The sequence below is a fragment of the Choloepus didactylus genome, chromosome 2 (assembly GCF_015220235.1).
Source record: "Choloepus didactylus isolate mChoDid1 chromosome 2, mChoDid1.pri, whole genome shotgun sequence".
Taxonomy (NCBI): Eukaryota; Metazoa; Chordata; class Mammalia; order Pilosa; family Megalonychidae; genus Choloepus; species Choloepus didactylus.
Window position 1 is genome coordinate 113,361,517 of NC_051308.1, and position 72,089 is coordinate 113,433,605.

The following is a 72,089-nucleotide window of genomic DNA, read 5'->3' on the forward strand; positions in this document are numbered from 1 at the left end:
GGAAACAACCCACGTGTCCATCAACAGATTAATGGATAAACAAAATGCAGTCTATACATACAATGGAATGTTTATTACCCAGCAATACAAAGGAATGAATATTGATACATACAGGTTGAATCTCAAAATAAGCTATGCTGAGTGACAGAAGCCAGATATAAGACTATGTACTGTATGATTCCATTTATAGAAACTTATTGAAAATGCAAACTATAGGGTGGAAAGTAGATCAGTACTTTTCTGGGGATTGGTGGGTGGAGAAAGACGGGCAGGGATGAAAAGGGGCAATAGGAAATTTTCCAAGGTGATTTGTCAATTATACACCAAGAAAGCTTACAAGACTGAAGTGGGCAAGTATGGTGATGCGATTTCTCTATCTCTACCTGCGATCCTAGACTAATGAGGGTGTGTTTGGGGGAAAATTATTGGAGCATGGTCTTCTTTGGAGGGAAATAAGGACCTGGTGGTGGAGAGGGAAGTTTGAGGAGAACCACGTATTGAATACCCACTATGTATCAGACTCAATTCTGAGCACTTTAAATGAATGATCCAGTTAACTCTCATAGTAACCTTTACCCTTACCTTTGAGGTAAGTACTATTATCCTCATTTTAGAGATGAGGAAATAGTCTCCTAAACAGCTTGCTCTAAGTCTGCTGTTCTCTACTCCAGAGCCAATGCTGATGCTACTGGTTTTTGCTGCCTGCCACCAGCCATGGGGCATTAGCTCAGTCCTAGTTACTGTACCTCCTGCCTAAAATCTATGGGATGGAGAAGGAAAATCACCCCCATGGACACGGTCTTGCTTGATCAGGCCTCAAATTTGTCACCCTGGGATTCTTATACTTGGGGTAGCCAACCATCCCTATTTTTCTTGCACTGAAGGGGTTCTTGGGTTGCAGGACTTTCGTTTTAAAACCAGGGTGTCACCCTAACTCTTGGTCAGCAGAGGACATGCCCAGAATATTTTCCCAGGTTTTCGATCTGGCAGATGAGAGGACTTCACAGGTAGATTAAGGAACAAAGGCAGACAATTTTCTTTTGATTGCTCCTTTATTTTTGTGCTATCTAAATGTCAGGATCACTAGGAAAGATGATTCCAGTTTCTTCTACCTTCCATTCCAGTTGGGGGCCTCCCTAGACTAGGGGGCTATGAAGGGAAATAGGGGCCATTGTTTGGGAGGGTGTTTGATGGAAACAGCTTTTCTGCTTTTCTAAATAAGGGTCTAGCTTGGTCTTCAGTTATCTCCCCAGCTCCTGACAAAGTGATAGGTGTAGTCCCAGGGACAACCTATTAGCTTGGCTTCTTCTGCCCTGGCTTGGGCCCACCTTTTGGATTCTGGGCCTGGGTTTGAATTTGAGAGCTCTCTTCCTGAATTTCAGATGACTTGGGTGTGGGCTCTCTATCAAGGCAAATGCACTCAGGCTTGGCCTCCAAGCAGCAGCACTTCGGCTGAGCGCAGCATTGGGGTGGTGAAGGGCAGCACTTTGGCTGAGCACAGCATTGTGGTGGTGAAGGGCAGCATGGCTTGCACTTTGGTTTGTCACACATCTTCCTGAGATTTGGAGGTCCTGAAAAAAGAGGAGAAATTCACATCAGAACAAAAGGTGGCCTCCTGTTTCATGTCCCCTCTCTTGACCCCCACATGTCTGCAGGGTGAGGTCTCAGACCAGGGCTGGGTAAGCAGAACCGGACTCCTCAGAAGGCAATCAGTCCCTTAATTCCATACCTTCTCATGTGTCAGTGCATTTGTGCCTCACTGGGTAGCTGTTTATGGATAAGAAATTGAAAGACCAGGACATATAAGAAAATTTCCTACAGTCTGTCAGCTAATGAAGAACAGGGTGATCCTTAGTAGCTTGACTCCAAGTCCAGTGTCAGGCCTTTCACAGCATTCTCTCATGTAATGGTCATCACCAGCCTAAGAGTTGGGATTTTTAACCCCATTTTATGTATGAGGGCAACTGTGGTTCAGAGGTTGACCTCGGTTGCTCGTAAGTGGGGTTCCAGCCGGGGTCCATCCCACCACAGTGTGTACTTGCCCACACTGCTGCACCCGTTGTGAATGCACCATCTGTGTCCGTGTACCTCAGCCTGGCGGAAGTCGGCTGCCACCAGGGGGTTACAGCAAGGGGAAGTGGAAAGGACATTGTTCTTGGCATCACAGGGCTGGAGCTCCAGGCCTGGTTCTATAACTCTGTTCACCTCTATGGCTTTTTATTTCCACGGGCAGTGGGGAATGAGGTGAGGTGAACTGGACTTTATAATTAGCCTCACACTCAACCGTTCGGTACTTCTGTAATTTTGTGGTTCTTCAAGGGGCAGGAAAAGATAAAACAACTCTATTTTTGCTTTTATCAACCTCCCCCTACCCCTGCCCAGGGAATCCAGGCCCTGTGGTGGCCCCTATATGGTTTCTGTCTTTTCCTTTCTATGGCAGATGGACAAAAGCTGCGTGATGGCCTCAGAGCTGGAAAAGAGTCACAAGCGGTCAAGAGAAAGCAGAAAGAGACCAGATAGCCTTGGGGGTGATGAGTGTTAGGGGGGATGAGCTTGTGCCCCCAGCTGGAGGCTCAGCCCACAAAGACATACACCCATGTGTCTGTCAGAGCCCTGTCACCTGGGTGGAGGAGGATGGGCTGGGTGTTGGAGTTGACAGCTGCTGAGGTGTCACCCTCCAGCCTCCAGCAGTTTTGAGAAAAGCCTCTGGCTCAAACTGGTTTTTTAAACTGAACCAGTTATTATTGCTGTGGGCTTTCCACTAAGCACACAGGCTCGTTACGTGTGTGTGTGTGCATGTGTGCATGCAGAAGCACAAGCACAAGGAAGGAAGAACTTGAGGTTGGTGGCAATAGCTGTTTAGCTGGACCAAACTGTTCATTAGGTTTCAGAATTGGAGCCTGTGTGAATCGCTTATACGGAGTTTGTTTCTTTTCTGGCCTCACCCTCCTCCCATGGAATCCTTCCATGCCCTCCACCCCATTCCTGCCCTCCCAACAGTCCACTCCCTCCCTGCCTTGCTCCAAACACTCTCTCATCAGATGCTTATAAAGCCCATATCCCTCATCTTTTTGTTCTGTTCTTCTCTGTGTCCTGAAGATAGGGAGTGGGGGTTGGGGGTCCTGGGTGCGGGAACTACAAATTTCCTCTCACATCAAAGACTTCCTGGGGTCCCCTGTGTGGCACAGAAAGCTGCCTTCCTCTCTCCTTGAAGCTGAAGGCAGTGTCTGGTCACTGAAGGCCTGAGCAGGGTCCTCCTGTTAGATGGTTGCTAAGGACACCTGTCAGATGACCTATTTTGGGGTCCACACCACCCTTGTGACTTTGCAGTAGGCACAGGGCCTCAGCTGTCTTGGATGATGGGTGTTACACTCTCAGCTATATTTGAGCTGGGGATTTACCTCAATCCAGCTCACCTTGCGTAAACTGGGTCTCACTGAGCCAGGTGTGGCTGACAACTCCACCCAGTGAAAATAGTCACCTTCAAACTGACAAACTGTGGCCCAGCCCAGGCCCAGCCTCCCTCTGTGTCAACTTTCTGCACCATCAGCACCTCCTCTTGGGGGTTTTCTGTGGGAAGGAGCCCCCCACCCTCCAGCAGCTGCCTGAGGAGGCTGTCATTTTGCTTTTGGATGCTATCTGAGGGACAGGCCAATGGTTACTCCCCTTTTAGGCTCTCACTATGGTTTGAAGCTTCTAATCTAGAGCACCAGGGGTGAAAGGACTTCGGGAAATAAGGGACACCTTGCATAGTCCCTGACACCCAGCCTAAACCTTCCATGCTCCTGAGACCCTGGCTGGGTGACTCCCAGCCTAAACTGGAACAGGAGCATCAGGGGGAGGTTCTTACCTGTGAAGGGAAAGTGGCTTCTTGGGATAGGGTGTTGTCTTTAATTTGTTCACTGCTCTATATCTTCCAATTACTCAAGGATTATTCTATCACTCAGGAAGAGGCTACTGCTTTTGTTTTAGAGGAAAAACCATACCAGGACTTGTAAGGGGTGGCGATGGGTGGCAAATTATACAGTCCTCCCTCCAGCTCAACAGACACTGCAAAGAGGCTGAGGTGGCAGAGATTTGCTCTGCCGATGTCCTGGCTTACCTGGGAGGGAAGAGAAAGGAGAAACAGAGGAAGGGGGAGAGACACAGAAAGACCCCCAGAAAATGGTGATAGGAGGGAGACACAGAAGCATAGAAATAGTGCAAAGGTGGGGGAGAAAAGAACCACAAGTGATTTGCTCTCTGCCTCCTTTGTTCAAAGTTGCATGACGGAAAGTGGGCATGTGTGCTGGGCCCCTTGAAGTGGCTGGAGGGTGAGTTTGGGTGAACTGGTTGTCTGCAGAGAACCAGTCTCTGTCTCAGAATCCTTGTTGCCTGAATCCATTCCCTGAGGGGTCTGACCTGAGATCCGGCTCCCAGAGGAGGAGGGGGAGGAGAAAGCCCCTTCCTTTTTAAATTTTCTGTTGCTTTTCTGTTGGCTTTTGCCTCCTTTACTACTGCTTTTCTCTGCATCTCTGTGTCTCCACATCACTGTCTTTCTCTCTCTCTCTTTCCTTCTCTGTTATCTATGATTCACCTTTCTCTACCCTGAAGGTCAGTGCCCCTGAATTGAAAACCAGTCTCCTTGCCACTTGGAAGCCCAGCTTGACACGATCCATCCCTCCAAGTTCAAGCTGAGCTATTTTGACAGAAGCATTTCTCATGCCAGCCACAGAGAGTGTGGAGGCATCAGAAGGCACTCAGAGCTCCTGTCGAGGGGTTCACCATTTTGTTCCCCTAGACACTGCCCCCGCAAGCAGGTAGCCTGTGTCCAACCTCAGAAATAGGATCTAAATGCAGGGGTTGCACCATGTCACAGATGGAGAGTAGGTTAGGAATCAGCTTTATCCAGTCCCATCATTTCACAGCTACTGTGACATAGGGTCCCTCAGCAGCCTCATCACCCCAAACACAGGTCCCTTCCTCCTGAGCCAGCACTCAGGCTCTGCTCCATGTGTCTCCTACTAGTGAGTGGTCTCTGTGCCTCTTTCATCAGCAGGCTTCCCCCACCACAAGCCTCCTGACAGGTGCTCTTCCTTTAATCTAGGAAAAGTTAGAGGAAGCTGGGCTCCTGTCCAACATATGTGCCTCCTGGTCCACCTTGTCTCCTGCAAGAAAATTTCTTCTCTTTAAGGCAAAATTCTTCCCAGTTCCATGCCCCCTCCTTCCTAACCCAGTTCCACACACCCTGACCCCACGAAACCTTCCAGACTGAGTCACAACACCTGTGACATAGAGCCAAGCCGTGTGCTTAGGCCATTTTATTGCTCGGTTTCTGTAAGGATCAAAATACGATAGAAACCAAAACTTTTAATGCCCCTGAGAAGCTGCCCTCTTTTGGCCTCTGCCCACCAAACCAGCCCCATCTGCAGCCACTGCTCCTTCCATGCTGGTCAGACTGGTTCAGAGCAGATCCGTGGTAAATTCTCAGTCCCCTCTGTCTGACTCTTGGCACATTCTCTTCTCCCAGCTTAGAACCTGAAGTCTCAACTTAAATATCACTCATTTGAGGAAAACTTCCCTAAGCCACAGAGTAGGTCTCCCTGACATAGCTTCAAGGAGCTTCCTGATTTCTCACTACACTCTATTGTAACTAGTGATCATTTCCCTAAGTATCTAACTTCCCTTCTAGCCTCTTAGTTTCATGGCGTCCTCACTATCTCACCTGCCCAACACCATTGCATGACATTGTAGGCCTCAACAGATAATGAATGAATGAATGAATGAATGAAAAAGCCGTGGAGACAGGCCCCAGGAGACAAGTTTGCTGGTGTTACCTGGTCTGGCAACTTCTCTTCCGTTTTTTTCTCAATTCACAATGCCCATACTTGGCTTCTCACAAAAACTTTCTTCCCTTAACTGGCCCTCAGTGGCCCAGTGAGTCCATGCCTATCGGAAGCCAGAGTCTTCTGAGTCAAATGGTTTCTCTTTCCTCCCAGTGCCAAGATTCTGAGCCTTTGTGACACCATAAGTCTATCGCTTGGAGACTGGGCGACAATAGCTGACTGACTCACCAGTGCTCCCTGCTGGCTGGATGGCCTGACTCTTCTTGGTTCTTCTCTCCTGAAGAGCTAATGTGAACCTAACCCATGCACATTCAGTCACTTAAAACACAGGCCCACAGCACAAATTTGTAGAGTATCTGCTATCTACCAGAGTCTGTCGTAAATGTGAAATGCACAAGCTTTGTAGATCGTATAATTTGTAGATCTTATAATTCAATACAGAGGTATAATTCAATACAGAGGTAAATGTGAAATGCACAAGCTTTGTAGATCGTGTAATTCAATACAGAGGCAAGGCAATAGATGATGTTAGTACTATGTGATAAGAATGATGACAGGGTATGCACAGGATGCCATGGGAGAACATGGGGCCAGGTTTGGGGCTCAGGAATGCTTTCTGAAAGGAGTGATGTTTAAGCTGAGACCTGGCTGGAGGTGGGGAATGGCCGTGGATGTGTGTGTATGAGAGGACGTTCAGACCCAGAGATGGAACAGCTTGGATTATTTGAGGAAATGTTACTATTTCAGGGTAGCTGGTACAGAGTGTGGAGTGGGGGCATTGTAGCATATTAAATTACAAAGGGAGGTAGAGGCTGTATTGATGAGGACCTTGTATGTCACGAGAAAGAGTCTGGCCTTTATCCTGAGGACAATGGAAACCACTGAAAGGTTTTAAATGGGAGAGAAACTGGGTTCCCTTGAGGGCAGGACCTGTTTCATTCATTTTCATATTCCCAGCATCCTAGCTTGGCTCTTGTCACATAGAAGCTTCTGAAACTGCATTGATCTAATCACCTAAAAGAGTGGGGTGCGGGAAGCATTTTGTTACATTTGGTCTTTCCCCTTCCTGTTCTAGCGTGGCCTCTTTGAGGACTAGGAACTACTCTTCTCTGAGAAAGCAGGCCTGCCTGTAACATTTGTAGGTCACTGATTAATAGCACAAATAGAGGTTCCTGGACCCTGTGGCCCACCTCTTGTTCTCTTCTAACTCTTGGCTCCATCCTGCACCTTGAGGGACCTCAGTTATGCATGAGTGTACACACTCTAGCCTATACCCTTCAAGCTCTGTTCACACTCTGACTTCTCAAACTTTTGTCTACCTTGTGGACCTAAGTAGTATTGGCTGAGTGAGTCCTTAGGAGGATGCACTCATGGCAGTGGGTTCAGGGCCTTTTGAGCAGGGATATCTTGAATCTTCGACAGCTGGACAGAGTTAGAAAACAGCTCTGGACTTCAACCCTGGAGCTATGGGCTCACCATGCTATGAGGAGGGTCACGGCTGGATGAGAACCAGAGAAGAACTCTCTAAAGGGTGGGTCCAAGGCAGGAATCCCAGGTGCCGGGTTCTAAGGGTGGTACTGCTGGGAAGTATGTGAATTGTGCCTTTGGTAACACTAATAGCTGATTAAGTATCTTCCCTCCTTACCTGCCTTCTTCAGGTCCTCAGTGCTTGTAATTATCGCCAAATCAAAATGTATCTCAGGAAAATGTTTGAACTTATTCACTTCTCCCAAAGTGTCTAGAGTTTTTAGTTGAGATCGAAGTCTTAATATGTAAGACTTAAGCTCTTTTTGGGAAAACTAGAGAAGAGAGGGAAAGAGAGGGGAGAGGAGAGAGGGAGAGAGAAGGAGAAGAATGAGGATGAGGATTAGATGGAGAAGAATAAAGAGGAGGAAGAGGAGGGAATGGGGGGAAGCAAGAGATACAAATGACCAACACACCTATGAAGCGATCTTGTACCTTACAGTTAAAGGAATGCAAACCAGGAGATGAATGAGGCTGTTTTTTTCCATGATAGACTGTTAAAAATGTGAACGTTTGCCTACCTCAATTGCTGATGGATATGTTGGAAAACAGGCATTCTCATATTCTGTTAGTGAGATTATAATTGCTCTAATACCAATGCTAAGAATTTGTTCAATGGGAATTATTCTATTGCTTGCCAGGTATTACATGAATGTTCATTGCAGCATTGTTTATAATAGCAAGAAACTGGAAATAACCAAAAGTTCTTCTAATAAGGAATTGGTTAAATTAAGTATTTTACATCCATATGATGGAATATTATATAGCTAATAAAAAGCATGAGGTCTGTTTGTAGATGCTGATATGCAAAATTCTCCAAGCTATGTAATAAATGCACTAAATGCACTAAATGGTGTGTGAGTATATTGCCTTTCATAATAAAAAAAAAACTGTATATGCTTATATATATACAATATAAAATAAAACATATGCTTGTGTATACATAAATATTTTCCTGACAAAATCATACACACACAAACTTTTAATGTGTTTCTTTGTAAGCTGTTTGACTTTTTAATGTATGTGTAAGTGTTTATTAAAATTAAGTTAGTGATGGCTCTCTGGAAGGTGGGGATAGGTCTTTTGACTGCATCTCTTACTACTTTCCCCCTCACTCACTCTACTGCAGTCACATTCATCTCCCACTGTTCCCTGAACACGCCAAACACACACACGTGCACATGCACACAAACACTCACTGCTTAAGGTCCTGTGTACTGGCTGTTCTCCCCGGGATACTCTTCCTCAAGATATCTTCATGACTAACTCCCTCACCTCCTTCAAGTTTTTTTGCTTAAATGTCACTTGCTAAATGATGCATATCCTAGTACTCCTATTTAAAATTACCATATGCCGGCCTGCTCTTCACTCCAAGCCCCTTTACACTGTTCTATTTTTTCATTGGTAACATTTCTCACATACATAATAAATATGCATGCAATATAATTTCTTCATTTGTTATGTTTTTGTGTATTGTGTTTCTTTACTCGCCAAAATTGTAATCTCCAAAAAGGAAAAGACTTTTGTTGTTGTTGTTCATGGACATATCTCAAGCCCCTAAAGTAGTTCCTGGCACTTAGTAAATATTAAAAAAAATTAGTTGAATGCATGAATACAGATTGTCATTCTTTTTGATTTGGATCATGGTTTGTTTGCCATTAACACCTAATGTTACTTATTTGTCCAAACTGGAGACACATTTTAAAGTCGGATCTCAATGCATCATCCAAAATGGCAGGATGTGGCATGCACAGCCCCACTTCTATTTGCTTATGTTTTCCCTTCTTCTGTCATCAAAATTGGGGAAGATGATGACCATTTTCCCTAGCTACATGGCTGAATTCATTAGTGGTGAGAAAACTTGAGACCAGCTTGCAGAAATTAGCTGATGTAAGCAGTAATGGAGTGAGTCCTTATGGTGCTGAGTTCCTGGGTTCCAATACCTGAGGCTCCACCTCCTGCAGGTCTTCTGTTCTGGTTTGCTAATGCTGCCATTACGCAAAATACCAGAAATGGATTGGCTTTCATAAAGGGAGTTTACTAGGTTACAGATTTAGTTTTAAGGCCATAAACTGTCCAAGTTAAGGCATCAACAAGAAGATACCTTCACTGAAGAACGGCTGATAGTGTTTGGAAAACCTCTGTCAGCTGGAAGGCACATGGTTGATATCTGCTCCAGGGTTCTGGTTTCAAAATGGCTTTTTCCAAGACACCTCTGTGCTTGTCTCTCTTAGCTTCTCCAGAGCAAACTCTGAGATGGCATCTCCAAAGCAGTTGGCTCTCAAGCATCTCTCCAAAAGTCTCTCTCAGCTGCAGCGCTGAGCTCCTTCTGTCTGTGAGCGCTTATAGGACTCCTGTGATTTAATTAAGACCCACACTTTAATTAAGGGTCCACATCTCCATGGAAACATTCAATCAAGAGGTCACACCCTAATCATAAAGATGAATAGATCTGCCCCCACAAGATTGCATAAAGGAATATGGCTTTTGAGGGGACATAATATATCCAAACTGACCCATCTTCCATTAATATTATTAATAATTATCATTTTTATATATTCACTTGGTTCCAAATTCCAAAGCTAAAAATGATACACAGTGAAATTTCCCCTGTTACTCCAATTCCTTCAGCCAACAGTGATCAGTTTCCCTAGTGTCCTTTCAGGGATATTTTATGCACAAAAAAGCACATACAAACTTACTTTTCCCTCTCGTAAAATAAGAGCAACACTATATTGTTTCACTCCTTGCATATTCACAGCAATGTTGGAGATTTTTTTTGTTTCAGTATGTAAAGAGTTTCTTCATTCTTTTCTTAGCCTGAATAATAATCTGTGGCTACGTGGGCATTCCCAAGTTTGACTCTTGCAAACAATGCTGGAGTGAGCACATTTATGGGTACACCATTTCTCACAGGTAGTAATATATTGAGAGGATATATTACTTGAAGTGCAATTGCTGGCTCAAAGGGTAAGTAGTTTTTAAATTTGAAAGATACTGCAAAATTTACCTCCATGGAAATTTCAACAATTTACATCACCACTGGTAATGTATAAGACTGTTTGTTTCCTAACAAACTCATAACAAAAGATTTTTAAAAATTTATTGTTTTCTGCCAATCTGATAGGCTGCAAATGGTATCTCAGAGTTGTTCTGAGTTTCTTTTATTAAATAAGCTCAATATATTTTATTATGGTCAGGGCCCATAGTATTTCCTTTTATTTCTTTTTCTGGGAATTGCCTGATCATATAATTCATATAATATTTAGTTGGATTGCTTATCATTTTATTCTTGATTTGTGTTTTCAAAATATATTGGGGAAATTAGCCCAGTTTTGTGCTATGATATGCAAAATTTCTTCAGTATGGTTTTTGACTTTTAACTTTGCTTGTTAGATTTCAGCTGTATATAAAATAATAATTTTCATGCAGACAGATTTTTAAGTATTTTCTTTTATAGTCCTTGGTGGTTATGTCATAGTTGAAAACTAATCCCCATTATAAAATTATAAAAGAATACTCCCAGAGTTTCTTAAGAAATATTTTAAATGTTTTGATCCTGTAGGAACTCTTTCTAGTATAAAATGAGAGAGTTTTTTCTAAATGAATACCTAGTTCTGGCAGCATCAGTTATTGAATAACTGATCTTTTTGCCATAGATTCAAAGTGGTGGGTTTATCACATACTAACTTTGTCTTGACATGTGGCCCTTGCTGTATACTTTCTCTAGTGCTCATTGATTTGCCTGTATATTCATGGTCCAATATTAGCTAACAAAAATAGCTTTATAATATGTTATAATATCTGATAGAATTAGCCCCCACCAATTACTCTAGTTTTCAGAATTATCATGGCCATCTTTTAAAAAATAAACTCTATTTTTAGAATAGTTGTAGATTTACAGCAAAATTGCAAAGTTAATACAGAGGGTTCCCATATACTCCTCATCCAGTTTCCTCGATTATTAACATCTTAAATTAGTAGTTTATTATTTACTTTTTTATTAAATAAATTGCAGATTTGCAGATATGTAGAAAATATTAAGTACCCATATTATGCCTCCCCCCCCCAGCCCCGGTTTTCCCTGTTATTTAACAATTTGCATTAGCATGGTACCTTTGATAGAATAGATGAAACATTATCATGTTTATACTATTAACTATAGTCCATGGTTTACATTAAGGTTCACTGTGTTATACAGTCCTATGCTTTCAAAAATTTTTATTTTAGTAACACACGTACAATCTAAAATTTCCCCCTTTTAACCTTATTCACCTCTGTAATTCAGTGCCATTAATTACACTTGTGATAATGTGCTATGTCACCACCATCCATTTCCAAACCTGTAGAATCAATGTAAATAGAAATTCTGTACAACTTAGGCATCTACTCACTCCCCATTCTCTTACCCCAATCTATCTCCTGGTAACCTATAATCTAGGTCATAAATCTTTGAGTTTGGTTATTATATTAGTTTATATCAGTGAGATCATATAATAGTTGTCCTTTTGTGTCTGGCTTATTTCACTCAACAAAATGTCCTTAAGGTTCATCCATGTTGTCGCATACATCAGGACTTCATTTCTTTTTATGGCTGATATATTCCACTGTGTGTATATACCAAATTTTGTTTATCCATTCATCAGTTGATAGACACTTGGATTGCTTCCGTCTTTTGGCAATTGTGAATAGTAACACTAAATAGCATTGTGCAAATATGTTCAAGTTCCTGCTTTCAATTCTTCTGGGTATATATCTGGAAATATGATTGCCAAGTCTTATAGTAATTCTATACTTTCTGAGGAACTGCTAAACTGATTTCCACACAGCTGCACCATTTTACATTTCCACCAACAATGAAGGAGTGTTCCTATTTCTCCACATCCTCTCTAACAAGCACCTGTTATTTTCCGTTTTTAAACAGAAGAAATTCTACTGGGTGTGAAGTGGTATTTCATTGTTGTTTTGATCTGCATTTCTCTAATGGCTAATGGTGTTGCACATCTTTTCATGCCCACTTTTAAATTGTATTCTTTGTCTTTTTGTTGTTGAGTTGTAAGATTTCTTTATACATTCTGGTATTAAATCCTTATTGGATATATGATTCCCACGAAGCCCTTTGATGCACAAATGTTTTTAATTTTGATGAAGAATCATTTATCTAATTTTCCTTTTTTTTTGCTCATGCTTTTGGTGTATAGTTCTAAAAACCATTGCCTAACACAAGATCATGAAGATGCTCCCCTATTTTTCTTCTAGTAATTTTAGGTGTTGGTTCTTATACTTGGGTCTTTGATTATTTTGAGTTAATTTTTATATCTGGTGTGAGGTAGGGTCCCACCATCTTATTTTGCATATGGATATACAGTTTTCCCAGCATCATTTTCCCACCAAGTGGACTTGGCACCCTCATAAAAAATCAGTTGGTAATGTATCTGAGGGTTTATTTATGAACTCTCAATTTCCTTCCATTGGTCTAGGTTTGTCCTTGTGCCAGTACCATACTGTTTTGATTATTGTAACTTTGCAATAAATCTTAAAATTGGAAAATGCAAGTCCTCCAATTTCTTTCTTTTTCAAGATGGTTTTGACAATTCAGGGCCCCTTACCCTTCCATATAAATTAGACTATTGGCTTTTCCATTTTCTGCAAAGAGGGCTATTGGAATTTTGATTGGGATTGTGATGAATCTGTAAATCACTTTAGGTAGAATTGACATATTAACAATATTAGTCATCCAATCCACCAACACAGAATGTCCTCCCATTTATTTAGATTTTTTAAAATTTATTTATTTTAGCAATCATCTGTAGTTTTCCATGTATAAATCCTCTACATCCTTGGTTAAATTTAGTCCAGGGTTATATTTTGTTGTTATTGTATATTGAATTGTTTTCTTGACTTCCTCTTCAATTGTTCATTACTAGTGTGCTAAAATGTTACTGATTTTTGTATTAATCTTGTACCTTGCCACTTTGCTGAATTTGTATATTAGCTCTAGCAGCTTTGTTGCGGATTTTTCAGCATTTTCTATATATATGATCATAGTTTTACTTCTTACTTTCCAATTTGAATGCCTTATTTCTTTCTCTTGCCCAATTGCTTTGGCTATAACTTCCATTACAATATTAAATAACAGTAGTGATAGTTGACATCTTTGTCTTTTTCCTGGTCTTAGAGGAAAAGCTTTCAGTCTTTCACCACTGAGTAAGATGTTAGTTCTGGGATTTTCATGTATGCCTTTTATCATGTTCAGTAAGCTTCCTTCTATTCCTAGTTTTTGAAGTGTTTTATCAAGAAAGGGTAATAATTTTTGTCAGTTAACCTTTCTGTGTCAATTGAAATGATCTTTTTTTTTCTTTTGTTCCATTAATGTGGTGTATTAAAATAATTGATTTTCTTATATTGAATCACACCTGCATACCTGGGGTAAGTCCTATTTGATCATGGTGTTTAATTCTTTCAACATGTTGTTGGATTGAGTGCAACAGTATTTTGTTGAATATTTTTGCATCTATATTAATAAGGGATATCAATCTGTAATTTTCTTTTCTTATGGTATCTTTATCTGGCTTTGTTAAGAGAGTGATAATTTCTTAGTAGGTTTGGTAAAAATTCACCAATGAGCCATCTGGTCTTGAACTTTTCTACTTTGGAAGGTTTTTGATTGCTGATTCAATCTCTTTACTTGTTACTGTTATGCCGAGATCTTCAATTTCTTTTTTGAGTCAGTGTATGTGATTTGTGTGTTTCTAGGAATTTCCTCATTTCACCTCAGTTATCTAATTTGTTTGGCATGCAGTTGTTCATGAAATCCTCTTGTTTATTTCTGGGGGTCAGTATAAATATTCCCCCTTTCATTTCTGGTTTTAGTTCTGTCTTCTCTGTTTCTGTCAGTCTACCTAAGAGTTTGTCAATTTTATTGATCTTTTCATAGAACTAACATTTTGTTTTGTTATTCTCTCTATTGTTCTTTATTCTCTATTACATTGCACTGAATCTTTATTTTCTTCTATCTGCTCAATTTGCCTTTAGTTTGCTCTTTTTCTAGAACCTCCAGTTGTGGGGTTAGGTCTCTGATTTGAGATCTTTCTCCTTTTTAAATAAGCATTTAGACCTATAAATTTCCTTTCAGCAATGCCTTTGCTGTATCCTGTAAGTTTTGGTATGTTGTGTTTTGTTTTCATTCAACTCAAGATATTTCTTAATTTCCCTTGTGATTTTTAATTTGACCCATTGGATGTTTAAAGGTGTGTATTCTTTCTGCCCCTTACTCTTTTTTTTTCCTCCTGCTGGAACTCTCATAATGCATATATTGGTATCCTTGATGGTGTCCCACAGTGCTTATAGGCTCTGTTCACTTTTGTTCATTCTTTTTAGTTTCTGCTCCTCAGCTTGCTTCTTTTTAATGTCTTGTCTTTGAGCTCACTGGTTCTTTCTTCTGACAACTCCAATCTGCTACTGAAACCACCCTCTATCATGGTCTTCAACTCCTGCATTTCTGTTTTGTTCCTTTTTAAAATTTCTGTCTCTTCTTGAAATTTTTACATTGTTCATTGATTGTTTTCTCAATATCCCTTAGTTCTTTCTCTACGTTTTCCTTTATCTCCTTTAACACTTTTAGGATCATTTTGTTTAGCCTTTGTCAGGTAAGTCCAAAGTCTAATATTCTTTGTTGATGGTTTCTGGATTTTTACTGTGTTTCTTTTGCTGGGCCATCATTTCCTGTTTCTTTGTATGTCTTACAATCTTTTTTTGTACACTACACATTTGTGGGAGCCCCAGGCCCAGGGCCTTCCCTAAGGGCCTTGAAGACTGTGCACACTGCAGCTCGCCGGACCTAGGTCAGTTAAGGTTTAACCTACCCTCCTTGTAAAACCAGGCCAAATGTTAATCTATAGATTACCTCCTTCCTAAACTCCCTGAGATGCAATCACTCTTGTTGTTATCTGCAAAGTAGCCTATAATCCTTCCCTCTTTCTTGCTCAATACAATCAATCCTTCCCTATGTCACAAGACTCCATACCCACAATCATACTCTCATACCCATTGGAATACCTTTTCTCAAGCCCCTATAACTGGTTTGACCAGTTCCTCCCAAAGTGTGGATTACCTTCTCACTGAGCTCTGCACCCACTCTGTCAGAGCCATTTTATTATTCCTCTTTTTCTTGCTCTGGAAAGTAACTCCTCAATAAAGGCTCAAGTCTCAGACTGGGCCTACGTCTTCTTTGGTCTATTGGCTGGGAAAGCCCCCTTGGGCCATGACAACATTTTAATATTTTAAAGTTTTAACTCTGGGATTTATCTCTGAGCTGACTGTTGCTTAAGTCTGTACACAGGTAGGGATATAACAGAGATTTCCATGAGTACCAGGAACTAACATAAACAAACAAACCAGTGCAAAAACACCTTTCACAGTCTTGCAATTTGGCTTTGTGTTGGCTGGTGCTCTCCTTCAGAGTTTGGCCCTATCTCAAGAAGATCAGCCTGAGGCAAAAGTGAAATGTAGGTTCTCCCTTGTCTTTTCTAAACCTTTGGCTTGTCTCTGGGCTTGTGCTTGCTTCTGTCCTTGGGAATTCCCCTATCTGCAGGAATTCAAAAGCCACCTCCACTCCTCATAAAATAGACTTTCTCCTCCTCCAAGTTGCTCTGTTGCAAATCTAAAGCAGATAATCCTTTGCCCCAGGCTACTTTGACTTAACTGATTTTTTTACACTGCTTTAACTGTCAGCAAACTGCTTCTGCCTGCAGGGCAAGTTCCAGGATGATGAGCCAGAGATGGTCATTGCCACTGAATAGATTGGCAGTGACAAAAAGGCACAGCAATATGTGGTTAGGGGTAGCTCTGCCACCTCCTGAACAGGGCTAGAGACCCACAATGGAGCTCAGGCTGGCTCCACACTGAGTGCTGCATGCCGGGGAGGGGATGAGGGAGCCAGCAAGTGTCACGAGCTTCTCCTATGATTTTTTAAAGCTGCATTTTCTTCATTCAGCTCTTGCCCAGTTACTGCAATCTTTTAATTGTTTTCTGAAGCTCTGAGAAAGACGGCTGTGCCAGTTTTTGCTATACTGAGAGAATGGCATCCTGGAGTGTCTCATGCCAACATCTTGATGGACCAATCTCCCTATCCTGCCCAGTTTTGTTTTTTAGTTATGCATGTACATATATATTGTCTTAAAGTGATTTTATCAACTGTATGTTAAGAATACATCACAATGAATTTTTGCAAAGTAAAACAGATCTATGTAACCAGGTCAAGATATAGAATATTACCACTCTGCCCAGATTCTGCATCATAAATTTCCAGGAACTGAACTATCAAAGGTAAAGCTGCCAAAAGTAGAATTACCTTTGGCAGATAGAGAGTGGAAAGGCTCTGAAGTCATCCTTTCTCTTGGTCAGATTTTAGTGAACTCACACTATTTGTCAGACCCAGAGGCTCCTTCCGTGTACAGTGAGGTTGTTCCTATATCTGCCTTTGCCCACCGAACTGAGCATTATTCATCTCAGATCCTCCCAGAGGCTTACTAGGCTAAGCCTGAATGCCTCTGTTACAGTCCCATCCCACAGGCTGGGGAAACATGAGCCTTTTGGAGAGAGCAGACACATCTGGATTAGGATTCAATCGCTCCCTCTCCCCAGTTTGTATCTGTGGTAAGGTGCCTACATGTTGGATATGGACAATTGCCACATTCTCAATAGTGTATAAAGGTTGGATTAAAATATGGTTAGCAAACTATCTAAGCAAAACCAAATGTACTTGCTATGCAAATCAGTTTTTAGGCATTATTTGGGTGCCCTTTCCATCCACCCTGTTTGGTGTCCCTAAGCCATGCATATATTCAGGAGCCTCCCCTGCCTGGGTCTATTTACTGAGGTTTTTTTTGTTTTGTTTTGTTTTTTTAACCTCTAGCATAGGGTTAGTTGCCACCAAGTTCTGTAAAAATATAAAAGGCCTGGAATGGGGTAACTAGGTGATGAGAGATATTTGCTGTGCTCTACCATGTGAACTGGGAGCAAACTAGAGCTGTAGGCTTTAACTTAGGGCTTTGTTTTATATTTCTCTGGTGGAAGAGACAGCTGTCTTTCTAATCTCTGAACACAAACAATACTTCCCCTTTAGTCAATTCAGCTGACATATGAACTCCAATCATTGACTCTCATGAATAATCCTTCCAGGACAGTGATACAGTCCATTTACCAGAGAATAAAAGTCTCTGTAGCACTGCAGGCCTGTGTATGTGTATGTGTGTGTGTGTGTGTGTGTGTGTGTCAGTTTGCCAGTGTTTCATTTACAAATTTATTACCTCATAGCTCCAGATGCACCCTTTAGTATATGATTAGTGATAAACAACAGAATTCCTTTAAGTATTTCTGCTTTAAAGTGAGCATGACGTTAAAACTTTTTCAGTATACTACTGGAGTGACAATGCAGAAGAAAGAGGCTTCCTGTGATTTCTGGGTTATGGGAGAAGGGGATGGGTACAGTGTGTGTGAGGACATCTGGTGGAGCCTTCCCCAGCCACAGGCCCAGGATGAGATTCCTCCACCACCTTTCAGCCTTTGTCTGAGGCTAACCATTTCACAGTCCCTTCAACCCTGAAACTAAAGCTCCCATGGGGCCTGCATTTCATATGACCACCTGTGGAAGTGGGGGTTGGGGAGAGCCAAGCCTTCTTGCAGCTGCATGCTCAGAACTCCTTCTGCACCAACCCCTCCTTGCCCAGACACTGTTGCTGATGTTTTGCTCCCCTACCTGTACTTGAGAAGGAGACCCATCGTTTGCCTGGCAACTCCAGACCAGCTCTGATCTGGCTAAACCAACAAACCAACAAACTTCTCTGGTATTTGGTAGACAAACCAGAGTGCAGTCTGAACCCCTTCCAAGTTTCTCCTTCTTTGAGTACTCTCTCTTTTCTTATATCTTATAGTTATTCTTTCATTATATTTAATTCTTATCTGAAACTTTTCCTGTTTAACCTCCTGTGTGATTTCTTTCTCCCGATTGTACCCAGACTGCTACAGTACTCTGGACTCGAATCTCAGTTCTATAACTTACCAGCTCTATGACCCTGAACAAATTACTTAACCTCTTTATTGCTCATATTCCAAATCTATAAAATGAGGATAGAAACAGTACTCCTCTCCTAGAGAAGGGCCAGCAGAACTAGCAAGCATTGCCATATACAGCCAATTAAAGAGACAATAAGAGAGAGACAGAGAGAAAAGATAAGGATCACAAAAGCAAAATAAACCAGAAAGACTGCCATATAGAAAAAAAGGCAGAGAGCAAAGGAATATAAGTAGGTCAAGGAAAACGGAAAAGAGACCAATAGGCAGTGGTTTCCTAAATTACTGAAAAAAACAAACATTTCTATCATACTTTACAGTTTGGAAACAATTTTCAAATTATCTCATTTAATTTTCAAAACAAACCAGCTTGGTATATGTTATTGTTGGTGGTGTCATTTACAGCTTCAAATGTCTACGATGAGGCTCAGAGACATGGCCCTAGCTTCTAAATGCCAGGGCCTCATTTGCCCTGAAATCCTGCAGCTTTCCACTAGCGCCCTCTTGTGGTCTGGTGTGTATCAATACTTGATCCTGTTCACACCACAGGGCCGGCAGAGGATTTAGCTCTGAGGATTGTTGCTCTGGCTGTTTTCTGGTCCTCCACGCAGACCCTACACATCCCTATAACGTGTCCAACATGACTTAAAGGGTAAATCTTTCTGTTTACAATTATTATCACATCTTTAAACATTTTTTTTTCTTTTTGTTCAGCCTTATATTGTACTTAAACTTATTACAGTGTGGGAACAGAATTCATTAATAAACCAAAATGCATTCACTGAATGTAGCTCTAGAGCTACATTGCTGCAAATTATTTGAATGCAGAATGTGTCGTGTTTTTAATTTATTAATGAAAGAATACATTTAATTTTGTTCATGAAATATACAAGTTTCCCCCTTGCATTAATAATTTAATTTAATGCAATAGAGAAAACAAAGGTCCCACAAATTTGTTTTCTCAGTAGTATATTAAACGGGAGGTATTTATGTTGTAAAATGCCTACTATTTAATAAACATTTAATATTATTTAAAATATATTGATATTGAAAGATAAGATAAATACATTGATGCATTTTTCCATCCAGTGCACAATGCACATCAAGGCAAGGATTAATCAGAAATTCTGCATGTGTATTAGGGCCTCTTTAAGGGTCCTATGCTTTTTGGTGAGATACTCTACCAGGGGTTATCTGGCTTTCTCTAGTCAGGCAGGCTGTTTTAAATGCAAATTATATGCTAAGAATGAAAATAATATAACTGTCATTTAAATTAAAGTGATACTTATACTTAACAACATTTATGAAGAAGATATCACCTGCAATTCTTTTTTTCATAGAACACCTAATGACATAGCATAGAAACTCTAACATTCTCTGGAAGTTTTCAAATATTTTAACAACTGCAACCATTTTTTTCCAAATAAAATCTTACATTAGGATCACTACATGCAAAACAGACAAGTTACTCTGTGCATTTAAGTTTATTTTCCACAATCAAATTTAAGTCAATGAAGAAAAATTAAGCTATTTTGATGAACACACAAAAATTAATTTATGGATTGAATATGACAGTTTCAGTCCTGTTATCAGTCTCAGCATCCACTATATTTCTACATATTTTTCTGGTTGGATAGTATCAGTGAAATCATAATTACTCATTTGAAGATGGTAATCTGGGTCTCTACACAGAGTTGTACAGAGCGTGCCCTGCCCGATCCCAGGAGGCATGAACAGTTGCTGGGTTTTATTTTTTTTGTGGTGGTTTTCAATAGCTTGGTTTTCAATATTAGTACATTTTTCTCTTAGATAAATCCCAACATTTGAAAAAGGAATAGTAAATATTTGGGGACTAAAGTCAATTTAGTAGCAATATCTAAGAACTGTTCACATTCTTTAATTGGAAAATGTTTAATGTCAAAAGAATAAATGAATACGTTAAACAATGTAAACCTTTGTTATTAGGTGGAAAAATTGATATGAAATGATATATATGGTAAGATATGATGATATCTTATAAGCCAATATAATATAATGCTTGCTGTATAATATGTGAGATAATTATCAATGCTACTCTTAACATTTTAAGACATCCCAGTCCCTGACTGCAAACTTTTGCTGAAAGAATTCTGTCCCAGCCAGTAGGACTGCAGGTGGATGGGGAGAGGGGAGGGCTCTGCTCCCCCCGTTGGCTCCTCCAGAACACCCACAGCCTTCACCACACTCTGCCTGGATGACACCCGGGGCTAATCCTGTGCTCTTTTAACCTGTTTGTCTCAGTCACCACCAGAAGCCCAGGAGTCTCTGATTACCTGTCATCCCCAGGATTCCTCCCCCTTTAGTTCTGCACATTCCCTAATTGGACCCCCTCTTTTACCCTTTACCAGCACCCAAACCCTCCCACAAAGGCCCTCAAGGATTCATGGTTCTACATCAACAGAACACCTCTACTACCTCTTCTCTCAAGTCCCCTCTACTTGTTTGCTTGAACTGGAACCTGGCTTCACCCCAAGTCCTCTCACGGGACGGCTGCTTTCTTCCACACACAGTGTACTCCTTAGCTATCCATTGCACCACCCACTGCTGCTCTCTGCTGCAGACAGCTATTTAGCATTTTGACTGATGATTTTTGGTGATTTTAATATTAAAAAAAATGATTCTCCTAACACTTTGTATTCATAATCCCCTGAGCCCTTCAACTCTAAATGGTCCATCCTTTCTTCATCCTACCTCTAACCAACTCCCATTCATACCAATCTAGACCTCACCATTATCAACAACTCCTCCATAGTCTCAATTTCAAGCAACCCACTCTCCAAATCTCACCTCCTGTATTAGCAACTCACTTCCTCTAGTATCCTAACTCTTAGAGGTTTAGATCCTACCAGGAGCTAAAATTCACTGATGCTATAACATCTTCACTATGCCTTGCAACTTCATTTGTCTTCTTGCCCTGTATGAGCTCGATAGGCCATCATTATAACCACCCACTTGCATAACCCACATCTCTCTTCCCCTCTGTTCACTCACTGAACTCTGCTGGCAAAACTGCAACCCTGGCTAAATGGACCAGAAGCAGCACCCTGTTGCTAGATAACAAAATATGCCCATGCTGAATGGTTTTACTTTGATTTCATGATCATGGTACTAAGGAGACCCAGTGATCTCACTACATTTCTCTAGTCTGTTTACTTTCCCACTGTCCTGGACAACTGTCATTTCATCTCAGCTTTTCTCAGACATCCAATACTTCCTCCCTTTCCTCACCTGCAGTTGATAAACATACTCTCTATCACTGAGAATATAGAAGCAGTTAGAAGAGAGCATCCGTGAACTCTCATCTACCAACCTACCTGCACCTGTATGTACCCTTATACCCTTTTCCCTCCTTCTATCGCATGTGAACCGTTCATGTTCCTGTCTGAGACCATCCCCTGCACTGGTGCCCTGGATTTCATCCCTCTCACCTATCCAAGAGCACATACCAACAGTTGTCCCTTCTCTCCCCTCACAATTTTTTTCTGTCTCTGCTGGATCATTCCCATAAGCATGTAAAAATGTTATAGTACCCACTCCTCTTTCTCTGTCTCTTTCTCTCTCCTTCTCCCTCCCTTTTTCTCCCTTGGTCTCACATTCACTTCAGGCCAACACTCTGTCACCTGTTTTCTCCACCATAAAACTCCTCAAAAGTGCTCTCTCTCCACCCTGTCTCCAATTCCTCTTTAAACCTGGTCTAATTAAGCTTTCATCCCCACCATTTAATGCTCCTGTCAAGGTCACTGATGAGCTCCATACTGCCAGACGTAAATGGGGTGTAATTGAAACCCCAGCAGTATTTGATTTCCTCCCTCCCTTCTCCCTTGCTGATCTCTTTGCTGCCCTCAAAAGCATTGAGCATATTCCTGCCTGAGGTAGTGTTTGTTTTTATCTCAACTGTGGTATATTTTTAATAGTTGCCAGAATATAAGCTGCATAGCTTTTTAGAATAAAAACTAATAATGGTTTAACTTCAGGTACAGGCTTTAGGACATTTGGTTAAACAAAAACAATCTGTGTCTTTGATGACCACCTCAAAAGGGTGACAAACTTCACAGTGTAACTTGAAAACACACATGGAGATAGATGATGATGTCATGGCATGTTGCCTACAAAAGAAGGACATTCTGATAATCACCTGCCTGAGTATTGTACTCATGGTCTCTCTGCCTGAAATGCTTTTCCTTGGAATAGTCACGTGGCTCACTTCTTCACTTCCTGTGAAGACTACTTTCTCTTACAGGCCTCCATGGACTGTAAAAAGTAAACCCTGTTTCTTTCTTCTCATTTCATTATAGATAACACTGAACATTTGGCAATTTAAAGCCAATTTTAATGAATGGTTTTGTCAGGCATTTTTTTTTTTTGACAGATGCCAGCATCTTCTTAACATCCATCTTTTTTTCATGCAATATACCACAACTACATAAGCATATTTTAGTAATAGTGTCTATACAGAATACAACTCCTGCAGTTTTTCCTGCCATTGCTTTTGCGACCTCAATATAAATATTGCCAATTTATTTAATAATGTGCTAAATGCTGATTTGAATGTCTCTCAATGTTTTCTCCTATTGGGTATGTGTCCATCATCTTTATATTTGCTTGGCTGAACATGTTATACAAAAACAAGCAAAATGGAAAGATTCTCAATAGCCATATTCCTGTTGAGTTTTATCATAAAGATTTCATGATGTCAACCTTTAGAAAAATTCATGAAGTGTGGTTGGTATAATATTTGAAATGTGTTTTTTTAAGTGCATCATCAGCAAAAGATCTTGATTGTATTTCTAAATCAAGGATTTTAGATGACATCCATCTTACAGTGTAAATTGCATGTAATTTAACAAGGTAGTCTCTAGTGGTGTGTATTTTTCTCTCGTATGCAATGTGGACAGCCATTTTAGATATCGTATAAATTTGATTTGTCTGCATTTTTTCCCATAACAATTAGTTATTTCAATTCAGTGTATATCATTTATGATTTATAGTAAAATGACATTTATGTTGGGAAATAGGTGGCATAAAGCTATTTTGTGAAATTTCACTGCATGTACATGTATGGGATTTAACCTAGTCTTAATCACCATAAAAAGTACATCCCAGAGATGCAAACCATAAATGAACTGTAGTATTTTGGGGTAAATCAGAGTTTAATCTTGGGCGCATGGTTTTAATTTTGTATACTACAATCAATATGGTTATTGCCAGTTGAAAAATGATTTAGACCCAGGACAGTATAATTTATTTATCTTAAGTCTGACCATTCTTTTGGGTACAGCAATAATTTTTAAGATGCTCTTTGTTTAACCAGCAATTAGTTTCCAGTATCAAGGACTATTATTTCACCTTTATCTAAAATCAGAGCTTTTATAAATATAAAATCATATAAGAAAACATATACTAAGTGCTAAGATTAGCTTTGAAATGATGTTATGATTCAACATACGACTTGTTCAACACTTGTTAAAACAACTTCCCCTTAGTGTTACATTTAATGCAATTAGCTATAGTACAATTTTGTGTGAATAAAATTTAGCATAACTAAAAATAATATATAAAGGATAAAGTGGATCCTGTACAGAACTATGATTGCGTTAATATTGGAATTTTTGAGAAGGTTAATTAATCATACTCACTCTCTCTCCAAACTCTGAATCAGTCGAAACAGAGATGTTGGTTTAATGTAGAGGATTGGTTAAACAGAACGGTGGAGAATGAAACTTGTACCACTACTAAATGGACTTTATAATGTTTACTCCAAAGTCTGAACCGTGGGACCTGCATTGGGACAGAACTAGGTGCACACCCACCCAGTTACCTGAAGGTGAACACAATTGAAAAATCCAGACATATGAAGGTAAAACTCTTGCCATTCCACCTATCCAATCACTCATGCCTTTCACAGTGGTAAAGAATGAGTTTGAGACAAAAGACTTTAATTTAAAGTCTTAACTGAGGCTAGAATGTGAGGAGACAGTAACATTTCCCTTTAATTCAATAAAAATGCCTAAAAAATAAAATATACACACTGAGAAGTTACAACAAGATTTAATCTGAGATTTGCCAAATAGACTGAGAGCCTGGTGATATCCAAGGTGTATTTATCACTTGTTATCTGACACTTCTGAATAAACACACTAATTGTCATCACAGTGTTTTAAATACATACACACACAAACAACCCAAAGACCCTTGAAATACCTCTCTGGAATCCTATTATTCTTTATGTCACAGGTTGAAAACCATTGGTCTAGAAATTCTCTTGCTTGAACTAAGCATTGGGATATAAAGGAAGTTGGTCAGGCCCATCTTAATTCTAACCCACAAAGCTATCTGTGCCGTAGGTGCCCCTGGCCAATCAGGACTTAGTGATTTATTTTGGTTTGAGAGGATGGCCTGGAGCAGCAGTTCGCAATCTGTCTTCTGCTAGGATACACCTAATGAATGGCATTCATATGTGAGATACTCCACTGCATGAACCCAGATGTTTTTATAACTGTGGCTTAGTTAATCTAAGCTGTGGACTATGTGAAATTTTGGTGTGTTGGTCGTAACGCCATCTCCGTCTCCCATCAACGTGAGAGGCACCAGCGTATCTCGATACCGCGGTTAAGAACCATAGTCCTAGAGGAAGGGCAGAAGGCATTGCTATTGCCTGCAAACCAATGAGGAATCGAAAAACCACAACCAAGGACCAGCTGCAAATTTATGTGGGTAGCAAAACCAAGGTCAGAAGGTCTCCTGTGGGTATTGTGCTAACTGTACAATTTTATAAATTGTCATGGTCATGCAGATATGCTCAAGAAGAATTTTTTTCATTGAATTGAGACCCAAGAACTAGTGGGATCTCCCTCTCAAGAATAAGATTTTCCCAAAATCAGAAGGCTCTGGAGGCTGGATTCCAGGGCTGGGAAGCAGAGTGTCCTTGAGGAGCAAAAAGGAACCCCTGTGATGGTGACAACTGCAGTGGCAGCAATGGGACTGTGTTATTTATCTTTTGGAAACATCTCCCATCACCCTCCCTTTGGATCTTTCTTTTCCACAGCCTTTTCAGACTGCTCAGTCACGGGGTCTTCCTCAACAGGGACTCCCCATCTGGCTGGCTCATTGTGGGGGAATCTTCTTAAAGAGTCCAAACTAATGGGTATTCAGCAGAGCTGAGGCTGGGGGGATCACAAACACCAAGAATCTCAGGTACCAGGAAAGAGAATCTTTATTGTTGTACAATGAGGGTTTGTTAGGAAACAGGGTCTTCCCTAGAATTCAGGCCCCCTTTGCCTAGGACAGAGCCAAGGCCTGAGGTTCTCAGCAAAGGAGAGGAATCCATCACCTTCAAAGCTAGGCAGCTCAGTTCAGGAGGAGAGTGAAGAAAATGTGTGAGTGAACAAAGGCATCGATTTGTGGCTGGTCCTTGGTTGTGGTTCTTCGATTCCTCAAAGGTTGCAGGTCAGCAGCAGCCCCTGGAGCCATGGCAACAACTGGAACTTCCAGAGGATTCACTCTCACAGCAGTTGGGACACTGGGGCTGGTGTAGGTGGACTCGTGGAAGCCAGTGAGAGGCTACACAACTGCTGCCTCCACCGCTGGGAACACAGCAGGAGGAGGCTGGAGCGGGGCATGGAGCTGGGCACAAAGCAGGAACCTGAGGGGCCTTAGGGGGACACTTGGGTGAACATTTGGGGATACACTTGGCAGGGAGCTGGCACTTCTGTTTGCTTTGCTGGCAGGACATCTTGGAGCAAGTTCAGTTAATCTGAAAAACAAGGGAAATATTTTGAAAGTCCAGTGAATATAAGTTTTGCTTTTATTAATATTTTTCTATAAAACATGAACTTCTGCAATTGACTCTGTGGCTCCAGGGACCATTTCCTCGCAGCAGAGTAGCCCTGGCGTTTCCTGGCATAGGAGGAATCAGGAAGTGAGTCTGTTAGGATTTAGTAACACCTTCTCCTGCTGATCCTGGTTCTCCCAAGACCCCTGACTTCAAAGGCAGCAGATTAGGGCACTAGGTAGTTACCAAAATCTTAAATTATTTTTTATCATACCCTCTAGTTTATGTGTGCTAGAAACCATATTTTGAGACAGAGTCCTAGGCCTCAGTCCATGACTATACTACTTACCTTCTTCATCTCCCTTTTTTCTCTTGTCTCATGGGTTCTGCCTCTAGTCCTCTTGTCTCATGGGTTCTGCCTCTAGTCCTATTCTTAGCCTTCTGTGGTTGTCTCCTGTCCTACCAACCAACTATTCATCCCCCAATATCTGGTTAATGCCCACCGCTGCTTCTTAGCCACCTCTGTGATTTCCATGAGCCTGGCCTCCTGAAATTACCAGCCAGTTCCCTTTCCCTCCAGCCTGGAGAGGCCTGTCCCATCCAGCTGAGGTGCTGCAGGCCCAGCCACCCCAATGACTGCCATCAGAGCAGTAAGAACACTTACCTTGTCCTCCTAACCTTGGGCAAGTGATGGGAAAGTCAGATGAACTGAAGAGACACCCTGAGCTGAGACCTTTTATACATATTGTGCATCTGACTTGAGGGAATGAGCCACAGATTATGTGAAAGCTGTTTTCCAGCCAAGCAGGTGGGATGACAACTTCCCACATTCCAGCGGCTCTGTCATTCTGTCACTTTGTCACTGCCAGTTCCTTATGAATATCTTTCCAGAGCATCCCTCCCCTCCATAAACTCTAGTAGTATTTCCATAAAGATAAGAAGATCATGTTTTACAAGGGAGTTTACAATAGAATAGCCTGGGGACTGAAATTAGGGTTTCTGGAGGAATCTAAACGATGATTTAGCAGAAATTTGAAAATCTTTAGTGTTGGAGCAACCCAAAGCATAGAGAGGGATTTCTGTAGGTTTCATTAACAGATTTGGAGCCAATTATCTGAGCACCCCTGGGCCACTATAGAGGGTTTGATGTGCCTGATCCAGATACCAAAGTACCTGAATATTGGCCAACAATTCTGTATCACAGAAAAGCCCATCTGGAAAGGGTTTTAGGCCACTTCTTAGACTCCACAAATAGATGAGGGAACTGAGAGGCAGAAAGAGAAAAGGAGATGCCCAAAGTTGTGTAGAGTCTGAACTGGAAGCCAGATCCCTTCACTCTTTGAGAACACAAATCTAGACATCCCTTTTTCTGATCCCAGCCCCTTCTTTTCAACTTGCTTAGTTACATCCACTGGACTCTACTTTCTCCCTGTCCTCCCACTCCCTTCTGTCTCCATACCACTCCCCACCCAGCTTGCTTTCCATAGCCCACCATTTAAACCACCCTGTCAATATAATAAACTTCTTGCACCTTTGGCTGTCAATGCATTTGAGTGACAATACTCCAACCCTGACTGAATCCTGCTACATTCTTCCCTGCTATGAAAATAGACGCAAAAATAAAAAAGACACTTTGACAGGTTGGCACCATTAAAAAATCATCTACATGATCATCTACATGGGCTTAGCCCAAAACATGGCTTGGCCATCCCTATATTCAATACAGCACATGCATAATGCCTTTTCTTCTCTTTTGAATCTCCCAAACCTTCCCCACTGTCCCTAGATAGGTGCTAGTGCCTCTAATTCATGGAGCAAACAGAAATTGTCGAACTTCCAAGCAACGCTTCAAACCTACTTATGCCTGCAGCCACCCTTTGTGTAACTTCCTGTGTTATACAGGAGGAACAGCCCGTTGTCTTTTCTATGCCAGTTCCTACCCCTTTACTCTGGAACCTTGTGTCTTTAGCCTTAGTTATGTTAGTTTCTCCTATTAAATGCTCCCATAATGCACTGTATTCTTTTAATACTATGCTTTATTTATTTTTCAGTATCTGTCATTCTGGATGGTATGGAATCTCAATGTTTGCCTGTGCACTCTTTATCTCCAGAACCTACACAGTGCCACACATAATTCTCACACAGAACCTACACAGAGCCCATGTAGATGATTTTTTAACGGTGCCAACCTGTCGAAGTGTCTTTTTTGTTTTTGCGTCTATTTTCATAGCAGGGAGGAACGTAGCAGGATTCAGTCAGGGTTGGAGTTTTGTCACTCAAATGCATTGACAAGCCAAAGGTGCAAAGAAGTTTATTATATTGGCAAGTATAATAAATAATGTAAGCCCTAAATAAATATTTATTCAATAAATTAATAAGTTATTTGTGGTTGAAGCAAAAGGTATGACCTCCTTTCACTTCGAGAGAGGGAGATGGAGAGAGAGAGAGAGAGAGAGAGAACTTTGGGAGGCCAGGTCAGAGACTTTGGGAGGCCAGGTCAGAGGCAGGCACATGGGGCAGGTGAGGGAGGCTGCTCCCAGGAGGGAGTCAGAAACCCTGGTCATCAGCAAGACCATTGCAATAGAAGTCAGGGTGCTGGTCCTGGCTCTGCACTCCCTGGTGTGTGCCTTGGACAAAAGCCACTTCTCCTCTTTGGGTTTCAGAAGAGTTTGGATCAGATGACCTCAAGTATAGGTTCAACTCTGGATTTGCATTTATGGACATCAGACATCCAGGAAGCTAACACCCAGCCTGGATGCTCCTTTTTCTGGTTTGTTCTCTTCCTTAGACATATTTTAATGGATGGTGGGAGTGGTGGTAAACTTGGTGAAGAGGGGAGAAGTATGGCTGGTGTATGAGTCTGGGAGGATGGGAAATATCTGAAGGTAAGTTACACTGTGAGGGAGGCTATTCATATAGTCCATTCAGTTCATTCCACTTGTTAGAAGAATTTCCTCATTTAATGTCTCGCCTTATTGTACCAAAGCAGAGTACCGTGTAGGTATGTGACTCTTGTCTGACTCTATCTCTCCTGGCTAAGAGTGTGAGATCTATAGGGATGTGAAAAATTGTGTTTTTTCCTTGCAAAGAGCCTGCATTAAATATATTACAAATAATAAATAAGGGTTGGAAAACATCATTCTAGTGTATTAATCTAATATCACCAACAAACTACCAATTCAGTAATGAAAAATAACAGAAGCTCCTTCTTTATAACTTTGCAAACATAATTTTAAAGGCACTAATTCATTTGTTATATGCCTGTTGCATGCATTTATATATCTTTGTGAATTCAAAGATTAAGGAACTTAGGGACCAGTATAAGTGAAATCATACGGAGAAAAGGAAGGAATTAAAATTTCTGCTCAACATTCCATCTGTCTAGCATGTCCTTTGTATTATTATCACAGCACATTTAGTTCTATGAGTTTCTTATTGTTAACCTCATTTCACAGATTTTAAGATGTATGCTCAAAAGGGTTAAATAGCTTATTCATGGTCCAAATACCAGTTTCCTGATTCTAAGACCCATATTTTCCAGGTTCTAAACCATCCAAAGCCATGTACAGTGCAATAGGGAATGACAGAGTCATGAAGAAAGGACTGAGAAGTATCTTGGAGACAAAAGCAGCTCATATTGTCTAGAGGTGTGGCATTCAGAAAAGATGGGGATTTGAACCAAGTCTTGGAAGATAAGTAGGGGTGAGTCAGGAGAGAGTGGAAAACTGACATTCTAGGCAGAGGAAAGAACAGATGTAAAAGCAGAGAGATAGGAAAGAATTTGGTAAGTTCTGGAAACAGGGAGTGGCCATAATATTGAATGTATAAGAGCAAGAAGTGGAACACAGACAGGGCAGAACATGAAGGAAGGTCCTAGAATATTTAATTAGTGGGCTGTGTGGTTTGAGCCTATAGATGAATCATTTCTAAGCTATATTCCTTGGAACCCTGAGTATCCAGGGAGGTCCTATAGGGCTCTTCAAAAGTTTGAGTCCCGTTTAAAATACTTTAATCCCTAATCAATCAATCAAATAATTAATATTACTATTAATACTTAAAATCCTTAATATATTTAATCCTTAAAATATTTAAAATCCTTAAACTGTGGCTATTTGGATTACCTAGGAGGGGAAGCCTGAGCAGACAATGATATGGGTCTTTCACCTATCCCCTGCTGCATCAGAGTAATACCTGTTTTATATATTAGGGGTGTACATAGAATTTAATTTGACACAATTGTGCTGCCCAAAAAGTGTGATCAGAGACGACTGGGGCATCCCTGACCATTTAAGCACAGGAGAGGCATGATCAGATTTACATTTTGTAAAGATTACTCAGGTCAGAAGGCCTTATATTCCTTGACTTGGTTAGTTAAGACACTGAAGTCCATGAAGAAAAGTGAGGCTGCAGGTCTGATGGGATTATCACACCTGGGCTTGGGGGCGGCTTATTAACATGCTTGTAAATAAAGGGACCTGTTGGAAGGTGGTGGGATAAGGCCTGTCTGGGCCCAGCTGGTGCATTCCTGCACTCCGCTCTCACCTGCCCATGTACTTCATCATTGTTCTGCCCGCCCGATTCAAGGATTCAGGGATGCTGGAGATTCCTGCCGCATGTCCTAATAGGAGGGCGAGGTACCAGTCAGGCCAGCATTGGCATCCACGAGATTCTTATCAAGCTAATTCCTCAGTGATGAAGGGAAGGAAAACAAGCATCTTCCTCCTGCCTGATCATTCAGGTCTCTGTACATCCCTGTTGTGGGCTAGAACCTCAGTGCGTGGGTAGAAGGTGTGGGCCTGACTCTCACAGCCAGAACTGGGAGAGGGTTCATGGTCTTCGTCAGGGCAATGAGATTCACACCCGGGCCACTGAGGGACTGATGCTGCTGGTGCTTCTCCTGGTGCAGAGGAACTATCATGACCCATGTTCACTGACCTGGCCATACAGGTCTGTGCCCAGCTTGGTTAGTGGGTGGGCAAGAAGAAGGGGCAAGACCTTCTCAGCACAGCACACTCCCCTTACTTCTAGGAGATGGCCTCAAAGCCAATTTCCTCATCACGTCTGTAAAGCTTAGGCTACAGACAGAGATCCAGCATGTCTAATATAGTGATTGAAAGAAATACTGAGAGCAAAGAAACTAGCATATTGAATGCCTAACATTCCATAGGTGCTCTGTAAGCTGTAGTTATAATTAGAAATATTATGTTACTTAGTTTGGCCCCAAGTATTTCCTAGCTGCTGAGTCCTTTTCCTGTGGGATTAGGGAATGCACGCCAGGATCACGTGGGCACCAGCACTGTGGCCTGTCTTTTCTCTCAAATTCCCAGTTGCAGAAAGCTCCCTGGGGCACAGGCCCAGTCTGACACAGCTGTGGGTCTCTCACCTTCTCAGGGCCTCAGTCTCTTTACTTGTAAAGTGCTGTTGTATTTTTCTTGATCTTGGAGGTAATTATGAAGCACTGTGCTTGGGGCTAGTCTACATCACATTACCCGGCTGACTTCCTTACTTTTTATCTCTGACAGCAGCCACGATGATCTTTCTCCTGTTGAACAAATTGAATGATTCCCTTTTGGATCCCAGATTCCAGGCTCACCCTAATTTGACCTCAGTGAATGAAGCACTAGCCAAAACATGCTATTATGGGTTTATGTTGGCAAATGTCACCATGAAATGATGCCTTTTGGTCCTAAGCCAAGAGGGGATGGAGAGAGCTCATCTTGCCTAGCCTTTGCTTCCAGGCAATGCTATCAAGAAGGTATTTCTAAAATCTTCAAGAAAGGAGACCCCACAGGCTATAATAACAGCTTTCTCCCTCCTATTTAACTCACCCCTTCCTGCAGGTGTTCAAGGCCATCTCTCCCACCCAGTGAGCAGAGCAGCTCTTAGTTCCATTACCCTCCCATTCTTAGAGACTCCTGGACTGATAGCGTCTATGATTCATCACAACCCCAGCTAATGATGCACCATTGTTCCTTCCACTGGGACAAAAGGAGATGACCCAGGGGACTGTATCCTTCATCCGGTGATTAACACATCTTAAAGGAAAAGGCAGGGAGGGTGAATTCCTTTCATCACCACCCCTCACCTCAAGGTCTGCATCCAGTTGAAGGTGGCTCAGTGGTGTCATATTTACCTAGGAAGGCCAATGCAGTCAACTCTGACAACACAAGGTGGGGTGGCTTTAAGAAATCTTGGGCAAGCTGCTCAGACTTTCTGGGCCAGTGCCCTCATCTGCAAGGAGGCCTCTCTGTTCTGTCACTCTGTGAGCCTGTTGTTGTCAGCAGTTCATACTTTAAGAGGTGTGGCCATGCAAGGGGAACTTCTCACATCCCCACATTTGAACAATGTTTCACATGTTTTATTTTAATCTGTTAAAAACCCTGTGAGGTGGATACTATTATTTATGGAAAAACTGCATATTGTAGAGTTTAAGAGTAAATGCAGATCACACAGTCTCTAAGCTCCAGAGCAATGGGTCTAACCCCTCAAGGAATTGCATGAAACAAGGAAGTTGTCCTTTCAGTCTTTCTCTTGGTGTGGTTTATAAATCAGGAATTCCAAAACCTGCCTCTTCATTTGAGCCATCTGGGAAGCACTTTTAAAATGCAGATTCCTGGTCCCCAACTAAGACTTCCTGAATCATAATCTCTTAGGAGCGTGCTCTGAGCATTTGGATTTTTAAAATACTCCCCTGGTGATTCTGCCTAGTTAGGGAATCAGATTCCTGGGTTGTACTAGCATTACCATAGAACTATAGCCAGCCCATAGAACTCTTTGGTAACAACATACCCTCAGCCTCCTGCTACCTTCCTCCTAGCTCCTCATGGGATCTTCTTGAACAACTGAAAGCTGTAGGGAGCACAGACAACTCAAAAAATCATTCAGCCTGGGAGGCGGCCTTAGCAAATATCTACAGCAGTTTTCTAACAAGTTTCTATCAAATTTTCTATTTCACATCTCCTCTCTTGCCTACCTAATTATGAGTTTTCTGGCCTAAATTAAATACTGTTAATTGGATAACTCATTACTTCACAAGGTAATCATTTATTTTCATACTGTTCTCTGTTAGAATTTTTTCCCCAATAAATGCATGGGAGCAAATAATTTAAAAAATACGGATAATAATACCTCAATAGTCCTTGACACATAGTTGATGCTTCTTAGAGTTTTGTTGAGTGCAAGAATTAGTTACATAATGAAATACTTCATTTGGCTTGGTTATATACCTTCATTTCACAAATGAGAGTTGAAGCTCAGAGAAATAGTCTTACCCGAGTCACAGAGTTAAATAGTGGCAGAATCAGGGCTAAACCTACAGTCAATTGATTTCCAACCCAGTGTTCATGCTTGGGGGCAGGAGGAGAGAAGGAGAGCATATCCATTCCAACACAATACTCTTGGGAGCACAGCATAGTGGTTAAAGGATTAGTATTTGGAGTCAGATCACCTGGCTTCAAATCCTTGTTCCTTCACATTCTTGTACAATTTCGGAGTTGCCACTTGACCTCTCTGTGTCTCAAATTCTCATCTGTAAAATGATAACAATTGTATCTACCTCAAAGAGTCAGTAGTATGACGGTTAAATGGGCACTATGCATGCAGTTTGTGGTGGTTTGAAGCTGTATGTACTCCAGAAAAACATATTCTTGAATCTAATCCATTCCTGTGGTTGTGAACCCTTTGTAAGTAGGACTTTTTTGATGAGGTTGCATCAGTTAAGGCCTGATCTACCTCACTTAGGATGGGTCTTAATCTTATTACTGGAATCCTTAGGAAGAGAATGAAATTCAGACACAGGGGAAAAAGCCACAGAAGCAAGAAGCTAAAATCAACAAAACCCAGAAGAGAAGGCAGAGACCAGCAGATGCCTCCATGTGCTGTGCCATGTGACAGAGGAGCCAAGGATCACCAGCAACCAGTCTTTGGGAAGAAAGCTTTGCCTTTATGATGCCTTGATATGGACATTTTCAAGATCTCAAAAATATAAGCAAATAAATTCCCATTGTTTAACTCAATCCATTTCATGGTATTTGCTTTGAGCAGCCTACGAAACAGGTTAGATGTTAGATGATGGATAGGCAGGGTGGTGAATGCAATAGTAAGAAACTCATATTTTTCAGGCCCCTCATCTGATTTAGGCATCATTTCAACCCTAGGATGAAGCTATTTTTATTATCCACATTTATGGATGTGTAAACTGCATGCCCCATGTGCTGACCAAAACTATTTTTCTCTTGACTAAGCTGTCAGCCTTACTCCTAGCAACATCCCTACCCACTTCCTCCCCTGGCCTGACTACCTTGAAACCCATCTTTCAGCTATGGGCTGCAGAGAAAAATAACTAGAACTGCAGGAAAATAAAAGAAAGAAAGGAAAAAAGACTTTAAACCCTGCCTGTTCTAAATATCAAACTCATCCCCGACCTCCCTCTCCTCTCTTCTCCTGACCTGCTCCTAACTATGTAGTTCCTTATCCTTTCCTCCTGTCTCCCAGCCCTTACAGACTCCAAGTGGCCTAATTACCGTAAAGGAAAACATTCAAAGCCAAGTGTTCTAATCTCAAACTTTAAATCCCTCACCCATCTCCATGAAACGAAATCGTCTTAATTGCAGCCTCAGTAGATCACTCACCCACCCGAGTGATCAATCCCCCTTACTATCTTCCAGTGCTTTTCCTCCAACCCACTCCTAGCCCTTAAAGAGCTGGCCATCCTTTGTTTTCATGGAGTTGAGTTCCACTTTCTCTCCCCTGCTATAGGAGCCCCTGAATGAAGTCATCCTTCCCTGTTTAACATTGTCAGATGCAGTTTGTTTCTTTGAGAGACAAGCTATGGCTAGACCTGTGAGAAATTCTGTTTTTGTTTGTTTTGTTTTTCTTTTTGCATCTGCTTTCTTCGCTTTCTTGTATATTGGTTTACACCCCCTGTCCTCCCCCGCATCACCATCAACATTGTATTTTAATATGATGAATTTTCTTAATGCGAGACAGAACAACAGCACTTTGCATGCCATCTGTTTGTTTGTTCAGGAGTGTTGTTAATTGTATAGCTGAACATTGCAGGCAATTTCTTTTAGATTCTATTGTAAGGACAGGCTTGTCCTTTCCTTGAAGGCAGAAAACAAGAAGTATGCAACCATTTGTCTCTTTATATTCTTGCTGCAAGGAAACTCAGAACCAAAGAGTAAACTACTATATGGCAACTATGTAGGTCTTTATAGAGTATTTGCACTCTTTTCCCTACCCCTTTCTGCTTTCCTACTCCTATTTTTGTGTCCGTGGTGCTATGCTTCCTGCTGCCTGGTTCACAGAGAAACTCCTAACTGGTTTTGATCTTTGCCTCAGCATGGAGTGAAGCTCTGCTGTGCCCACAATCCTATACAAGGTGTCCACAACTTCACTGTGTGCCTAAACCATAGGATGGAAGTCGGTTCACAGAAAACAAGTTTGTTAAAGTGCTGTGGCTGGAGGAGAAAACTGGTTAGAGTCTACAGGACAAAATGCAATCAAGTATAGATGATCTCTGGCAGGTGGAGGTCCCAGGAATGACCGACTATTTCTATGCAGTGCCTTGTTCTGCTGGGTGCCCCTGCTGTTACTCTGCCCCATCCCTACGTCAAAGACCCCAACTTCTAGGATCCTGACCCACTCTTTCTCTCCTCTGCCAGGTTAAAGTGTTATGTGGCCTCTGGAGGCAAGAAAAAGTTTCTCATTCAGCATGCATGGGCTCCTAGGTATTTCACAATTTTGTTTTCAAAGTAAAGGACACAATACATGGATTATTGAGCTGAATGAATAAGTGAATGTGTCGCAGTTAGTGGGAGCCAGTTTGTCAATATTGGAGGAGGTGGTTACAGATAAGCAAAAGTAGGCAGCTAGAATAAAATACGGGATAATGATTTAGAGTTAAGACATCAGTATGAACTCATGTTTAAGTTAATGTAGGTGCAGATGGATAAATATAGAAATAATTACAGGTAGGTGTGTATACACTTATTAGTATACAAACATATTCCCAAGCTCTGTCTGCTGAGAGGGTCTAGAAGCAATAGCACCCCAGCAGCAATGGACACCAGCACTCAGATCTTGGTTTTCAATACCATTTGCCAATAAAAGGAGCCAGAGTTCATTGGAGAAAAGGCCGATTCTAGGTCTGGGTCAGAGGATACACCATATCAGCCTGAAGCATCCTGTAGTGCCGAAGAGTAAGGAAGTGCTCCATAAACAAACTGATTGTGGATTATCAAACTTCAAAACAGGTTATGTCAAAGAGACACAAAGCCAAAGGAAAGAGCTCCTGATGGTCAAAACTGGAACAAAGTGGGCAAAAAAAATTAATAACATAGTTTTGGATTATAACCCAAAGTTTAAAATAATTCTGTATCCAATATTAATGAGTCCATAATTGCATAAATAGATGATTGAATAAATAAATAAATGGAGAAGAATGGACAAACCTCTCAGACAGAAGAATTCCAAATCATATATGTAGATTCTGCCCCTTCAAGGAGGGGGAGCATGGCTCCCTGCTCCTTACGTGTGGGTTGAGCATAGTGACTTTCTTCCAAAGAGACAGTATGGAAACGGGGGAGGGGGGGGCGGGGAGTGCGTGATTTTGCAGTGGAGATACCTGAGCAACGTTAACATCAATGTGATGAGAATGACACTTTATCTCCGTGATCTTCTTCCCCAAAGGTATAATCCCATTCTAATCATGAAACAGTCTACAAATACTTGACCAGCACTCTTCAAAACTGTCAAAGTCATCAAATCAAGTAAACTCTGAGAAACTGTTACAATCTACAGGAGCCCAAGGAGGCATGACTACTAAACGTAATGCCATATGCTGAATGGGATCCTGGAATAGAAATTATGTAAAAACTAAGAAATGAGCTACAAAGAGCAGTCCTTTTTTCCAAAGGTAGACTCAATTCCTTATACCAGTTTGGAATGAATTGAGTGATGACAACTGATATTCCCAACAGATATTGTTACAGGGAAAGGTGGAGGTAAAATTACCTTAGAGAAAGGAATTTTACCCTGCCTTGTCCAATTGAATTATTCTAATGGTAGATGGTCGGAATATTTACCAGCCCTAATTCATTGGACACTGGCAGATAAACATGAGTCAAGGAAAGTCAAGGAAAAAAAATATATTTTCTATGTATATTGATATTTTGCTATGCAACTTTAGCCCATAATTGAATTCATGCATTGCAGGCATTTTCTAATATGTTGAAGATTATGGATCATGGATGACACAATAATTTATATGACAGATCTCTATTTTATAAATATGTAATGTAATGAGGAAAGCAATCTTTCCTTTTTAATGAAAACCTTAATGTGTCAATACCCCATATAGATAATGTTTGACATTTAGTGGTTACCAAAATATATTAGTATGTTGCTGAACATACGTATGCCTTAGCAATGGACATTCTGTATTCTGTGGGATGATGATCTAACTTGAAATAGAATATGCTTTTTTTGTCAGTGAGTTTAATGCCAGATTTCAAATATGGAGTTAAGTGGTGCTTTCACAATCCCAACATTTTTAGTTAAGAATCATGTAAGCTAATACACTGCACTTATTCTTTTGTATTTTACAATGCATTTAATTATCTTTTGCATAATTCTTTGTACTAAATCAGCATGTAACAACCAATTTACATGGAAATAAATTGAAATGTGATAACTATTATGCTTAAAAAAATATAGTACACCCCAACATTACCAACAACTAACATTAATTGAGCTAAATACATACTAAATATGTTACCTACAATACAAAATCCCATCCACAGCCTTAGGGGGAAGACACTATTATTTTGCCCTGTTTTTAGATGAGCAAACTGAGGCATTAAAAGGTAAGGAAATTTGTATAAGTCACAGAGTTACCAAAAATTTTAAATGGGTTTCACTTAACAGGTGTCAGAACTTGCACTCACTGTGCTAAGGGAGATTTAGCCTGGGACCCTTACATATGTATGCAAAAAAGGGATGGAATTTTATTTATTTTTAGAATAAAAGTAATATATCTATGTGAAAATTTTTTAAAAACAGGAAATCCAACAGGTGATAATATGAAAAAATTAAGTCTCTCATGAAATAATGTGCTTACACATTTATTTCTGTCCCTCCATTCAGCAGTGTCTACTTACTCGTCCAGAGAAAGATAAGGGATTATGTTCACAGGTATCCTCCTGCTTCTCCTTCCACCTTCTTTAACCATGGTTTTATATTTAATACTTTTATTGGCTGCTTCTATACCTTTAAATACTATAACCAAAACTATTTTTTCATCCATCAAGTTGTAAGCAATATTTCAGTGTTTCTTAACTTCCCACTGAATCAGAGAGGAAATTACCTCAGGGTGATTTTATTTTAATACTTTGTGACATCTTTATGTGAATTAATAAAAGCGGTGACTTTTTATTATTAGGCTATATCATTAACTTTACAATGTTCAGTAACTAAATATGATATGTTAGACATTGTGAACCCAGTAGCTGTTGGAAATGTTTTGTAATTAGGGAGTGAGCCAGGTCAGCGTCACGAGAGGTTGACCGTGGGGCCAGCCTGCACTTGCCTTGACTGGAGGCCCTGGAAAAGCAGGGCACCCTGAGACAATGCGTAGCCTGGAGACGGGTGGCTGGGCCCCAGTTCAGTTTCCTTCAGCCACTTGATCGCTGGAAGACTGGAGTCAGTACTTGTTAAGGGACCTCAGAGTGATGTTAGGAAATGTTCGCTGAGGGTCTGTCAAAGTCACTGGGTGACATCTTTTAAACATCTAGCAACTCAGATAAAGGCATTTTTTTAAAAAAATCACATGTTCTTTATGTGGTCCATACAACCCAGCATTTAAAAAATTAAAAAAAAATTATATGAGAACATATTAAAGAGCAAATATACATGAAGTTTCTGTCAAAACAATTTTTTGAATTAGGAAACATTAAAAATACATAAATATTTAACATTCACTAGAGCATAAAGTTACAGATATTTTGGAAAGAAAAATAATTGTGCCACTAACCTAATTTTGCAGTTCCTATAAACTTAAAAAAAATCTGTAAGTAAGACAATTTTGTACAAAATATGAAGTTTGCATTTGTATTACTTATTACCATAAAACACAGATATAATGTATGTATAATGTTAAAATGAAACAATATTAAAGCCACACTAAAAAGACACTCATAATATTGACATTGCTGATACATAGACATATTTTAGAAAATGTAAAGATGTCAAGCACACAACTTTATGAAGAAAAATTATCATCAAATTATTAGTTTATTTTCAATGGAGTATTTTTTTGAAATCTGTTTAATACAGATTAAATAGTGTGTTTTATATAACAATACATATGTTGAACAATTAGCATACAGAATCCAAGTACTGACTAGGAAATAGTAAATAATATTCTTGTCAAAGAAAATTGGTTTCTCTCTCTTTCAAAAAAATTTTTTGGCTTGGTGAATACTTTTCTTCAACGAAGAATAGAAATAAAACCTAAAAAAAGATGCTTTTATGTGTTAAGCTTTACATAATCAACCAAACATTGATATTTTGCTTTTTCTTAGGGTCATATGGGATTCTTTCCAGAAACCTCTCACACAAACATACCAAACACTCAAAATTGAGGATATCTGAGAACCTATGAGTTAAGAGTGGAAGTTCAAACAATCATGTTTCAAAATAAATGCCACTGCTTTATACAACATAAAGCATTATTTTTCCCTCAAAAAGAAAAGGCATCTAAACTTTATAAAAATTACTGAGTTCATGATAGTAAAATCGATAGAGACTTGTTAAGTTTTTCAGGAAATGTTTTTTCTCTCAAAGTGGACTTTTTCCACTTTTTGCTGGGCAATATCTCAATATAGTACTTGCTCTTGCTTTGTAATAAAATAAATCGCTTCCCCCAAAATGACTTTCTTAAATGGAGGTATTTTAATTGCACCCAAAACGCGATCTTTCTGGAGAGTCTAAAAAACTCTGTATAATCTTTGACAATTGTAGAATTCCAATTCTAAAACTATATCCAAAGAAAATTTCTAAGACTTATCATCAATGAGATGGTTTATTTTACCATGTCTAGACAGCAAAAAAGTGGAAACAACATAAGGGCCCAATATTTGGGAACTAGTTATGTAAATGATGGTGCTCATGTACACAATAGAGTATAATAGTGCTGATCAACATTCAGTAACAAGGACAAGTATTGAAAATTATACTGAGTGAAAAAGTAGATTATAAAATATATTGAAATGACCACAATTTTTGATTCTTACCAAGTTTGAAAATAAATGTATAAAAATTTTGACTGTGGTTATTCTTAGGTAACAAGATTTTAGGTTGCTCTTATCTCCCTTTAGCTTATTTACATTAACAGATCTATACATGTATTCATATATATGTTTTATGAGAAAAAGTACACATATAAAAGTATAATTATATGTAATTATGAGCCACATCTGTGATGGTTTAAAGCTGTATGTACCTCAGAAAAGCATGTTCTTAAAGTTAATCCATTCCTGTGGGTGTGGACCCATTGTAAGTAGAATCTTTTGATGAGGCTACTTCAGTTAAGGTGTGATCCACCTTGTTCAGGGTGGGTCTTAATCTTTTTACTGGCCTCCTTTAGAAATAGAATGAATACAGAGAGAGAGAGAGAGAGAGAAAGCCATGGAAAATGGAAACAAGAAGCTGAAAGCATTGAAACCTGGAAGAAGAGGGAAAGGTCAGCAGGTGCCGCCGTGTGCCTTGCCATGTTGCAGAGCAGTCAAGGATCACTGGCAACTGGTCTTCAGGAAGATAGCCATGCCTTGATGATGTCTCAATTTGGACATTTTTCTCAGCCTCAAAACTGTAAGCTAATATATTACCATTGTTAAAACCAACCCATTTTATGGTATCTGCTTTCACCAGCCTAACAAACTAAAACAATATCTATATATAGATATATTATAATAGTAGTAAAATCAGCTCCCTAAGGAGGATTGCTAAGCTCTGGAAATGGACATCCTGTGCATTGGAAATGATGGAGAGGCTGATATTCTGCCCTGAGCCATTGCAAGTTAATCTATTGGGTTGAGTACTTGGTGAAAAACAAAGTGGTTTTGGTGTCCCATCCCCCCCCCCCCGAAAGGACAGATCAATTAAAATTCTTTATATGGAACTTACATTGATAAACAACGTAGTTGAGCCTCTAGCCCCCTGCAGACCGCTGTAATTCACATCAGGTCTGCCCTTACTCAAGTTCTGTAGACCCTAGGCTTGGACTCAGACTTTCTCCAGAAATACAAACATTTAGTAGCCTGAGCTTTATACCTTAAGCTCAGTAAACTCACCTGATTTGAGCTTTCATAAGGAATTGAGGTTATGAACAGTCCGTCTTTTATCATCTCATACCTGGCATTCCAGCCAAACTGAAATTCATGACATTGGCAAGTACCACATTTGCAGTGCATTTATTTATGCTGTATATTCCTCCTAGAAGACTCTTCTTACTCACTCCACCTCCAAGTACCAAAGTACACCCACCTTTAAAGGCTCTGTTTACATGTTACCTTTCCCAGGAAGTCTGCTTTCCCCTCTCCCTGCCAAGTGAGATGCTCTCTTCTTCCCTGAACTCCTTTTCTGAGGCCACTCACTACCTTTGATCCACACCATCAGAATGAGCTTCACCCTTCCATCCTTGACCTTTTGTACTTCAATTATTCTTAAAGCTCTTTCGGAGAAAAGTGAGTAGTAAAAATAAGCAAATCAATCAGGTTAAAAATATATTTATTAATTCACATATTTCAGTCTAGATCATTGGTTGTTTTTCCCACTGGACTGTAAGCTCTTCTAGAGCAGAGACAAATCTCCTACTTACATCTGAAAAACACAAAGCTCAATACACAACAGACGCTCAACATATGTTTATTGCATTGAGACCTTCAGTGACATAGATTGATGGCTGTGAGGATGCTGAGAGCTAAGACATAAATCCCAAACCATTTGTCTCTTCAAAACATTGTCAGTTGTCTTAGGAGGAAAGAAGGAGAGTGGCATCTTCTTGAGCAGATCGCATCATACCTGAGCAGAGACTCCAAGAACTCACAGAAGCCATGGTTCCAAACAGAGAAGCTTAATTGTTTCTGAGATGAAGGTGTAGGTAGAACACAAAAGCAGAGGTGCTGCTTGGCCTAGTTCTCTCCTCTCAAGTACCAGGGTCCAGGAAGTGATGCTCTGTCCTCCAGGAGAGGTAGAGGGCCTGGGCTTCCAAGCAGAGTAAGTACATGGCCTGAGCAGGGAGGGAGTGGCTGTGCCTGTGCCCTCTCTGTGCTGGACCCTCAGTCCCCTTAACACTCCTTCTCTTTGCAGTGGTAGACGGTGCCTCCACTGAGGCAGCGGGGCTTTCGGCGAGCCCTCCTAGGGAAAGCCTGGCTCTGGGCCTGGGGTCTTTGAGAACCAAGACAACAACTTCCTGAAGAGGGGCTGTAACAAGGAGCAGAGCAGGGGGCCAGGCAGGGGTTTGGGCATTGGGGAGGGGAGCATTTTGGAGCATTTGCAGGCTCACAATATTGCTGCTTCTGCTGTGACATTGCTGGGATAATGTGCTGAAACTGGAAGGAAAAAGAGCAGGTGATCAGATCAGAGACCAAGGGAGCTGGGCTGTCTGTTTCTCTTCTCCATAAGCTGGAGGTGTCCAAAATGGAGACTAGCACCTACCGCCTGTTGAAACCCATCCCAGTAGGAAAAAGAAAATAGATTTGAAAGGGCTAAATGTTTGGGGGAATAAATTCTGGTGGGAATTCCCAGGGGACTTGCTTACCAAAAAGCAAGATAATAATTTACTCTTCCTCTTAAAAAAGAAAAATAAACTGTCACCTACTTCAGCTGACAGCTTATTTTTCCCAAACCAGTGTCCACCATGGTCAAAGGTAAAGGAAGCAGAACTCCAGACCTTAGAACAAGAAGAACCAATCTCCGTTCTTCCCTCACTCAGTCTCATTCTGTCCTAAGATTCCTGTGGCCCAACTGTCTCTTCTCTGTTTCTCTAGCCCTCTAGTTTCCATGGTTTTCTCCCATGTTAGATTATCTGGGGTCTTTTTCAGGGACTCCTTTCCCTTCTCCCTACCTCAAACCTCTCCTACCTGGCTTGTTGCCTCCCTGGGAAGACACAAGAGGAGAGACCGAGACTGTCTCGGCAGCAGCTGAGTTAAGGACATCCACATGTCTCTCCACCCAGATATAACCTTACCCTAGAGGAAGATGTGTGGACACAAGTCATCCCAGGAGGAACTGGAGGCCGTGTGGGGCTAGGAAGGGGGAGATCTTTTTATACAGTGCTCCAGCTGAAGCCTCCAGGCTACATGTAGTTGGAGGGTAGCTGTGGGGCAGATGATCTATCCTGATGTTTCACAACTTCCAGGACTGGATTCCTACTCACAGCTGTGATGTAGGCAAAGGGATTCCTATGTGAGTGAGTGACCAGTGGCCTGAAGTGAGTACAGTGACCAAGTCTAGGTGACATCCCCGGGGTGCTGAATGGGGACCAGACTGCTGTTGAGTTCCATCTTGGATTGAAGAGGGAAGATCAGGTTCAATATCACCCAGGGTCTGAGGAAGATCCTTTGTGTCCAACTCCACCCTTCACCCATGCCTTTCAACCTCCAGCTCAAGGCTATTGCCTACATAGAGACTTGCCTGACTCCCCATCCAGATCCAAGTTCTTCCTCCTCTGAGCATCTTAGATTCCTCTCACATACTTTATAGTTGCTCTGGGTCATGATGGCCTGGATACCTGTCCTATTTCCTCTATTAAACAGTTCCTTGATGACAGGGACCTTGTCTTTATCACTTCCGCATTCTTAGAGTCTGATATTGTGCCTGACACAAGAAGATGCTCATTAATATTTGTTGAATGAGATGATCTTCATGCCATTAAATAGATGTTGTGTTTTGGGAGGACAAAAAATAGGAGGGAAATAAAATCCAGCTCATTTTCCTTTTCTGGATCAGATCCTGATTTTTGTTTTCATCATCCTCACCTAAGACATCTCTGAACACCCTTTCATAAATGGTACATAATTTCATAAATTATGCAACTGGACCTCAACTTACATAATAGGGTGGAGAGTAAACATTTGTAAACCCTGTTCTCTCTTAAATGCCAAAGGGAAGCTGCTCACCTAATTACCAAGAAGCCTCCCAGAGTGAAGGCTCTTTATCTTTCTTGAAAATCAATATCATTATAGGTTGGCTGTAACACATATAAACACAGCCCTTCATTTCTGGATGCTTCAGCCTCAGAAGTGCTGCTAAGATGCACAGTTAAGCAAAGAGGAACTAATGAAGCACCCTGTTGGTGAGGACTGTGTCTTATATGCCTCCGTATTCCCAATGCCAGACACACAGGAGGTACTCAGGAAACAGCTGAGTAAATGAAAAAGATTAGCAATTACAATGAATAATCTGATTATAGGAGAAGTCCTTGAGGGTCTTCATATCATATATAGGACAAAGGTAAGCAGGTTTTGTGTGTGAGACAGGACATAACTATCTATCCAAGGTGCCAAGAAGGACAAGACCAGAAGAAGAGCAGCTGAGACTCCCAAATCCAAGCAGGACAGGATTGTCGAGGCTCACCTTTTTCATCTGGGAAGGCTCCAAGGAGCAAGTGGGTTTTGAGATGTAGTTCTGAGGAAGGGAGATAAAAAAAAAATCCTTGTGAGTGAAACAGAGGTGGGAGGATGGTATGAAGTTGGTTATGTTTGTGCAGGAGTCTCCTCAGTAGATAAGGACCCTACAGAGAGACTGCCTGACTTTTTGGGACTTGAGAATTAGACTTCTGCTTCCTCCTCCTTTTCCTCATTCTACTCCCCCTCAGGCATCAGAAATAACCTTATGAGCCCTCAGAAATGCTTTGGATGTGTTGAGCATTAATGGGAGGGTTGTCGCTCTTACCTCAATGCACTGGTTACTCCTTTTCCCCACTTGAAATCTGCACCACATAATCCCACACTTCCAAGACTTCACACATCACAAATGCATTTCCCTGAGGGTTACCTAACACCCACCCTGACCTCATTATCCCTACCTAAGGGCTGAGGGCTCTTTCGGGGTGCACTCAGCTTTCCTGGCCTCTCCTGTATCTCTCCCAGGCCACTCCTCCTCATAATAAATTGTCCACGGAAGTCTCAGGGTCGTCATTTTCAGGACAATGAATTTCACTTGAAGGAAGTGTTGGATTGAACTCCATTAGGAATGGCAATTTCAGTGAAGCAGATTTAGCATGTGACTTTGCCAGCCCATGAGGCTAACCTTCTTGAAGGCCCTGAGCTTTACTGTCCTCCAACTAATCTTACAAAACGAGCAAGTTTCAGGTCATGACCCAGAAATGTAATGTTTTCCTTTTAGTACCACTCTACCTCTCTTCCTGGTTCAGGCTATGTCTATGAGTATGATTCTATTATTTGGTATTTATTAAGCACCTTCTATATACTGGATATAAGGGAGAATAAGGCACCCATCTTGTGCTTCAAAGATTTTATTCTAGGGAGGAGGGAGCCACATTAATAGAGAATTTAACACAGCGAATGAAACCTGGGGGAAATGAAAGGCAGGTAAATTCTGGTTGTAGGTTGAGAACAGAATGCCAACTTAATTACCAGGTTAGAAAGATAGTGTCTTGAGCAATGTAGTCCCCACTATTATTAGAGTCTCATTCTGGTCTAGGGACAGGAACCCATCCCTGGCTAATTGAGAATTTTCCATCCCTCCTTACTCCTAGTCTCTATTCTTGATCCTATTTCTCTGAGCAGCAGATGTCTCCAGGTTTCCAGTCTCACCTGGAAACACTCTGCCTTCCACCTGTCTGGGCTTCCCTTGAATTATTTTCTTTCTAGTACTCCCAATAATTTGGATATTCCTGAAGTAACTAAATAATAACAAGAATCCATGTTTATTTTGCTTTATTTTTCTATGAATAAGTGCTGTGGCTGCTGAATATTCTCCGAGAACTTCCTGCTATCTTCAAGATAAATCTAACCCCCTTTTGCTGGCATTCAAGATCCTGTATACTTGGGCCCTAATCTATCACTTCAGGTTTAGCTCTCCTTCCTTCTCTCTCTCTCTCTCTCTCTCTTTCCCTCCTTCCCTCCCTCCTTTCCTTCTTTCTTTCTCTCCCTTCCTTCCATCCTATGTGTATTAGTTAGGGTTCTCCTTAGAAACAGAATCAATGAGAGGTGTCTCTGATTATCAAATTGTAAAAGTGACTCACGCAACTGCAGGCACGCACGAGTCCAAATTCTGCAGAGCCGTCAACAAACTGTCAACTCCAAGGAAGACGTCCGACGAACTCCTCGGGAAACGAACCGACAACTTTGACGAACTCCTCAGGAAACGAACCGGCAACTTCGACAAGCTCCCCAGGAAATGCTTCACTGAGCAGCTGAAGAAGAAGTGAAGGGTCTCTAACTGTCCAGCTTATAAGCCTCCAACTGATCACCCGGACCAAATCCAGCCAATTGCATTCTCTCACTGTGGAAGCACGTCCCTTGATGAGTCATCAGTCAGCTGCAGTCAATTGACTGATGATCCGACAAACCAGCCCGTTGGTTTATTAACCAGCCTCAAATATCCTCACAGCAATCGTCAGGCCAGTGCCTGCTTGACCAGACAGCTAGGCCACCTAGCCAAGTTGACACATGAACCCAACCATCACACTACCTTTCTACCTACCTTCTTTCCTTTTTTCTTTTTCTCTTCTTGTTTTTGTGCCACTTCCTCTTCTGAGAATACCTTCCAGTAGTCTCTCTTTCTTTAAATAGTCTATCTTCCAAGGGCCAGTATAAATCCCATGTCCTCTGTAACCAGTTCTGTGACCATGCTTGGCCAACAAAATCTCCCAGAGTATTTATTGCTCATCATATTATAATTTATTACCATGAATTATTATTTTTGATGTGTCATCTTTCCACAGAAATTGTAAACACCTTGAGCACAGATCTCTTACATCTGTCTCCTCTCAGTGTATAGAGCAGTGCACTGTACATACTAGTTTTTAGGTTTTTGCAAAGAACTTTACAGTTTAAAAACTTATTTCAAAATTTTATCTCCTGAGTTGATTAATTTCAGATGACTGTGTGTTCAGGTCATCACAGAATCAGACATTTACAGTGAGGTGGGATTGAACACACCACACTGCGGATATCTCAACTACATTGCCTGAATGCTATGATGTTTTTACTTTGATTATTTCAAAAATTTAGTTCTGAGGGAGTGCTCAGGAAATTAATATCATTACTCACACATATTTCTTATTGTAGAATCCAGTCTTGCTCATTTTCCCTCAGGAAAAGGGGCTAAGAGATGTTTTAATCTGAGCCTTTGCTTCTGGGTAGGACAGTACCCTAACCACCAATTACGCTGATTTGTAACCAAGGCTCTAACATCATGAGGACTGGCTTGTTAACCACACCTGAGATTTAGAGGAATATAATAAGCTCTGTGTGCAGAGCTTAGGTTGTCCTCATGTCCTTATCAAATAACTTTGCATGCATGAATTATAAAATAAATCTATATTATGTAAACTACTGAGGTGCAGAAAGTCTTTTTAAGCCTGGCAGAGAAACTAAACCAAATACCTTAAAGGAGGACTGCTGGAATGATGGCATGAAGAACAAAGACTACCCGTCAGCTGAACAACTAGAACTGCTGAAAATTATGTTTTGAAATTAAAGTCTCTGGAAATTGTCCTCAGAACATGCACCAAATATATAACATTTATTTAAGACAGTCTACTAAAATTTAGTGAGAATGGCAAGTCTATGGTACTTGAACCATGACCTGCTCTCTTGCTTTCCTCTCTCACCTCAGCATAACTGAAGCTCCACTCTGGACAGTGTACCCAGCATGAGGGATTTCCCTCTCTCCCAGCTCACAGACAGAAGTGTGGGCTGACAGCAGTTTTCATACTCCCAAGCTCCATGTGGAAGAGGTTAAACTCTAGGAGAGTGCAGCTGTGATACAGGGACTCTAAAACTCAGATGAGACAAGCCAAGAATACTAGAGCCCTGATAGCTGTCACCCAAGCATGCTTGGAAGCAGAGGATCCATGCTGGAAGAGACAAACCAAGAATACTGGAGGCTGCTACCTCAGTAGTGCTCTACACCTAAAGCAGGGATGTTATTCCAGGAGGAGAAGACTACTGTCTCCCTCCCAGATCCAGAGCAGTGACTCAGAGATTTTGGCCAAGGGGGGAGAGAAAGATCATAAGAATAGAGAACTCTGAAGCTCTCCAAAAAAGGAACTGGCTTTATTTGGAACAGTCTGTGAGAAAGTTTAAGCCTTCAGGCACTTTCAAAAGCAAAGGAGATTTTGGTCATAAGCATTTAAGAGGAGGCTGGTAAAATCATGAGAGAAACAAGCTACATCTTAATACAGCTAGTTTATTGGAGAAAATCAGGGAAAGTGACAGCTAAGTAGAGCACTCCTTTGGTCAAAACAAACCTCAAAGACTGGCTTCCAAAACTACCCCTGCAAAAGGGTCCATATTTAATTGGTTCATATTATGGAACAATTTACATCCCAGGGCATTGTTGAAAATAATAGAGCAATCAGCTAGCATTTAGGGGAGCCTAATAACTGGATGTGATACCAAAACAAGGCAGAAAGCTAAAGAGAGAAACCAGGGAAAGATACATTCAAAAGCAACCCTGCTATAATCATCATCACCCCAGTGTGCCCGTATACGTGTCCAAGGCTGAGACCTCTTTAGGGGAAACAGGTTACACTAAAATAGTCCAGCCAAGTTACTAAGCAAATAAACAAGCAAACAGTAACAAACCCCGAAGGGGGATCATATCCAGAGTTGCTACAATGTATTATTTTTAAATGCCCATTTTTAACAAAAAATTGTGAGACATGCAAATAAACAGGAAAGTGTGATCCATACACAGGAAAACAATCAGGCAGCAGAAGCTGTCAGTAAAGGGCCCAGATGTTGGACTTTAAATAAACATATCAAAGCAGTCATTACAAATATTTTTGAAGAACTGAAAGAAATAATGCTTAAAGAAGTAAAGAAAAGTATGATGGCAATGTCTTATCAAGTAAAGAATGCCAATAAAGAATTAGAAATTATTTTTAAAAGAACTAAATGGGTATTCTGGAGTTGAAAACTACAATAACTGAAATGAAAATTCACTGGGGGGCGGGGAGCTCAATAGTTTATTTGAACTCTCAGAAAAGAGAATCAGTGAACTTGAAGATAAAAGAGTAGAGATTATTCAATCTCAATAACATAGTGAAAAACAGATGAAGAAAAGTGAGCAGAGCCTTAAAAAAATGTGTTACACCATTAAACACACCAACATACATGAAATGTGAGTACCAGAAGGAGAGGAGAGATAGAAACAAGCATAAGCAATATTCAAAGAAATAATGGCTAAAAAATTCCCAAACTTGAAGGAAAACATTAATCTACACATCAAAAAGATCAACAAACTCAAAGTAGGATACAAGCAAAGAGTTTGACATGCAGATATATCATAGTAAATGTGTTGAAGGGAAAAACAAAGTGGTAGTCTTTAAAACAACAAGAGAAATGACTTGTGACATACAGGGGCACCCCAAATAAACTAACAACTAATTTCTCATCAGAAATGATAGAGGCCAGAAGGCAGTGGGTGACATCTTCAAGCTGCTGAAAGGGAGGGGAAGCAAACTATCAACCGAGAATCTTGAATTCAACAAAACTATCTTCTAAAAATGAAGGTGAAATAAAATATGACTAGACACAAAAATACTGAGAGAATCCATTGCTATAATTGCTGCCTTAAAAAAAGTACTAAAATTTCTTCAGATAAAAGCAAGTGATCCCAGGCAGCAATTCAAATCCACTCATAAAAGTAAATATCACTAGTAAAGGTAATTACATAACCATAAAAGGTAGCAAAAATGAAAATATATATATACTTTATTCTCTTAATATTTAAAAAAGCAACTGTATAAAACAATATGTGTAAAACATCTATAAAATATGTATAAAACAATATGTATAAAACAAAATTGCATGTTTGGGCCTATAATGTATAGGAATATAATATATTTGACAGTTACATAACAAAGGATGTGGGTAGAAGCAAAGCTGAATTAGAGTAAAGAAATGACACCTGATGACAACACAAATCCACAAGAAGAAATGAAGAGAGGCAGAAATGATAAATGAGAAGGTTAATATAACCAATACTGTAAATATATGCTTGCTTTCCTTTCTTCTCCCAGTTTTTTTTAAAAGACATAACATAGAGAGTAATAATTATTAAAATGTATTGCTGGATTGTGTGTGTGTGCGTGTGTGTGTGTGTGTGTGTGTAAGTAATAGCACAAAATGGGGAAGACAGACTAGAACTATATAAAAGTAAAATTTTCATGTCTCTCTGGAATTAATTTAGCACAAATCTGAAGCATATTTTAACAAGTTAAGATGTATATAGTAAATCCTAGAGAAACTCTAAGGAATTAAATAAAAATATATAAAGAAAATAAATCATTAAAAGAATTAAAAAGTTTTAAGGAAAATATTCACTTATTACAAAAGAAGGAAGTAAAAAAGAATAGAGAAAAAAAGATATGAGATATACAGAAAACAAAAAGTTAAATGGCAGGCATAAATCCAATTATATTAACAATACCATGAAATGCAAATAGATTAAGGAATCCTATTAAAGACCCAGATTTTCAGAATGGGTAGAAAACAATATTGAACTATATACTGTCCACAGGAGGCATGCTTTAAATTTAAAGATACAATTTGAAAAATGGGAAAGAATATATCATGCAAACAGCAACCAGACAAAGTTGGTCTGGCTATACTAATATCAGTCAAAATTATTTTAAACAAAAAGCAGTTGCTAGATGTAAAAAGGGGCACCTATTTTTTGGTGATAAAAAGTCAATTGATCTAGAAGATATTACAAATATAAACATAAATGCACCTAATAACACAGCTCCAAAATACATGAATCAAAAACTGACAGAACTGAAGCAAGAAATAGACAATTTGATAATAACCAGTTGAGACTTCCATAGTCCATTTTCAATAATGGGTAGAACAACTTGGAAGAATATCAATTAGGAAATAGAGGACATGAACAAATATATAAAATAACTAAACCAAGCATGTAAAGAACACTCCATGCAGCAAAAACACTCCTCGTAGGTGCACATGAAATATTCCCCATGAGACACCATAAAATAGTCAATACAACAAATCTCAATACATTTGAAAGAATTGAAATCATAGAAAATTATGTTCTCTGACCAAAATGGCATGAAATTAGAGATCAATAAAATAAACATTTTGGGAAATCCACCAATATGTGGAAATTAAACAACACACTCTTAAATAATTGATAGCTAAAAGAATAACCTCAAGGGAATTCATAACATACTTGAACTGAATTAAAACAAAACCACAACATACCAAAATCCATGGGATTGCTGTACTTTCCTAGGCTTCTCAAAGCAGGTACCATGAAATGGGTTGGCTTTGCAATGGGAATTTACAGTTTTTGAGCTTTACAGTTTTGAGGTTGAGAAAAATGTCCAAATCAAGGCATCATCAAGGCAATGCTTTCTTCCCCAAGACTGGCTGCCGGCAATCTTTGACTCCTCTGCCATGTGGCAAGGTACATTGCAGCATCTGTTGCTCTCTCCCTTCTCTTCAGGTTTCACGGCTTTCAGCTTCTTGCCTCTGAGGCTTTTTCTCTTTGTCTGAATTATATTCTCTTATAAAGGACTCCAGAAGAGGATTATGACTCACTGGGCCACACCATAACTGAAGTAACTTCATCAAAAGATACTACTTACAATAGGTTTACACCCCCAGGAATGGATTAGCTTTAAGAACATGATTTTCTGCGGGTATATACAGTTCCAAACCACCACAGGGATACATCTAAAGCCTTGCTTACAGAGAAATTGTAAGCCATTGCAGCCATGTATTAAAAAAAGAAAATTCTCAAGTTAATAACCTAACTATTCACTTCAGGAAATTAGAAATTAGAGAAAAGAGAAAACCAAACCCAAATTAAGCAGAAGTAAGAAGTAAAGGTCAGCACAGAAATTAATGAACTAGAAAATAGAAAAATAGAGGAAAACAATGGATCCAAATGTTAGTCCTTTGAAAAAATTCAGGGGACTTAGTAAATTTTAGGTAGAATGAACAAGAGAAAATACAAGAAGACTCAAAATGTGAAAATCAGAAATGAAAGAGAAGATATTCCTACAGGCCTTACAGAATTGAAAGAAATTATAAGGGAATACCATGAAAAAACAGGAGTTAAATACCTTGGAAGAAGTGGAAAAATTCCTAGAAAGATATAAACTACCTAATTTGACTGAGCAAAAAATAGAAAATCTGAATTCCTCTATAACAAATATCATACATCAAACAAACTAGCAGATACAATTAGAGAACTTACAGCTTCAATATAAAAAATAATCAGCCATAAATCATACACAGAAACACAGAAACACAGAATACATAGAAATACAAAACTCTCTAGTTTATATAAAAGATATAGCATTCTGTCCTTGTCCACTCATATTTTTATCAAAAATTTTTCTTGGCACAAGTGACAAGTTAAGCTTAACTGCTTAATATGAGCCCCTTAACGGCTTAATATGAGCCCCTTCTCCAACATCTCATGCCCAATGTAGATTCCTGGTTCCAGTTCAGAAGGAGCAGAGTAACCCTAGTGAACATAATGAAAGCATGTATGTCTGTCCCAATCTGTCAGTGGTGACCTGAGGGCTCACCATCTCAAAACTTTCCCTGTATGTAGAAGGAAGCTCACAAAGCTATCCTACAGAATAATGTGGTAGAACTGGCAGGTGGCTGCCCAGGGCAAGGGTTTAATGGCTTTAGAATACAATGCAGTGCCTGAGACCATGAGGAAACTGTTTCCAAGGGAAGAGGGGACATTCTTATCCATATAGATGTGGGAATTCCAAGGCAACAGGCATGCACAGAAAGTATCAGGGAGACACCTACATTTTGACCTAAAGTTATTCTCTAAACTCATTGTATGGATAAGCTCTGGAGAACAACACTTGCACAGGTCAATCTGCAAAGCCCAGGAAAGTTGTTTTCTTTTATCTCTTTTTTTGTTAGCTCTTGATTCAAGGAAAGCTCTATCATAACAACAGCTGGATACAAGCTCAAGGTACCCTAGAGTCTAAATTCCAGTAATAACACATGGAAATATCAAAATGTCCAGGTTTCAACAAAAGTTACAAAACACACAAGGAAATAGGAAATGATGGCCCAGGCAAAGAAGAAAATTAAAACAATAGAAACCATCAATGAGGAGGACCAACCCGGGACATACCAGACAAAGACTTTCAAGAAAATGGTCCTACATATGCTCAAAGAGCTAAAAGAAAAACAAAGAAATAAAAGAAAACAAACTACTTATATTGACTCAATCAAAATAGACGATCTCAACAAATCAATTACTAGAAAAGAGATTGAATCAGTAATCAAAAATCTCCAAAAAATAAAAGAGGCTAAACTTGCATACAATTGTGCCTGTAAGTCTGCCCTTGAATACCTCTTTGTTGCTCAGATGTGGCCCTCTCTTCCTCTCTAACTAAGCCACCTTGGCAGGTGAACTCACTGCCCTCCCCCTACATGGGACCTGACTCCCGGTATAAATCTCTCTGGCAATGCAGAATATGACTCCTGGGGATGAATCTGGACCCAGCATCAGGGGATTGAGAATATCTTCTTGACCAAAAGGGGGATGCAAAATGAAACAAAATATTTCAGTGGCTGAGAGATTTCAAATGGAGTCGAGAGGCCACTCTGGCAGACATTCTTATGCACTATATAGATAACACCTGTTAGGTTTTAATGTATTGGAATAGCTAGAAGTAAATACCTGAAACTATCAAACTCCAACCCAGTAGTCTGGACTCCTGAAGATGACTGTATAACAATGTAGATGACAAGGGGTGACAGTGTGATTGGAAAAACCTTGTGGATCACACTCCCTTTATCTAGTGTATGGATGGATGAGTACAAAAATGGGGACAAAAACTAAATGAAGAATAGGGTGGGATGGGGGGATGATTTGGGTGTTCTTTTTTACTTTTATTTTTTAATCTTATTCTTTCTCATGTAAGGAAAATGTTCAAAAATAGATTGGGGTGATGAATGCATAGCTATATGATGGCACTGTGAACAGTTGATTGTACACCATGGATGATTGTATGGTATGTGAATATATTTCAATAAAAATGAATTTAATTAGGGAAAAAAAACCTCCCAAAGAACAAAAGCCCAGGACCAGATATCTTCACAGGTGAATTCTACCAAATATTCCAAGAAGATTAAACACTGATTCTGCTCAAACTCTTCCAAAAAAATGAAGAGGATGTAACACCCCCTAATTCACTCTACAAGGCAAAATCACGCTCACACCAAAGCCAGAAATAGATATCACAAGAAAAGAAAACTATAGGTCAATATCTCTCATGAATATGGGTGCAAAAATCCTCAACAAAATATTAGCAAACCAAATCCAACAGCCTATTAAAAGAATTATACATCAGGATCAAGTGGGATTTATCCCTGGTTGCAAAGTTGATTCAAGATAAGAAAATAAATTCACATTATGTACCACTTTAATAGAATGAAGGAAAAAAACCCCATTATCATCTTAATTGACATGAAAAGGCATTTAGCAAAATACAGCACCATTTCTTGATAAAAACACTTAGAACACTAAGAATAGAAGGAAATTTCCTCAACATGATAAAGGGCATATATGAAAATCCCACAGCTAATATCCTATTTAATGGTTAAAGATTATTTAATAGTCTAAGATCAGGAACAAACCAAGGAAGCCAACTGCAACCACTATTATTCAACATTGTCCTGGAAGTTCTTGCCAGAGTAATTAGGCAAGAAAAAGAAATAAGAAGGCATACAAATTGGAAAGGAAGATGTAAAACTTTCTCCATTTGCAAATGATATGATCCCATGTACAGAAAATCCTGTAAAATCCACAACAAAACTCCTACAGCTAATAAATGAATTCACCAAAGTGGCAGGGTACAAGATTAACACCCCCAAATAAGTGGTGTTTGCACAAACAAGCAATGACAAATTGGAAGAAGAAATCAAGAAAAAAATTTATTCACAATAGCAACTAAAAGAGTAAAATAGCTAGGAATAAATCTAACCAAGGATGTAAAGGCCTTGTACACAGAAAACTACCAAACATTGCTAAAAGAAATCAAATAAGATCTAAAAAATGGAAGAACAGTCCATGTTCATGGATTGGAAAGCTAAATATCATTAAGATATCGACGTTACCCAAAGCTATTTGTAGATCCCACACAATCCCAACCAAATTTCCAAAACCTCCTTTGCAGAAATGGAAAAGTCAATCATCAAATTTATATGGAAGGGTAAGGGGCTCAGAATAGCCAAAGCCATCTTGAAAAAGAAGAATAAATGGGAGAACTCACACTTCCAGATCTTAAAAAGTATTACAAAGTCACAGTAATCAAAACAGCAAGGTACTGGCACAAGGACAGACATATAGACCAATGGAATGGAATTGAGAGCTCAGAAACAAACCCTTACATTTATGGCCAACTGATTTTGACAAGAGGGCAAAGAACACTCAATTGGGAAAGAATAGTCTCTTCAATAAATGGTGCTGGGAAAACTGGATCTCTATTTGAACAAAAGAAAAAAAGAGAAACAAAGATGAACTGTACCTCAAACCTCATACAAAAATAAACTCAAAATGGATCAAAGACCCAAATATAAGAGTTAAACTATCCAACTCCTTGAAGAAAATGTAGGGAAGCAACTTCAGGACTTTGTGTTAAGCAATGGTTTCTTAGACTTGACACCCAATGCACAAGCAACAAAAGAAAGAATAGATAAATGAGACCTCATCAAAAAAAAAAAAAATTGTGCCTTATAGGACTTTATCATGAAAGTAAAACAACAACCTACATAAAGGCAGGAAATATCTGGAAATCACATATCTGATAAAGTTTTAATAGCTAGAATATATCAAGAAATCCTTTAACTTAATGACAAAATGTCAAACAAGGCAACAAAAAAATTGGGAAAAGACTTGAGTAGATGTCTCTCCAAAGAAGATATACAAATGACCAGAAAGCACGTGAAAAGATACTCAATATCATTAGCCATACTGGAAAAGGAAATCAAAACCACAAGATACCATTTCACACCCATTTGGATGCTTGCTATTAAAGAAAAACAAAAATAACAAGTGTGGGTGAGGCGATTAAGAAATAGGAGTACTCATTCATCATTGGTGGCAACATAAAATGTTGCAGACACTGTGGAAGGCAGTTTGACAGTTCCTCAGACAGTTAAGTGTAGAACTACCATATAACCCAACTATTGTATTACTAGGTATATACCCAAAATAATTGAAGGCAGGGACTGAAAGATACTTATACACCAACATTCACAGCAGCATTATTCACAACTGGCAAAAGATGGAAGAAACACGCATCATTCTTAAAGCCATGAATGGATAACTAAAATGTGGCATATACATACAATCGAACATTATTCAGTCTTAAAAAGAAAGGAGTGAAACAAACCTTGAAGACATCATTTTGAGTGAATTAAGCCAGACACAAAAGGACACATATTATATGATCACATTGACTTGATATATTTAGAATAAGAAAATTCTTAGAGTCATAATCTAGAATATAGATTTATAAGTGACAGGGTAAGGGTAGAGAATGGAAAGTTAAAGCTTAAAATGTGCAGGGTTCCTATTTGGAATGATGGAAATGCTTTGATAATGGATGGTGGTGATGGTAGCACAGCACTGTGAACATAATTAACAGCACTGATACATATATCTGAATGTGATTAAAGGGGGAAATGCTAAGTTGTGTATATGGTAACAGAATTAAAAAAAAAAAATACATGGAATTACCCTACACAAAAGTTAACCCTAAGTTAAGCCCTGGACTATAGTTACAGTACAAATATAAAAATATGCTATCATCAATTGTAACAAATGTACCACACCAATGCAAAGTGTTGGTGGTGGGGTGGTTTATGGGAATCCTGTATTTCATTCATGATTGTTTGGTAAACCTGAACTCCTTTAATAAAGAAAAAATAAATAAATAAGAAGTAAAGGAAATCAGGGAAATGATAGGGGAATCCAAACAGAGTATCGATAGAGAGATGGAAATTATGAACAGGAACCGAACATAGCTGAAGACAGTAGTAACAGAAATTAAAAATTTTCTGGAGAGGTTCAATAGCAGAAGAAACAATTAGTGAACTTGAGGATAAGACAATTGAAATCATCCAATCTTAGGAGCAGAAAGAAGAATAAACAAAAGTGAATAGAGCCTGAGGAACCTGTAGACACCATTAAGCTTACTAATATATGCGTTGTGCATATCCCAAGAGAAAGAACAGAGCAGAGAGAATATCCAAAGAAATAATGGTTTAAAACTTCCAAAATATAACAAAAGAGTTGACTATATACATCTAAGATGCACAACAAACTCTGCAGATGTTAAAACCCAAATAGATCCACACTGCAACATAGTATAGTCAAAGTGTCAAAGGCAAAAGAGAACTCTGAAAACTGCAAGAGAGGAGCAATGTGTCACATACAAAGGAGTCTCCATAATATCAGGAGCCAGTTTCTCATTGGAAACCATGGAGGCCAGATGGCAGTGGGATGACATATTTAAAGTGCTGAAAGAAAAAAAAAAAAAGTGCCAACTAAGAATTCTATTTCTGGCAAAACTGTCTTTCAAAAATATGGAAGAGATGAAGACATTTCCAGATAACAAATACCAAGGGAGTTTATTACCACTAGATTAGCCCTACAAGAGATTTTTATTTTGTAACAATACTAAGAGCACTCTACTCTATTTTTTTAAATGAAATTTTATTGAGATATATTCACACACCATACAATCTATCCAAAGTATACAATCAATTGCTCATGGTAGCATTAAATAGTTGTGCATTCATCGTCACAATCAATTTTAGAACATTTTCATTACTCCAAAATAAAGAAAAAATAAAAATAACAAGTAACACCCAAAACATCCCTTAGCACTTATCCCCCCATTTTAAATATATTTTTGTATTTATTTTATTACTAATCTTCCCATACGCTGGATAAAGGAGCGATAGTCACAAGGTTTTCACAATCACATGGTCCCATGATAGAAGCTATATAGTTACACAATCATCATCAAGAATCAAGTGTACTGGATTACAGTTGAACAGATTCAGGTATTTCCTTCTAGCTATTCTAATACATTAGAAACTAAACAGAGATATCTATATAATGCATAAGAATAACCTCCAGAATGACCTCTCAACTCTCTTTGAAATCTCTTAGCCACTGAAACTTTATTTTCTTTCATTTCTTTTCCCTCTTTGGTCATGGAGGCACTATCAATCCCATGATGCCAGGGCCAGGCTCATCCCTGGGAGTCATGTCCCATGTTACCAAGGAGACTTACAGCCCTGGGAATCATGTCCCAAGTAGGGGGGAGTGCAGTGAGTTTATTTCCAGAGTTGGCTGAGAGAAAGAGGCCATATATGAGCAACAAAAGCTATTCTCTGAGGATGATTCTTAGGCATAATTATAAGCAGGCTTAGCTTCTCCTTCCTATAAGAGATCTTAAAGACAGTTTTGCAGGTTAAAAGGAAAGGACATTAGATAGTAGATTGTAGCCACATGAAGAAATAGGGATATCCAGTAAGGGTAATCAGAGGGGTAAATATAAATGCCAGGACTACTGTAATTTCCAACTAGAATGTTATAGTTTTAGGATGTTAAATTTAATACCCATGATTTCTGTAAAAATATTGGAGAATATGCAAGTTCATAGAGGCAGAAATTAGAGCACAGGTTGTCAGGGATAGGAGCAGGGGAAACGAGGTGTTAATGCATGGTGGGTGTATGGTTTCTGTTTAGGGAGATGGGAAAGTTTAATTAGTGGAAGGTGATGAGGCTGCTGCAAAATTACAAATATCAGTACCACTGAATGGTGTACTTGGGAGTGGTTGATATGGGAAAATTTATGTTGTATACATGTTTCCATAATTAAAAAAGGGATGAACAAGTAAAGAGAAAATGACATTTAAATGCAATGCATTATACTGGATGGGATCTCTCAAGGGAGGAAAAGGTTCAAATGGACGTTATTGAGACAAATGAAAACATTAGAATATAAACTGTAAGTTTTATATCAATGTGAAATTTCATGAACTTCATAACTGCATTTCAGGAGGTTAAATAAGTGACTATCCTTGTTCTTAGGATATGCACATGGTGGTTTTAAGTGTTCGAGGGGAGTGATCTATACAACCTACTCTCAAGTGTTCAGAAAATGGATTGATAAATATATAGTCAGATAGATTTTTGATAGATAGATAGCACCGTAAGGCAAATGTATCAAAATGTTAAAAATTGGAGTATCTTGGTATCTAGGGGATAGGGATATGTTGAAATTCTCTGTAGGGGATTTGTATTATTTTTGCAATTGTTTTGTATGTTTGAAAGTATTTCAAAATAAAAAGTTTAGAAAGCAAACAAAAAAGTACCAATTATTGGCCATTTATTCAGTTCAAAATAGGTCAAATAAGGCATAATGAACATGGAATAAAATTAACAGTGGTTAAATCTCATGTGAAATTTGTAATTGTAAATAATTTGATGGCAACAGGACTTCTTAACAAAATACATAGATTACTTGAATTGAAAAATTGAACTTCAGATTTGGGGAGAGAAATGGAAAAAAAGTGATTGGTATTTTTTAAGACCCTGACTCCCTTTTATGGATTTTAAATTTTTATGATATTTTATCACATATTATATGTCTGTTTCTAGTTGGAATTAACTAAAGCTCTTGGTCTATTTGCAGCAAGTTCATGTATAATTTTTTAAACAATTTTTTTGACTGAAGGAGAAAGAAATTTGGGTAAGAGTTGGGGCAGGATCACAAAGGGGAGCGAAGACCAAGAAGAGAATGGAAGATACATGTGTTTCCCTTCCAAGCTCCAGGGACTGGGTTGGAACACAGAATAAAGCCCAAAGTCCAAAGCAGTGTGCAAAAAAGACACCAGGAAATGAGAACAAGCAGAGCTACTTATGGCTTCACCTGACAGACTTTGTGAGAGTACAAGAAGAGCTGTTTTTCTCTCCCCTCCTCCCACCGACAATCATGGGACCACAGGCCCAGTATATCTTTGATGTCCGAGAGCCCAAGGCACAGACAGAATGTACAGCTGTGGTGAGTAGAATATTGGTGATGCAAGCAGGCAAGGAACAGTCTTGAATAAAATGCTGAACAGATTCTTACTTTATTGTTTCACTATACACTGCCAAGCCCAAGGAGATAATGGGGCATGAGTCAGAATCTGGATTGGGGTTGTCAGGCAAGACCATGTGGTTGGCGTAAGAGGTTTTTGGGAGAGGATTCAAGCTTCTGGACCACAGGATAGAGAAGCCCTCTAGACTAGAGCTCAGAGCCTTCACCAGGACTTCTCAGGCACTCAGGCAGGCCCAAGAGGTAGAAGAGGAGAAGGTTCCCAGACATTTGGTGGCCTGAGTCTGTTCTCGGCTGAGGGTCACCTTCAGCAGCAGCCTCCAGAGTATTGACCGCTGCCACCTCCGCAGCAGCTGGAGCCCCCCGAGGGCTGGCTGCAGCAGTCAGAGCTCTGGTGCCTGCGGCAGTGGGATCTGTGGCGCCTGTGGTGGCTCAGGCAGCAGCCCCCACCCCCGGAGCTGCAGCAGTCACCACCCCCGGAGCTGCAGCAGCCCCCGGAGCTGGGGCCACAGCAGCCCCCAGAGCTGACACCACAGCAGGAAGAGACTGGAGCTTGGGGAGAGCACTTAGGAGGGCATTTTGGGGGGCATTTAGGAGTTTGGCACTTGGGAGGACACTTGGGGGTGCACTTGGGAGGGGGCTGGCACTGCTGCTGGCTCTGCTGGCAGGACATATCAGCGGGCGTTCAGGAGCTGAGGGAGAACCAAACACAAGTCAGTCCCAGGACACACAGGATGCCCTTATCATCCTTTTAGCAACATTTCTTGTCCCTATATTTTTAAAGCCTGTTTAAGATCATTTGTAGAGAAATTATCTCTAACATAGTTTTACATGTGCTTTCACACTATCTCATTTGAACCTTAGGATCTTATCATAAAATAGACAAGAGATTGTTTTCTTTAAACACAGCAAAAAATAATCAGTCCCAAATTGTTAATAAACTTGTCCAAAGAAAGTAAGGATTACCTTTGGAGGAGCTTCACCTATAGCTTTATTTAATGGACACACATAAAGCTGAGATTAATCCACATCATTTTATGAATGGACGAAGTGAGGCCAAAATCTAACTATAGCAAGCTGGGGCATGAACATAGGATTCCCGGTCTAGTGAGCCAGGTCTAGTAATGCACCCTATACAGCACACAGCTTCCTGCCTCTAACATCTGGGCACTGTGAATTCTAAGGTATTTGTTATTCAACTTTGGGGCTTTTTACACAGATGTCCAGGCTCCACTCCTGACCAGCTAAACGATACTTGGAGAAGTCTATGGATCTCTGTGTTTTTAAAGTGCAAATAGGTTTCCTTGGGTCTCCACTGCTTGAAAACAGCTGTGACCCCAGTACAGGCTTTGGGGAAGGGGCACAATTGAGTTCTCCAAGGTATACACTTAGTTCTGAAAGGAAAGATTGTTTCAATTTTCCAAAACCTGAGACTGAAAAACGAAGAGAACTAATTTGGTATATAAAACTGAGCACAGACAGAAATCATGCCAGCGTCTTCAAGCCTCTTGCCTCACACCTCACCCTCGTTTCTTGACATTATGAGCCTTCCCTCCCTCTTCTAAGGCAGCCTCCAGGTCCCCAGGGCCCTGCTCAACCATCCCGTCTGGTCTGAGCCTCTGTCCTGGGGAAGCCCCTGCTCCTGGTCCCCGTGGACACTCACCGGGTTCACAAGCAGATTCAGGGTCCGTCAGCACCTGAGCAGGTGAGTGGATGGAGGTGCTCTGGTCCGAGGCCCTTTTATCCTGGCCTTGGGCTCTGCCCCAGCCTGTGAGACAGGGCCTGGGCATGAAGGACCCGCCTCCTGCCACCCACTGGGTCCTGTGACCCGGGATGACAGGTGCCTCCTCACCTGCCTCCTGCGGATGGGGCTCAGGGCAGCTGCTCCAGGCTAGGAACAGGGCTGCTTAGAGATGGGGTGGGTGATGGAATTCCCACCAACATCTGCTGTTTCATTCTCCTTATTGTTGCCTGTCTCTTGGTTCTCTTTCTTGGAGCTCGGTCTCCCAAACCTTCCTTTTCTTCCTCCCACAATGTTAGTTCATTGGCTCCAAGCAACCTGGTTTGGACAAAGAAACATAGATGCCTCTAAAGTTTTACTTTGCCATCGGGAGTCAGTGTATCTGTGTTTGCACGTGTGTGTCCATGTGTGTGTTTTATCTGAATTAGTGGGGTTTGTGTGTTAGGTGTGTCTTGTAAGAAGCATACATTCTGAAGTAGAACTGCAGCTATGATCAGCTTAACCTTGGTTAGAAATCAGATTTGGAGACCTTAGAGCCAGATTCCTGGGTTTGAATTCTAGCTCTGACTCTTATTACTTCTACAACTTATGACAAATTATTTTACCTCTCTGTGCCTAAATTCTCTCAGCTGAAAAGTTGGAATTTTACTAGTCTTTACTTCATGAGTTTGTTAGGAATATTAAAGGAGATAACGTACATAAAGCTCTAGAACCGTTCCTTGCACATATTTTACACACCAAATGCATCACATCATTATCATCATATTTTCCTGAATCATCTTCTAGAAGAATTCTGTGTCAGTTAACAGATATTTTCCAAGTGAGACCAGCATTTGCATAGCACTTTAGAATTTACAAATAGTTTTTCGATGTGACTTAGGGCATCAGAATAAGCCCAGGCACATGTGGATTGTACATGGTGAGGACACATCATCCAGAAGAAGTCTGGCCCCTTGTTAACAGAGTATGACTCTTGTTTTCCTGCTTGGGTTGTTACAAACAGCTTACTTATAGGGGAGTGGTCAGGATATCGATTCCTTGGCTCACATAGACAGGTACTCTCAGGAGCCCAGCTCACTGGTTCTCAAGATAATCAGCCAGAGGGGCTCTAGGGTCCTGCCTCTGTCTCTAATAATGATGGTGTCCAAATTACCAATCCATCTGGTTTACATTTGTGTGGTAGTTGCAAGCATGTTTCAAATTTCAACAGGATTGTTCTACTTGCCTTGATTAACTGATGTCAATGATTTGAGTTCAATTCAATAAGAAAATTTCCATCAAACAAGTGATTTCCTTTATATGTTCTGTTATCAGGAAATAGGAATAGACACAGTTGAGATTTATAGCAGAAATACACGGTGAATCAAAAGAAATGCATTATGCTGTACATTGTAAAGTTATAGTAATAAGTGATGTTTCTTTTCCAAGTTGTTTTTATTTGTTTATTTTCCTTATGTTCATCTATAACCTAGTTAACCGATAAATAAATTTTGAAGGTGTTTAATTCCTTTTTTAATGTCCTGAACTTCATCCTAAGTGCTATATTATTTTACAAAGTACATTAGTGGATTAGTTTTTATCCCACCAAATCCTTTTTTTGCAACATATATTATTGAGATAGTACTCTTGAAGTAGTAAGGAAATCATAGTTGATTATTCTTTGAGCTTTGTAGCCTTTAGGCAAAACTGTGATACATAAAAGAAGTGTGATAAGTTTATCTACTTGCAAAGAAAAGTGCTTCATGTGGAAAGGACAGCATATACACAAATATTAAAGGGCAATGACCAATGTGGAAAAAAAAGTTGATATGCAAATATATTACACCAATTACTATGGGAAAAGTCACGATGAAAATAACGGACAAAAGACTAAGCAGGAAATTAAAAAATGTTACATTTATATGTAACCAATAAATGTATGAAGATCTAGAAAAAGGATTTATCTTTTATTTTCACCATCAAATACATGCATCCATATCAAATTAGCAAAGTTGCAGAAGTTTTACAAAATAAGTGAGAATATGAGGGCAAAATGTACTGTGAGTGGTGGGTACAGAAAATTTATACACAGATAAAATTTTACACATACATAAAATGGACAATAGTCAATAGTATTTCATATGATTTAGAATATTTCCAAAGGTGTATTTGCCTTTTAATTCTGTTTCTCCTCTTTTTGTCTTGCAAGCAATTTTATTTCAAATGTGTGTGTCCCTATTTTCCTTTATCATTTCTTTAGTTGTTTTTCTATATTTAGACAGTCTTTATCCTGAGATCACATAAACATTTGGCTGTAAGTACTTCTTTCCTAATGATTTAATTTCCCCCCAAATCAGGAATTTAATCCACATGGGACTCATCTTAGTATGTGATGTTAAAATAAGGGTTTACATTTCCTTTTCAATTAGCTGCATTCCCTAATTCTAGATATCAAACAGCCTTCCTCTCCCGATTGATGACTGATAGCTGCTTTATCACATTTTAGAGCATTATTTCTATTACATTCAAACCTTCAATTTGCACCAGTCTCAAGATTTAGGGTTGAATTGTGTGAAAGTTACAGGCTAAAGGATAAGTACTTTATCTGACTGGGACCTGTGATGGATGCAGAGAATAATCTGGATTTCTGGGATATACGAGGAACAAAGAGAATTTCCTTGGACTAGAAGTTCTGGATCCTGTCTCCTTTATTGTTTCCCAGTGAGGAACCTGCTAGGTGCCTCCCTGATTTGGGAGATATGGAGAAGGAGGACCCATATCCCAGGAGATACGATAGAAATGAGACCATCTAAGCGTAGGTGAGTTTCCAGTTCCCCTGCAAATGTGGGTCAAATGCACATAAATGCTTCCTAGGACCAGGTGTAGATCACATTGGAGAAGACAAGCTCATCTTGAGCCATTTGAACCTAGAGCAGGTCCTGGGACTGGAGTTGACCCTGGAGTGTTCAGTTGTGGGGAAGGCAGCAGTGAGCCAAAGATGAAGGGGGAGATACTGAAGTTCTCACTAAAATGCCCAGGGGAGGACTCCCATCCAGTTGCCACTACTATCAAAAGAAAATGCACTCAGATGTGAGACTGTGCCCCTTTCCTCTAATCTTCATGCAGGGATCGCAATATGCATTTAGAAAGCTGGAAGAGAAGGGCAAACATCAGGCAGGAAACGGCCTCCGTTTTCCACTGTGGTTAGCCATCCCACAGCAGCAGGAACATGGACAAATGTGTCATTGAATCTAACTGGGCATTGCAATTATTCCTGAGACTGTATATTCTCATTTCTGAACTGAAACCACATTTGTGATTTAAATGGAGAAATAACTTTCTAATACTTGGAAAGACCTGTAAAGTCATGAGGTCTTGCCGTGTTTTCATCTAGGAATCAGGAGAACCATCCCAATGAGTAAATTTTAAGGACCGCATCATATAGTTAAGAAGTTGCATTTTTATTACATCCTACAAGTCAAGTTGCTCAGTTTGAGCTTACAGATTGTTTAACATCCAACTGCTTGAGAAAGCACTATGTTACTGGATAAGGCTTCATAGCAGTGTGGTATTTGTGGTGAGACTTGAAGGAGGGATAGAATCACAAATGGTGGACATGGGGGTGAGGGGAGAGGAATTTATGAGCACTTCAGACAATGGAAATAGCAGGAAATGCTGCTGATAGTAGTGTTCCTGTTTGCTAACACTGCTGTTATGTGAAATACCAGGCATGGATTGGCTTTTATAAAGGGGATCTCTTAGGTTACAAATTTAGAGTTCTAAGACCAAGAAAGTGCCCAAAGTAAAGTATCAACAAGAGGATAACTTCACTGAAGATAGGCTGACAGTGTCTGGAACACCTCTGTCAGCTGGGAAGCCACATGGCCGGCATCTGCTGGTCCTTTGTTCCCATGTTGCATTTCACACTAGCTTTCTCCAAAATGTCCCTGGGCTTCTGTTTCTCTTAGCTTCTCTCAGCTTTCTGCTTGGTTGTCCTGGGGCATTTCTCTCTTAGTGTATGTGAGTCGTCTCTTGACTTCTCTGGGACAAACTCTAGGCTTCATGTCTTAGCTTAGTTTCTCTGAATGCCTTTCTGTCTGCATCTCCCAGCATCTGGAAGCTTTTGGGTGTGTTTCAGCTCTTAGCTTCCCCTGGGGGCAAACTCTGGATTACATACTTTAGCTTCTCTCCAAAATGTCTCACTCAGCTTCTCTGAGCTTCACCTCTCCTGAGCTCTTTTAAAGGACTGGAGTGGTCTAAGACTCACCCAGAATGGGCAGGGTCACACCTTCATGGAAATGATCTAATCAAAATGTCTCACCTACAGTTGGGTGGGTCACATCTCCATGGAAACAAGCTAATCAATAGGTACCACCCTAATCAAAAGAATAATAAGTCTGCCCAATAAGATTGCATTAAAGAACCTGGCTGTTCTGGTTTGCTAAATATGCTGTTTTGCAAAATCCCAGATAGATTGGCTTTCATAAAGGGGGTTTATTTGGTTACAAAGTTGCAGTTCTATAGCAATAAAAGTGTCCAACCAAGGCATAAATATGAGGATACCTTCACTGGAGAATGGCCATTGGCATCTGGAACACCTCTGTTGTCTGGGAAAGCGTTTGGCTGACATCTTCTTCCTTTGCTCCCAGGTTGTATTTGAAAATGGCTTTCTCCCAGGATATTTCCCTCTAGGCATTGAGGGGTATTCTCTTAGTTTCTCCAAGGCAAACTCTGGAGTAGCAAAACTTTACTTTCAATGGCTGTCTTCAAAATGTCTCTCTTGGCTGCAGCTGATATCAGGGGTCTTCAAGTCCAAGATATCTAAGCATCAGCATCAGCAAGCATCTGGGCCTGTGTGGCTCTCTTTTAAAGTACTCCAGTGATTAAATCAAGACACAAGTAATGGGTGGGGCCACACCTCCACGGAAAGAATCTAATGAAAGTTATTACCCACAGTTGGGTGGGTCACATCTCCATGGAAACAAACTAATCCAAAGGTTCCAACCTAATCAACACTAATACATCTGCCACCACAAGAGTGCATCAAAGAACATGGTGTTTTGGGGGACATAATATATCCAAACCAACACAACAGCTTATGTGGGGGACATAATAGATTCAGCACAAGTAGTAATTGTATAACAGTAGCAGCAGCATTGAAAGTAGTAGTAGTAATTACAGAATAACAAGGGAACCTACCCTTTATTACTTATTTATGTTACATTTATATATAAATACTTTATAGTTATACTATATTTATTCATAGAAACTATTCTAGGTATTAAGCTTAGGACAGAAAATTCTAATGCTACCCAGAGAAAAGTCTTCAAGATGTAGAAGGGTAAGTTATATCTGGGCAAAGGTGAGTTGTTCAGAGTTGCAGGAGCATTGGTTTTCATGCAGATTCTATGAATCATAAGCCTTAGAAATGAAGTGTGAAACAGTTTCAGTTGACTTAAAAGTGGTACTTAAGGAGCAATCATCTGTAAAAAGCCGCTGTTTGTCAGAAATGGAGTGGCAAGTTCAATGGGCAAGTGTTCTGGAAAACAAAGTGAAGAGGATTTAATGAAGCAGGAAGAGGAAGACAGACACAAGATTTGCTGGGAGGTTGGCATAAAAGCCCAAAAGATTTTGATGTGCAATGTACTTGATTGCAGAAGGAGCAGGTGGGGAAATTAGCATGCATTTTTTCAATGTGTTTATGTTTTCTTTCTCTTTTCTTTTTATTCACTCTTCTTTCCTCTGCCCTCCCTTCCCCTCCCCAACTTTCCCTTCTCTCTCTCTCTCTCTCCCTGCTGATGGAGACTGAAGGAGGAAGGGTGTATTTGCATGGTAGATCAGGAGTAGCAGAATGAGGACAGACGGGGAAGAACAGTAAAGGACCAGGGAAAGGCCCTGAAAGTGATCAGAACCAAAGGAGCTATGTTTACAAGGAGTTATTGGAGACTTGGTCACAAGCAATACTGCTTCAGCACCCAGATGACTTAGGGCAAAACAGAGTCAGAAGCATGCCTCTCTTTCCTATTCGCACTCCATAGACTCCAATTCTGGCCATAGTGCCCCTGGACCTTGAGGTCTGAGGCCATCACTAGCAAAGGACAGGATAGAAGAAAACAACAGCAATAAGGGAAAGACAAGGGGCCTTCTAGAACAAGATGGTGAACATATTATTTATTTTGTTGTTTTGCATCAGTGAGACAGCAGATGGTAAGAAGCTAAATGGAGTAAGTTAGGGTCTTTGGCTTGGAGATACGAGGGCAGCCTCAAAGGTAGAATCAAGTTCAATTGATGGGTTTTCTGGAGAGCAATTGAGTTGCTGAAGCCCTGGGAGAAGAGATTCTCTTTGCCAATGTTCAGAGTCTTCCCTGAGAACTCACAGCCTCTTGGACAGGCCCAGGAGAGGATGCAAGACATCCTCAGCCACTTATGCCTCGAGTTCTACTCTTTTTGACTTAGCAGCAGCCTCCAGAGTACTGACCACTGCCCCCTCCACAGCAGCTGGAGCCCCCTGAGGGCTGGTCGCAGCAGTCAGAGCTCTGGGGCTTGCAGTGGCGGGATCTGCGGCGCCTGTGGTGGCTCAGGCAGCAGGCTCCACCCCCGGAGCTGCAGCAGCCCCCAGAGCTGGGGCCACAGCAGCCTCCAGAGCTGACACCGCAGCAGGAAGAGACTGGAGCTTGGGGAGGGCACTTAGGAGGGCATTTTGGGGGGCATTTAGGAGTTTGGCACTTGGGAGGACACTTGGGGGTGCACTTGGGAGGGGGCTGGCACTGCTGCTGGCTCTGCTGGCAGGACACGTCGGCGGGCGTTCAGGAGCTGAGGGAGAACCAAACACAAGTCAGACATGGGACAGCATCATTTCACTATGGACATTTAAATGGCCTGTTTAGGATCAGTCATAAAAAACAAATCCCTGGTACATTTATCATTTCTGATACCTTACCAACTCTACTCACAACCTCTTCTTTGAACCCAGCTTATTCTTGTAAAGTAGAAAGGGATCATCGTCTATTTTATGAAGTTGAAAAATTGAGACCAAATGATGTTAAGAAGGTGAAAAGAGAATTTGTCCCAATGTCACCCAAATTTTTAAATTTTTGTAAAGAGAATAATTTAGAACTGAAATCTTGTCTTCAAGGAAAATAAATGCCCCATGGAATAGTTTCCTAGGTAGTTTAGTCTTGTAGATACTAAAAAGATCAGATTAGAAAGGGATCTTGGATATTTCCTGATCCCACTGGCTCACTTCATTAAACAAGCTGAAGGGAAATAACGTTTTATAGTCTGAGCCCTTGATTCCTGCCCTAGTGCTTTGATGTTTTCAGGAACATCATCACCTTGTATACTAAAGCCTTGGCACAAGAATTATAAAACATGTTCTTTTTTTTTTTTTTTTTTAACCTCTGGAGCTTTTGAGATGTGTTCCCAGGCCCCATCCCACACATGTATTCAACAGTCCCCAAGCATGCCTCTGATCTCTCTTATTTTGACTTTGCAGACAGAGATACAGTGGTATCCTCAAAGGTCAACTCCTGTTTCTGAAACCCTTCCAGGATACCAGTGCAACCAATGTTTATATTCCCTCATCCTAAGTGTCCCAAATCATTGTAGATTTGTTGGGTTCCTCCGAGTATAACACAGCAACCACACAATGCCTCATTATTGCAGTCTGCCCCACCCTGCTTCTTGCTCTGTCTTTCTAGACCCTCTATTAATACGAACTTCAGGCCCCAGAGCCCAGCCAGCCTCCCCTTCTTCTGAGCCTCCATCCTGGGGAAGCCCCTGCTCCCCATGGACACTCACCGGGTTCACAAGCAGATTCAGGGTCGGTCAGCACCTGAGCAGGTGAGTGGATGGAGGTGCTCTGGTCCGAGGCCCTTTTATCCTGGCCTTGGGCTCTGCGCCGGCCTGTGAGACAGGGCCTGGGCATGAAGGACCCGCCTCCTGCCACCCACTGGGTCCTGTGACCCGGGATGACTGGTGCTTCCTCACCTGCCTCCTGCACCCTGCAGAGTTCAGGGCAGCTGCTCCCAGCTAGGAATAGGGCTGCTGAGAGACACTCCCCATTCCTCCTTTCTTATTTCCTGGGTGGTCTGGTTTGAACTAAGATTCACAGTAGCTGCTACATGTGTATGTTTGTGTCTTAGCCACCCTGGCAGATTGTATGTGTGTGTGTGTGTATCCATGTCCTATTATTCTCAGCATAGATGCTTAATTTCCCTGAAGTTACACTGCCTCCCATCTGTATTTTTTTTTTAATTTTTTACTTTTTAATTATTCATATTATAATTAAGTATTATTTTAGTCACACAAAATACGATCCATCCTAATTGTACCATCAGTGGCTCCTGGCATAATCATATAGTTATGCATTCACCACCAAAATCAATATGAAAACATTCCCATTTCTTTTGGAAAAAAAACAAAACAAAAACCCTCTCTTAAATCCTCGTATTATTGACATATAGCTTTGGTATAGTGCCTTTGTTATAATTTGTGAAAGAATATTATAATGTTAATTATAGGCCTTAGTTTCCATTAATTGTATTTTTTCCATATACCACTCCATTATTAACACCTTATAATAGTGACATACATTTGTTCTAGTTCATGTAAAAACTTTCTTGTATTTGTACAATTAACCACAGACATCGGGCATTCCAGGTTTTGCTAAGTTATACAGTCCTAGTTTTTATCCTTTAGCTTTCCTTCTGGTGACATAAAAGACCCTAATCTTCCTCTTTCAACCATACTCACACTCAGCTTTGTTAATAACACTTAACGAAATTGTGTTATCAAAACAAGGTGTCCTGCAATCCATTTCTGAGCCTTCACAATCACATATGGTTCTTTCTTGATTTTATTCTTCCCTGGGTCTCTTTCCAACATCCCCCACTGCAGGAATAATTAATTACCTTGTTACTCTTGACCAATGAGGAAGCCCACTCAGGGCTCCACAATGTGTTCAGGATGAAGGCCACTGTCATTTAATGGACATTCAAAGTTCTGGCCAATATAACCATGTACCACTCCTCTTAATTGTACTCGGCTTCCTAAGCAGAGCTGGTCTATTAGCTGTAAGTTGAATATGTCTCTCCTGCCCAAACTCCATGCTCTATTCCATGATCTTTCCCTTTCTGAGACAATGTAGTTCAAATCCCACTTATTTTGTCATCCTTTTTGTGTCATAACTCACAAATGAAATTTTTGGGGGAGTATTTATTCATTTTTTTAAATGCAATTTTAATGTGTTATATTCATACACCATATAATCCATCAAATATATACAATCAGTGGCTCATGGTATCATCATATAGTTGTGCATGATTGCCACAATCAATTTTAGAATATTTTCGTTGCTCCAAAATAAAGAAAAAAATAAAAATAAAAAAGAACACACAAAGTATCCCATACCCTTACCGCCTCCCCCATTATTTATATATTTTTTGTCATTATTTTATTACTCATCTGACCATGCACTGGATAAAATGAATGTCAGTCTCAAGATTTTCACAATCACACAGTCCTACAATAAAAGATATATAGTTATACAATCATCATAAAGAATCAAGTCTATTGGATTACAGTTCAACAGATTCAGGTATTTCCTTCCAGCTGTTCTAATACACTAGAAACTAAACAGGGATATCTATATAATGAGTAAGAATAACCTCCAGAATGACCTCAACTCTCTTTGAAATCTCTTAGCCACTGAAATTTATTTTCTTTCATTTCTTTTCCCGCTTTTTGTCAAGAAGG

General features: G+C 40.2%; 2 protein-coding genes across 2 annotated transcripts; both read right to left on the reverse strand.

The window, feature by feature from the left end:
* Positions 1-25,908: 25,908 nt before the first annotated feature.
* Positions 25,909-26,193, reverse strand: LOC119525522 (late cornified envelope protein 2D-like). Its single transcript, XM_037824310.1, has one exon. It carries the CDS (start codon positions 26,191-26,193, stop codon positions 25,909-25,911), a length of 285 nt encoding a protein of 94 aa, XP_037680238.1.
* Positions 26,194-42,581: 16,388 nt separating this feature from the next.
* Positions 42,582-42,824, reverse strand: LCE6A (late cornified envelope 6A). The gene has a single exon (XM_037819091.1). It carries the CDS (start codon positions 42,822-42,824, stop codon positions 42,582-42,584), a length of 243 nt encoding a protein of 80 aa, XP_037675019.1.
* Between the last annotated feature and the right edge of the window lie 29,265 nt (positions 42,825-72,089).

Excerpts from the sequence above, each read along its gene's own strand:
- LOC119525522 (XM_037824310.1), bottom strand. The coding sequence starts at position 26,193 with ATGTCCTGCCAGCAAAGCAAACAGAAGTGCCAGCTCCCTGCCAAGTGT.
- LCE6A (XM_037819091.1), bottom strand. The coding sequence starts at position 42,824 with ATGTCACAGCAGAAGCAGCAATATTGTGAGCCTGCAAATGCTCCAAAA.